The following is a 52,887-nucleotide window of genomic DNA, read 5'->3' on the forward strand; positions in this document are numbered from 1 at the left end:
GAATGCAGAGTTTCGAATCCAAGATATCTAAATTATGTGACTTTCACCAAGACCGCTACATTATCTCTCGGATATCTTATACATATAATACAAAACAGGAATTTTTCACGTGAGACCGATGTTTTTTTTTTTTTTTTTGTTTAAAAAAAAAAGATGCTTCTTCTATTAGTAGCTTCATCTTCCTCGTCAAAGGAAATTTTATTTCATTTTTTAAGAAAAATAAATTATATGATATGAGTAAATAATGTTAGAACTAAAATATTTTCATGGTGTAATAATAATAAAAAGCCCAAAATGGACGTCCAATTTCTTAAAGCCCTCTTCTTCTTCGTCGTCGTCTTCTTCCTCCTCTTCATGCCCAGCCCACTACTCGCAGAGGTCGCATAGTCCCCAAACCCCCACGAACACGAACACGACCTAACCAAACCGAAACCTATACACCATAGAGCGCGATTAAAACCAAACCCTAGAAATTAGAGGGACTGGTAGACTCTCAGAGACACTTTGATACGCTTTCATGGCTGGCATTTCCGGGGACGCGTTGCGTTCTAGGGCAAATTCGTGTTGATTCGTTTTGGAATAGGGCTCGTGGTTCGAAACCCTAGGAGAGAGAAAGTGTTTCCAATTTCGCGGCTCCCGTCCCAATTCAGGTACTTGTTGTTGCCCTTTTGGTGTTAGGTTTTGTTCCCCGTGGTTATGAAACCCTAGAATTCTGGAATTTGTGCATTTTTGCTGGGGGTCGAATGGCATTAAGGTCTTTAATTTTTATTTAGGAAATTCATGTGAATTTCGATGAATGCTTGAAGGTTTAAGCAGTAAGTCCTGTTGTTTCGAAGGTGTTGCATTAATATTATTAAAAGTCAGAAAATAGGTGTGCCCATTTGGGGAAACTTAGTATGGTGTCTGTATAAGTGGTAAACCAGTGATTCTGGTACTTTAGTGAATTGTTCCAAGGTGCCCATATGAGAATTTGAAGGAGAAACAATGGTGGCAAGGCTCTTACATGCAAATGTTTACGTGTGCATGTAGGTTTATATGACATAGAGTATTTATAAATGTTGTTAACTCTTATTTTCGGTTATTAAATACCATACGTTGTCATAGCCAGAATGCATTTGTTGCACCATTTTTTAACAGAATGCATTAATTTCCATCTTGTGATGATAATCTGTGGTTTAAGTAAGGAAAGTGATCCCAGTTGTTCAATCCTTTGATAACGAGAGTCATTCTTTTTTAGATGATCACTATGGGTCAATGAGTCAGATTCAATAGAATTCGACCAATTCTTTTTTCTGTCATAGTTATAAAAAAAAAAACAATTATTTTTTCTGTTGTTAAGGTGGAGATGCTTATTGCTATTGGAGGTTGGCAATGGATTATTAAGCCAGCCATATCTTTTCCTTTAAAATCATTTCTTTAATCTTGCTGATTTTCCACCTATTACTCAAATTTCTATGAATTGCAACTTTTTTTTCCAGTTTCTTTTAATTTACCTCTGGTTTTCTAAATGTTTGTCTTAATGTAAGTTCCATCAGTCTATATTATATTAATTGGATATAATTCATATACTGGTAGATTTATCATGGTAGTGCAACCTGTTTTTTATGAAGAATTTCATCTACACATGTTCACCATGGCTTTGTAAACATGTAAGCAGCCATTTCATGATTTTAGTGTTTCATAGGGCATATCGAGCAGACCTCCGCACAAACAATGCTCTTGCCCTCTTGTTTTGAGAAGCATGTTGAACAAATTCTTGAGCTTCGCTATTTAAATGGAATCCTTTTATAGGTTTACTTTTCTATTCTTAAAAGAAATTTGGAAACTTTTAGAAGCAACTGAGATTGCATTTGTGCAACTTTCCCCATGTCCGTTAATTGCTAGCAGGTTAAATATTCAATTTCAGGCATTTGAGCTTTAATGCATGTTTTCCTTCAGTTTTTTGCCAATATCTTTTAATCAGACCAATTAACACAGCTGATGTGAGAGGGTGCCAGGTGTTGGGATTGGATAATATCTTAACGTATTGTTTTATAATTTTACTTTTAAAAAATACTGTTTTAATTATAAGAAAATATAATTGTTAGTTAGGCATGAAACTTCTTACATTTTTGTGTTGACATTCAATTTGTATGATTTCTGTACTTTAAATCCTATATGTTGAGTGTATTTATCAAAAAAGAAAAAAAAAAAAATCCTATATGTTGAGTGGCAATGGTCTCTGGAAAAAATGGCATTTCTGCCCCCTAAAATAAGTGGCGGAGGATGATGATGGGTTTGTGAATTGTGTTTACCTTAAAAGAAAAAACTCTTTGTCGTGAGTGATCTCTATGGTGTGATATCGGTCAATTTTTTCTATGTACTGATCAAAATTTTATTCTACTTAGCCAAAAAAAATAGTCAGCTTTTTCCTTTTCCAATTATTTGAATTTATCTAAATTTGAGTCTTATCTCCTCTTGAATTAGGGGATTTAGGAGAAAGGATGTATTCACTGCTGATATATAAATTTTCTTTTGTTTATTTAGCCACTTCCTCATTCTCACGACTTTTTTTCTCTGTTGCTTTCTCAAGTTTGTAGAGTATTGAATAGATGGGAGGGGAAAGATTGTAGGTATTAAGGTAGGTATGCATGGATATACCTCAGAGTCTGGTCTCCTCGTAAATGCTGAGGTTGATTCCATGGGTGGAGTTGTTGACGGCGGGGTTGGTATTGGTTTGAAAACCTCTCCACGCCGAGCAGCTATTGAGAGGGCTCAAGCAGCACTTAGGTGATACTGGCGTGCTCCTTTGTGTTTAATCCCACCGCTTGTCTAATTTCTTTATTTGGATGTATTTTTTTAATGTCTAGTCTGTACATAAAAGGTATATTACTTGTTGATAACAGGCAAGAATACGATGTTCGTGAGGAAAGGAGAAGGGAGCTAGAATTTCTTGAGAAGGTATGGAATTTGATCTTTTCATTGCTTTTTATGCAACTTCTTTTCGTGAATGATAATAACCGTATGCCCCTCTTTTAGGGTGGCAATCCCTTGGACTTTAAGTTTGGGAATGGAGCTTCAGTTAGTGTCCAGTCTACTTCACTCACAGATCAGCATCCAGAACAAATTGTGACCAGGTAGATTCTTTTGCTGCTGCCATTACTGGGTATCAAAATGATAAGTTAATCACATTTATTTTTTTTCATTTTATTTGGTATTTCAGTGAAGCAAAAGGTAGTTTTGCATTGGCTACCTCACCTCATGGAGATTCTGTTGAGAGTAGTGGTAGACCAGGGGTTCCTGCAGTTTGTGAACCAAATAGCGCTGATAATCTGTTGCTTTTTGATGGTGACAATGAGTTACTTGAAGGTGAAAGAAGCTCTATACAACCTGGTAGAATGAATCGCATTCTTCCATCTGAGCAGTCTTTCCAGATGGATGGGAGTCAAAATGCCAAGGAATCTGAAGATTCAGCTTTTCTCCGCCCATATGCTCGAAGGTATAGGTCCAGACCGAGCCGTGATGGTGTTCGTGGTAGGGATGGAAAGGAGGTGATGTCTGAAATGAACAACACAAAAGACCAGAATATACCTTCTGTTTCTAATGCAAAGGCTGCTACTTCAAATGGTGACATCGCTTCAAAAAATGTATCTTCTGATAATCAGTTGGATACGGACAGGGATGGTGTGCAGGCTCTAGAGACTATTAGCAGTATCCTGCCAGAAGTTAAGTTGGATGTTAAGACTCCCAAGAGCTTGAGGGATAATCAACACGATCAATCTTGTCAAGTCAATCCACAGCAAACTGCTGTTGATATGGCTTCTGGGGTACCTGATCTTGTTGGAGAAAGGCATCAGGCAGTTTCAGCTGGTTTTGAATATCCACCTAGTGAAACTACAGGAAGAGTTGAGAATGACACTAGATCTGGTCAGTTGAATGAGTTTAGCAGCATCAAATTAGATAGAAAAAGCATACTGGATGAAGGTCAAAATAGCAATGCAGCATTAGGCACAGAGGGTTTAGATTCTGAGTGCTTTGGTACTCAAACTAGCCTAGGCGTAGATGTAAATAACGACAATAACTTGTGTACTACAAGGAATGCCACATCTAATGGGAATGCTATGGAGCAAACTTCAAATTTTGAAGAGACAATAAATTTAGCTGGTGGTGAAGTGGTAAAACAAATGAAAGAGCCCTATGGTGTTGATAAAAAGAATGACACTAAGGCTGTTGACAAAAGGAACGAAAGCAAGGCCTTTGATGGGGGTCTTATTATTAATGCCCATCATGATTCCGTTTATGAAAACCACCCTGGCAATGGTACTACAGTCAAAGTTGAGGAAGATATGCACACAGGTAGATGTGAATTGCAAAAAGAGGTGAAATGTACTTCTAACATTGAGGGAGTGCAACAAAATGAACATATCGAATCAGAGATTGAGGGAAAACTGGATGTCTTATTGGTTGATAATTCCAAACACGATAAGGAAAACATTAATGCTGGCAGACTTGGAGAACGTATGGATATCTTGAGCTGTGAGCATCCAGGGATGGACTCTTCTGCTGCCCATGAACTTCAAAATTGTTCTGGTAACCCTTCACAATTGTCAGATATGGCTCATGAAGATTCTATTCTGGAAGAGGCACGAATTATAGAGGTTCTTAGTTTACCTTCTGTTCTGGTTTTATTCTCAAACTTGGCTTGGAGTTTGTTTGTTGTTTTAAATTCTTCATGAAGCTACAAAGGACTGACATAATGTAGTTAACAGGCGAAGCACAAGAGAATAGCAGAATTATCTGTTCCTATTTTACATTCGGAGAATCAGAGAAAATGTCAATGGGATTTTGTTCTTGAGGAAATGGCATGGTTGGCAAATGATTTTGCGCAGGTATGATTTTCTGGAAATTCCATTTCATTTTTTTTGCTCATGCGTACCTTTGTCTGTCACTGGAAATTATCTTGTCTGGTGTGGCATCTAGCACGCATGGTTTGAAGTAGAGTTTCTGTCAACACTTTCTTTGAATATAACCAGCTATGTTTCTGTGGTAAACTTTCTGTTTCCCTTTATATTTCTTATAGGAGCGTCTTTGGAAGATAAGTGCTGCTGCTCAAATATGTCATCAGGTCACTTCTACTTCTCGGTCGAGATTGAAAAAGCAAAACCAATGTTGGGAGCTAAGAAGAGTAGCTCACACATTAGCGAAGGCTGTCATGCAGTTTTGGTGTTCAGCAGAGGTGGTTTCAAATAGTGATGATAGTGTTGGTCAAAACAACTTGAAGTGTAGTTTGGTTGGATCAAGGAGGGTGGATGGAAACGAAGTTTTTAAGGACAAGATTGAAGAATCCCATACGGTGCTGTTTATTTACTTCAGACCCTCTTTTCTGGTCACTAAGTTAGCCTATGTGATGAATGCAATTCTGTGATATATAAAATGGTTTTTTTGCCTTTTTTAATAATCAGTTGTTCTTCGTTGTCTCCTCCATTGCTGGTAACTTTTTCCATTCAAATGTTCCACGTATATTATCACATTTTATCGTTAATTGTGGTTTGTTTATGGTTCTAGTTTTTCAACTCTCACGAGCTTTTGAGTAAATACGGAGTTATGAATCACTAAGAACTCTAAAAAGAGGCAGTATGTGGATTGCTGTTAGCAGCAGAAAAACAGACGCAGATATATTAGCAGCAGTTCAGGTGGAGTATTAATTGTGTGGGAGACAAAGGGTTGGGGTAGTTACAGTGACTTGCTTTGTTTTGGGAAGGCGTGTTTTTTTCCAATAGGGCTTGGTGTATAGTGGATAGGTTTCTAATTTCTCCCTCTTTGGGCGATGTTCATTTAGGGGCTCTCTATTATGGGCTAGTTGTTCTCTCTTGTATACACTCAGTGTACTTGGTTACGCCTATTGATATTAATATATTTTACTTGTCAAAAAAAAAAAAAAATTAGCAGCAGTATTTGGATAGTCTTTGCCTTAATAAACATGGAGTCACAGTTTATTTTCATTGATATGCTCTTCTGGTTATTAGAAGTGTGGATTCTGTTGAGATGTGCTTTTATTTTTTAGACCTGCATGACAGAAAACATTCTTACAGTATCTTTTGTTGAATTTGTAATTGCATAAACTTGCAGAAGTGGATTACTTGTCAAAATAAACTTGCCGAAGTGGATTGGATATTCTGCAGCATATGTTTCAAGCTCTTATCCTTTAAATTACTTTTTTTTTTTAAAGGCATGTAAACCACTTAACTTGTAGATGTTTCATCCTTTAGTACTTGGGCAGGATGCTTGAGTTTGAATGATTTATCATAATAGCTTTAGATCTGTTTGTCAACCGTAGCAGTTGCCTTTTATTGTATGATGAGTGTGCTAGCATGTGTTGCCTATATGCGTTCTTTTGCTGAAAAATGCTTATTCTAATGTCCTGGTCATTTCTTTATTTAACTTTACAGCAGATATATTGCTGTCCCTATAATTAATGTCTCTTCTTTGCCATAACATATGTGATGCTGGGCAGGAAGCAAGTGAAGTAGTGTTTTAAGTATTAGAGCTTTTATCTTACCTTGGTGTACCCTACGGCACTGATATCTATTTTGGTTTTGGACAGGAGACAAGCAAAGAATTAGGGACACAGTATCCTGGACAAAATGCTACAACTGCCGTAGTGGAATATGCAATGAGATTTTTGAAATGTAACAACCCGCTTGGTGCTTTTCTTCAAGCGCAGGCACCAGCAACTCCTGACAGGACATCTGATTTAGGAATTGTGGAGTCATCGTGGGAGGAGCATCTTGCCGAAGTACAATCCTGGTTTCATTGTCCTCCTATCTATTAATTATAAAAAAAATGTACTTTGTTTACGTTCTGTGTACATGGGCTTCGCCTATTTCATTCGTATTAATAAAATTGTCTTCTTACTTATAAAAAAAATGTACTCTTATTTATCTAGTTAACTTATCAATGTTGATGTTTGCCAATTTGCTCCCTCTTTCCCTAGCTCGCTCACACACAGACATACATGCTGTTAGTCATGCACTAGGTTGGTTATATTGTCTTGAAAGCCTTACAGGCTTGCATGAGCTTTCCATATATTATACTACCATGTAGAGATGAGTCCCACGTGTTTGCTTATATCTTAATTGTTCTTTCACATATTTGATCAATGATGCCCATCACATTCTTACACTTTGAGTTTATACCTTGGCAGGAAAACCTTTCCTATTTGGTTCCATCTGGTGCAATGGAGACCTACAGAAAGTCTATTGTATCTCATCTGCTAGAGTTTGAGGTAAATAGATGTTTGTTAAGATATGTTTACATTGTGAATAGATTGCCTATAAACACTTTCAACTATTTCATTGTTGTTGGCTGAAAACATTTTTTTCATGGATGAAATACAGAATTATTCCAGTATATTTCACAAATCCTGATGTCTCTTTTGCAATATTTTTTCTTAACATGATTGAATTGAATTATCTCAGAAAACTGGGAGTGCCATGCAAGAAGAAGTTGAAACATCAGCTTATGGTGCTGTGGCAGGTATTACTTAGACTATTTCAATATATTAATCCTCATCAATCTGATGATCCTTACAAGTCTATTTTCAAATTCAGAGTATGGATATGAAGGGAATGCATATGATGAGTATGAAGGAGAAACAAGTCCGTTTTCTTTGCCCGGTAGCAAGTCATCAAAATTTTCCCAGAAGAAACGGAAAAAAGGGATGGAATCATACAATTCGAGATCATATGAAGTGGGAGCTGATTTGCCCTATGGACACTTCACAACTGGAACTCAGCAGTCAGTGTTGATTGGGACAAGGCCTGCTAGTCTTAATGTTGGTCCAATTCCTACCAAGCGCATGCGCACTGCTACTAGGCAAAGGGTTTTGAGTCCTTTCGGTGCTGGAGCAACTGGGACCATTCAGGCTCAACTTAAGACAGATGCTTCAAGTGGAGATACTAATTCCTGTCAGGATGATCAAAGCACTTTGCATGGGGGATCCCAGATACAGAAAAGTGCTGAGGTTGAGTCGGTTGGGGACTTCGAAAAGCAGTTGCCATATGACTCTGCAGAAACATCATCAATGAGGCCTAAAAAGAAGAAGAAGGCAAAGCATCTGGTACATAAGAATTCTTGCCATCAGACACCAGGAACATTCTTATCCCTGGAATATTATAGTTATTTACTTCGTATTTTTTTCCTTTCTTTCTGTTAAGTTGCTTAAATTCTATGTGGTGGCAGGCATCCACATATGACCCGGGATGGCAGCTGGATTCTGCCATTCTTAATGAACAGGTGATCTTTCTTCTGTTCATTGAAATAAATAGAACCTAAGCTGACATTCTGGTTTCAAATAATTTGGTAGAATTTGTGCCATAGGGAAGGGTTACATTATGATCTTGTGTATTTGACTCTGCCTGTGTCCTTGCATTCATAATTTTATTTGAAGTCTTCCTTGGGCCATGAGAAACTACTATAGAATAACATTTTCTTTTTATTGTACCTCTTCCAACTATTTAAGTCCATGTTATAACGCTTTTTTTAAAATAGATTATTGCTTTTGTTAAGGTCTTGAAGCTTTGGTGTTTCATTATCCTGCCATTAGGTTAAAGAGTATGATGGTATGTCGTAACAGAGAGATGCCTAAAAATTTTAGGAATTACTTCCTCATTGTTTCCGCTGACAGTTTTTAGCTGCATAAAGGTTGTCATTAGCTTTTTGAGGCATACATTTCTGGTGTAGACATAGAGATTGTATCAAATGTGCCTTGGTTTAACTTTAAGATAAATGTTTTGAGGGACAGTTTATTTAGCAAGATCTCTATCTATCAATGCACTAAAGCTCAAGGTGAAAACATAGGCAGGTCCTAAGAAGAGGAACATGGCTTGGAGAGTTTTTGGTGACACGGATGCTATGATTGTCTGTATAACAAATTTGGGCACTCTTATTATTAACAAAATTTATTTACTGATCAAAAAAATATTTGGGGACTCTGGAAATATAACATTTGGGACTATAAAGGTTCTATTTGTTTCCTTTTCTGATAGTGGCATGTTGATAGCTGAGTGAGTAGTTTTCCTGCTTGTTCAAATTTTCTTTGAGACAAATTGCATCTTATGAACCATTTCCATGGTAGTATTCATCTCCTTTGTATGACTTTTGTTTTTTAGAGGGATCATTCCAAGAAGAGATTGGACAATCACCACTTTGAATGTAATGGAACAAGTGGTAAGCCTCTTTTTCCTCTCATAAGCTTAAGTAATTTGCTTGGCAACATACCTAACATAATTCATATTCTTGATCCTTTACATTTCCAATTGTTTCTATGAAGGTTTGTATGGGCAGCCTAATGCCAAGAAACCAAAGATTGTGAAGCAATCACTAGATAATAATTTTGACAACATTACTCCTATGGGTGGGTCCATTACTTCCCCTGTGGCATCCCAGATGAGTAATATGTCCAACCCGAATAAATTCATTAAATTGATAGGTGGTCGGGATAGGGGCCGGAAAGTTAAAGCATTGAAGGTAATTTTTTATGCACTATTGGACTTTGTTCAAACAATTTGTTAACATTATTGCTATTTAGCTTTATTGTGTACTTTTTTCCCTCTGAACTTGAATAATTAACCTTCTTTGCAGATGTCTGCCGGGCAGTCTGGTTCTGGAAGTCCCTGGTCGCTATTTGAAGACCAGGTTATTATAATCATTTTGTCTTCTATGTTTGGTTATTTCCAAAGCTTTTACTACTAATAGTACCAGTTACCTGATTTGTTTTCATCTTTTGGGTTACATTAGGCGCTTGTTGTTCTTGTACATGATATGGGTCCTAACTGGGAGCTTGTAAGTGATGTTATCAACAGTACTCTGCAGTTTAAGGTATTTATATGCTTATTTTTCATTATCATGTTTTGGAGCTGTCCTATCATGCACCTGAGCTTATTGTAGGTGCATGCTTTATTTTTTTTTTAATGTAAATGGTGTTATTTTTCCTTTCAAATTGATAATGATTTTTTAAAATCTTGAGTAAAGCTTATTTTATTAGAACTCTTACATACTTGGGCCATTTATGTTTACTTCAATGGCCTGGATTTACATGATTTTCTTGTCTCTATTTCGCCTACATAGTTAGGGCATACCTTTGTAATGTAATTGGCTATGCCTATTCTTTGATTAATAAAATTGTTTACTTAATCAAAAAACAAAAAAACAATATCTTGAGTAATCTTGTTACTTTTTATTGCCATCTTTTGGGCTCTAATTTCATTGACTCTTCCAACATATGCAGTGTATCTTTCGGAAGCCTAAAGAGTGTAAGGAGCGGCACAAACTTTTAATGGACAGGAATGCTGGGGATGGAGCTGATAGTGCTGAAGATTCAGGGTCTTCTCAGTCTTATCCATCTACCTTACCAGGCATTCCAAAGGCAAGAATCTTTATAAACGTTCTGAAAATGATGTCAATTTTGTCTCTGCATACGTCCTTGTATCGAAACATTTGACCTGCTTACAAGTATTTAAATCGAAAAACAGAGAAAGCATTGTATTCTCTCTCCCCGTATATCCAAGAAAACCCTAAGGAGATCGCCGCCATCCACCATTGCCGGCGAGTGACCCCTCACTGTCGTCACAAACAAAGCTGATGGGCCCCGGCGACTTCGCTGAGGGCCGTCCAGCGTCGGTCCTGAGGAGAGAGAAATCCTTACGAAGTGAGAAAGCCCTAGATCTGCCACCACCCACCCTTGCCAGCGAGAGATACCGCACCATTTCGTCACAGATAAAGCCGACGGACCCCAGCGACTTCGTTGAGGGCCAGCCGGCGTCGGTCCACCCTCTGGCAATCTAGATTTCTTTGTGTCGTCTTTCAGAGTACTCCGGCGACCCCCATGATGGCTCCGTTGGTCTTACCGTCGACACAGAACGAGTTGACGCTTTCTAGCGAGTCTTCTGGGAGTACTCTGGCGTCAAGCAGTTTTCTTTAGCCTTGTCCCTGTGTCGCAGATTTAGGGCTCGTTTGTTTTCGTAGATGAGATAAGATGAGATGAGTTGAGATTAAAGTTAAAAAATTAAATAAAATATTGTTAGAATATATTTTTTAATATTATTTTTGTTTTAAAATTTAAAAAAGTTGAATTGTTTATTTTATTTTATATTGGAAGTTGGAAAAATTGTAATAATTAGATGAGATGAGATGAGATGTTTTCTGAAAACAAACGAGGCCTTAGATTCTCTGAGATGACAAATGGTTGTTGAAGGAGGGGAGTTGGTCAGCATGGGTTCTTCTATGGAGTTGGTCATAGAATCTAAATCCTTTACATTGATGGAGGAGGGGAGCATATTGGTCGTCACTGAAAGGAGTCGAAGGGTGATATCTAAGCTGGTTCTAGGTTTAACAACAGTACAGTGGCTGGCCAAGGCAATGGAAGAGTGCACAACAAATGAGAAACAAGATTTTTTCTCTACTGTCCTGGAAGGTAGACGTAGTTTCACGGCGCATCGTTGCTCGAATGCTCGAGGACATTATATGGCGGTGGAGTATGGAGGTGGAGGGAGGAGGAATTTTATTTTCATTCCTGAGGAGGGGAGCAGTGGTTGGAGAAGGATGGGGGAGGTGCTCCGTGATTTTTCCTTCGACAAGAGAGGGAGTGACGGATTGGAAGGACAAGGTGTTGTAGGACATGGCTCTATCAGGGAGCCACGTAGCAAACATGTGGCGAGGCGATCCTATGCAGTAGCTGACCCTCGAGGGTTTAGAGTGAGGAGGGTCTGCAAATTATGCCTTAAGACCAGCTTGTCGAGATGCACAATTCTTTAAAAGATATGGAAACCCAACTTAGTGAGTTGAAGGCAGCGATAACTATATTGTCTACGAAAATAAACTTGCTTTCAGTTGGAGGCAACATGGTTGTAAGTAACAAGATAGGCCCGAATCCTTTAAACTCAGAAAAAGGAAAACGGAAGATCAGATTCGGCCTTGTCCCTATTACCAGATCCAAGAAAGGATGGCGGGACAAAAGGAAATCTAGGTTATTTGAAGTGGGGTCTACATCGGGTATCGGCGTAGAGACATCAGTGGAATGTCATTCGCCTCATGTAACACAGGATAGACCGATAGTTGGTATTACACCCTTGGTCCCCGAAGAAACTATGGCTCCCTCGTCAGAGTTGAAGGAAAATTATGTATTGCCGAGGTCTGAAGGAGATGTAGGATCCGCTATCACCCCAGAGGTGAAGGGACTTGCTGTCACCCCAGAATCTCCAATGGAGAGAACCAATGGAGTTGCTGGATAACCTATGGGTTTGGCATTGGTGCCTTGTGTAGAGTCGGGAGTGCAGTTGGATACTGTGTCTGGGGATAACGCTGCTCCCCTGGTCTCTCTTCCTCCAATAGGATTCTGCCTAAAGTTAACGAGATTCAACAGTTTGTGAGAATCTCACATGTAGGATATGAAGATCAATTTAAAGAACTAATCACTGCGATTGAGGCAAGCCACGCGCTTGAAACCAAATCAAATTTCAAGAAAAGCAGGGAGTTACAGCGTTTTTCTTGGGCAATCAACTACGACGCTAAGAGTGGTAGTTCAACTAGAGGGAAGTCTAAAGGGAGGGCATTGTGAAGACTGGAATCAAGGGGTTGGGGTTGGGGTTGGGTGTTCAGGTAGAGTTTTAGTATTAGGGGAAACAAGGAGTTGGGGTCGGGTCTGGTGTATTTTTGGTTGTTTTTCCATAGGCTTTTTGGGTCATTAGGGGCTTTTTGGGTCATTTTGGACAAATTGTTTTCTTGTATACATTCAGTGTACTTGACTTCTCCTTTTGATATATATAATTTTTTACTTGTCAAAAAAAAAAAAAAGTATTATTGAGCTTGTGCTTATATTTTTTTGTGTATTATTGAGCTTGTGCTTATATTGTCTACTGTTGCCACATTCATGCAGGGTAGCGCCAGGCAATTGTTTCAACGCTTGCAGGGGCCAATGGAAGAGGATGCTATCAGGGCGCATTTTGAGAAAATCATTATGATTGGGCAGAAGCAGCACTATCGGAGGAGTCAGGTTTGTGATTTAAGCGGCATATTGGTGGAATCCCAAAGCAAATTACTAACTGTTTCCATAGCGTGCCTATTTTTATCAGTCATTGTTGACTTGTGTTTCATTTGAATGCAGAATAAATATATTTTTATTTCAGGGCCCTTTTATATCTGTCCCTTCCAGCTTCCTTCACCTGTTAGACCAGATAGCATTTGTTAGGAAGCCCATATGAGCTGTGGTTGATGTTCATGTCAAGTCATTTATTATGTTGTCTCCTACAACTGTTCCTGTTTCAGTTGTTACGTAGTACATCTGCTATTACCATTTTTCTTAGACCTCACATGGGGTATCCTAAAATGCTATCTGGTCTAACAGGTGTTGGAAGCCAGAAGACTCGTAAATATTTATATTTGTGTGTTCCTACACCTGTTTCCTGTTACTGGTGTTATGTACATTTGTTGTTACCTTCTTGCCATTGTTTGCATGCTTAGAAGTTGTTCATGATGGGACATCTATTTTGGTTGGACTTCTAAGAACAATGTTTTCATGCACATAAAAAATTGTTATTTTTTAAAGTCTCAATATTGGATTTGGTGGAGGTTGCATCTGTTCTCAAGGCTGAAATGAATTTCTTACAGAATATTTTGTTTTGAACTTATGGGAGGCCTTTTAGCCATGAAAACAAGATAGAATTTGTAAAATCTTGAAGAATTTGTTGCAAAGGATTATTCTATATATGCTCACAGATAAAACTTTAAGATTCTTATAATTCTTGTTGGCTTTTCTTTTGGTGCTTGCTTTTATACATAAAATCTGTATCTTTTGTTCAGAATCTTCCCACTCTTGCTTTTCAATTGAAAATTGATTCCCACCATATTTTTATTGTTGCAATCTTTCATTGCACTCCCCAATAACATGGTCAAACTAAATACTAACTTGTAATAAGATATGTTTGTTGTATACCCTGGTTTTGAGATGGCACTTATAAGTCTATAATTGTAATGTTTACTAGCTTTTACTTATAAAAAAAAAATGTTTACTAGCTTTTTAATGTGAAATGTATCACATTGTTGAAATTAGAGGGATATGACCCGATGGCAATATAAGTTGACGTTTCTTCATCTTTTGGTTAAACTGTTTCCTGACTATAAACCTGTTTTCTTGCATATTGTAAAGAGTGATAACCAAGGTCTGAAACAAATTGGACCTGTTCACAATTCCCATGCTGTGGCTGTTAACCAAGTTTGCCCAAATAACCTGAATGGAGGTGCTCTAACGTAAGTTTTGGTGCCTTTCTGCATATTTAGTATTGCCTGCTATTTATTTATGCTACTTACTGCTACTAAACTTTGTATTTTTATTCTATATTTTCTCATATTTCTGGCCAATGTTTTCCTTGTCATAAAATAAAAAGAAAAATTCTGGCCCATATTTTATTGTTATTGTCTTATGCAAAAAATAGTAGTGTTAGCTTTACTTTTGTTGATTGCTTGAAGGCCACTTGATCTCTGTGATGCAACCACATCAAGCCAAGATGTTCATCATCCACTTGGTTTTCAAGATTCTCATGCAAGTGGTTTAGGAATATCAAGTCAGGGTGCTGTTGCATCGATGCTTCCTACTTCTGGGGTGAATTCCACCCTACAAGGATCTTCTGGTGTGGTTCTTGGTAGTAACGTGCCATCACCATCTGGCCCATTGAATGCCTCTGTCAGGTAGTCTGCTGCTATAGTTTGTGCTTGTCAGCTTTTGTTTTTTAGCACTATATTTAAAAAAAAAAAAAAAAAAATCTGTTAAAACCAACTTGGTTCCTTATATGTCTCTTCTATTTCTAGTTAGGCATCCCTCTTGTATATGTCCTCGGGTTATGTCTTTTTAATAAAATCATCAATTACCTATAAAAAGAAAATGGGTCCACATGCCTTCTCAGGGATGGCAGATACAATGCTCCAAGAACATCATCTTTACTGGTTGATGAGCAGCAAAGAATGCAGCAATACAATCAAATGTTATCTGGTAGAAATATCCAGCAGTCTAGCATGTCAGTTTCAGGGCCAGGGGGTCTTTCAGGAACTGATCGTGGTGTGCGTATGCTACCTGGTGGAAATGCTGTGGGCATGGGGTGTGGAATGAATAGAAACGTGCCAATGTCAAGACCTGGGTTTCAGGGATTGCCCTCATCATCTATGTTGAATTCTGGGACAATGCTTTCTTCCAGTATGGTGGGGATGCCAAGCTCTGTAAGCATGCACTCTGGAGCTGGTTCTGGTCAAGTGAACTCTATGTTAAGGCCTCGTGAGGCTCTTCATATGATGCGGGTGAGTTTTAAATATTATTTTTCTAGTCTATTGTTGCTGCTTTTGATGTAGCCTTTAGTTTTGGTTTATGGATTTTGTTGGGTTGTGTGCATGCAAACGTGCAGAGAGATTTAGTTTGAACTGTAAGAAAAAAATTGAGGATTTTATAGCCTTACAATATACCAATCTCCTCTAGGATCAAATGGATGTGACTTTTTTTTGGATGGGGTGAAATAAATGAGACTACTTTAAGATAAATTTGCATCAAGATTGCTATCTATCTTACTCTTGTTTAGTCCTCATGGCTAAGGGTGTTGCGAGGGAGTGTTTGGAGCTTGTTTGAGATCTTTGTTGGCTGCACCTTGGGTATTTGTTGTTTGTGAGCAATTCAGCCCATGCGAAACCTTACTTGAACCCCTGGATGGTCGTATTTTTCTGTGATGAGGGTAGTAATGTGTTGAGTCTGGGTTTTAAATTAGAGAGGGCTATCTGCATCTTTGAACATGCCCCACTTGTTAGAACCAAATTCACCTCTCTCTCTCTCTCTATAACACTCCCTTCCCGTTAGGGGTGCAAACTCAAACCGGAAAACCGGACCGGACCGGACCGGACCGAACCGGACCGGTTTTACCGGTTTTGAACCGGTCCGGTCCGGAACCGGTTTTTAAAACGTAAAAACCGGCCGGTTCCGGAATTTTTTGGACCGGACCGAACCGGACCGGACCGGTTGATTAAAAAAAATAAAAAATAATATTTTTATATATAAGTTTTATACAAAATATTTTATATATATTAAATATTAATATATATAAGTTTTATATATAATGTATAATTATAAATTTTTATGTGAAATTTTATATATAACATATATATTCATATATGAAATAATTTCTTATTATAATTTATAAATTATTACATAAAATGTTAATACTAAATCACTAAAAGTTTATAACTAATACTAATATATAACTTATAACTATACCAATAGTCTAATATTAATACTATTATATAGTCTAATATATTAATAAAAGTATAAAACAGTTTTTTTTAAATCAATTTTTTTTTTTTATAAACAAATTTTTAATGACAAATTGTGAAATTTATATTTTTAAAAAACCGGAAAACCGGACCGGACCGGACCGGAAACCGGTAAAACCGGAAGTACCGGTTTAGGAGGGTAACCGGTGCGTAATCGGTTTTGAAAAATATAAAACCGGTACATACCGGTTCGGTCTTAGATTTTATCCAAAACCGGACCGGACCGGACCGGTTACACCCCTACTTCCCGTAGGTTATTTTGAGTTGATAAACAATGTTTTATTTAATTATGCAAGTCTCTTGCCTGGCTATATATATGGAAGTACGTGACATCCCTAACCTACGGGAAGGGTCTCTCTCTCTCTCTCTCACAGAGGAGAGCAAACCATACAAGTATTCTCACCTGCATTTAACAACTCATACATGTGCAGTGCTTTTTCATAAATTAGCTTTGGGGAAAAAAACATTATTGATTTTGATTATAATGAGACCTCATCCAAAAATAAATTTTGATCCTAGATCGAAAAAAGTGGTGGTTAGTTACAGGAAGAAAGGAATACAGTGAGTGTTATAAAAAACAGAATTTGAGTGCAGAAAGAAACTGCATGAGTTAGTCTCAAGATTATTTGTTAAATTGGCTACTTTTCTCTCCATACAAATTCTCTGTCCTCATGCGCGCACGTAATCCTTTCTCCGGCGCTTCTCGCCAGAGCTGACCTCTCTATCCTCATCAATTCTTGTTGGGATCTTTTCCCATCTCCTTTTGTTTCTTTTCTTCCTATTCCTGCTTCATTCTTCAGAGCTTCTCAGATGGAGGGAGATGGGCATTTTACGGTGTAATAAAAAACCTTCATTTTTTCGAAGGTGGGCGGGCAAAATAGCTTTTGTATCACTAAGAGTAATAGAAGAATAGTTATGTTTCTCTTCATAAACAGGACGTTAGCTTCATGGGTGGTAAAGATGGTAGAGGAAGCTCTTGACTCTCGCCGGCATGAAGGGTTCTTCAGAAAACTGAGGGCGGGTAACAGGGTCCTCACCATACAACTCCACATTAATTCCAGAGGATGCTTTTTGCACATGGCGGAGTTTGGGAATGGCAGGAGGAGGGGCTCTCTTATTGTCCCTAAAGGCACGAAGGGCAGTGGCTGGGAAGGGTTTGCATACCAACTCAAAAAGGTGGCTAGCTTCGAGGGGTGCAAACAGAGGGTGGCCTACGTTGGGGTGGGGTGTTTGGTAATGGGCTGGAAACAGAGAGGCTTTTCCCCTCCAATGGTGTCTTGTATGCCTCTGTTTTGAGGTTATCAGCAAGTTCTCTGGCAGGGTGCAGCTCTACCATGGCGTTGAAGGGCAAGGTGCCCAATGGTGAAGGTGATAACGGTCGTCATCTTGTGGGTAGTAAGGGGGTCCTCTGACAAATGCTCAAAGGTGGGGGAAGTGGAAGGTGTCCTGTGGGTTGTCAGAGCTCAATTGTCAGGGGTATTAGAGGAAGTTAATGTGTTAATGAAAAAAGTAGACTTAAGCTTGAGTATGGTTATGGGTTTGGGCAGTGAGCCAATTGAAAAGGTCGGATTCGGTCGGCGCATGGGAGGGCTCGTGAGGATGGATGCGTCTATAAGGGAGGCGTATGGGTTGGGCCAGAGCACGAGGGGGCACGTGAGCCCTCTGTCTCTTGAGCACTAGGGGCCCATGAGCCCTCTGTAAGGATGGAAAGGGTCGAGCGCCCATCCATTCTGAATGGCGGGCTAAGGAATTATCTCGGGCCCGTGAGCCCTCTATCACGGGCTTGATAGGTTCAATCCCTCCGGTGGTCGATTTGGCTGCCCCACTGATGACACAGAACAAACCGCCGGTCGCCGGCAACTCTACGACCACTAGTAGGGTGCGACCATAGGGCTCAACAGAGCAGCGCAGATGCATGAAGCCGACGGAGTTGGCTGGGTTGGTTGAGATGGAAGCCGTCATCTGTCCCTAGGCCTCTGGGAGCTCCATGGCGACACAAAAAGGGCCACCGACCACTGGCAACCCTATGGTCCGAAGCTTGAAGCAGTTCTCGGCCTCGGATGGGAGGAACAACCATGAAGAGGCATCGTCCTTAACTGATCTGCCTCGGTTTGAAGTTTCTGATGGCCCTCGGCACATAATTGGTCCCTCACAACCCTTAGAGGTTCCACTCAAGGCTTTCACCTAACGACATGTGAAGTAGCTAATGTCAGGGGAACACTTACTCTTGTAGATGTAGAGACTCTTTCCAGGGTTTTGTGCATAGTGGTAGAAGATGATGATGAGTCATCAAATGATGGGGTGCTCTCGGATGATGAGTAATCAATCGGATCCGAATTACAGCTAGTATGCAAGGAGTTTGGAGTTGATATTCCGTTAATGAATTGGGGGATTCCAGGGACGTGCCTAGTCCTATCTGTTCTTTGCCACCAGCGCCTTCATGGGCCGGCTTACAATCAGATTGGGTCCTACAAAAGGTAAACGAAATTCGTTATTGTCTAGCATGTGTTTAGCCATGGCTGACTTCTCAACTTTAATTTTCAAGCTGGACTTGGTTGATCTACCTTTAGCGGGGGGAGACTTCACTTGGTCTAAAGGGAGGGCCTGGTCTAGGTTGGACAGGTTCATTGTCTCTCATTCTTGGGAGGCCTGCTTTCCCAACCAATGCCAAAAACGGCTCCCTATGCTTTGCTCTAATCACTTTCCCCTCTTATTAGATTGTGGGGATCTTCATGAGGGACGGAGATACTTTAAATTTGAGAACATGTGGTTGAAGGTTGACGGGTTTACGCAGAAAGTTAGATCGTGGTGGGCCTCATATCAACTCACGGGCACTTCTAGCTTTGTTATAGCCGGGAAACTTAAAGCTTTGCAAAATGATCTAAGAAAATGGAATATGGAAGTCTTCGGGAACATTAATGACCAGCGGAACAATTTGATGAAAAAGAGGCGGATGGGGCTCTTTTGGTTGATGATAAGCAAGGAAAATGATTGTAGTAGTTGAGCTGGAAAAAATACTCTTATGGAGGAGATTTCTTGGAGACAAAAATCTTAGGCCCCTTGGTTGAAGGAAGGGGATAAGAGCACAAAGTTTTTCTACAAAGTAGCTAATTCCCTTCGAAGAAACAACACCATTGAGGTTCTTCATTTGGAAGGTCAGGTTTTTCCGACAGAGTCACTATTAAGGATCACATTGTCCACTTTTATGACAAGCTTTTGACGGAGCAATACCAATGGAGGCCCAAGGTAGATGGACTAGTTTTCGATTCGATTGACCAATCAAGTGCAGCTTGGTTGGAGACACTGTTTGAAGAGGATGAGGTGCTCAGCGTGCTAAAAGGACTGGACAAAGAAAAGCACCAGGTCTTGATGGCTTCACAATGGCTTTCTTTCAAGCTTGTTGGGACATTGTCAAGGAGGATCTCATGAAGGTTTTTCTTGAATTTCACTCATTAATGAAATTTGTGAAAAGCCTTAACACCTCTTTCATCGCCCTTATTTTAAAAAGGGTGAGGTCGGTGGAGGTGCAAGACTTCCGTCCCAAATGTTTGGTGAGTGGGGTTTACAAGATCATCTCAAAAGTTCTAGCTAAGCGGCTGAGCGAAGTTATGGGGAAGATCATCTTGAAGTCACAAAATGCCTTTGTTAAAGGAAGACAAATTCTAGACTAAGTCCTTATTGCTAATGAATGCTTGGAGAATAGAGTCAGAGATAGCACCCCAGGTATCTTATGTAAATTGAATATGGAGAAGGCTTTTGATTATGTGAACTGGGATTTCTTGTTGTATATACTTTGGTAGGTATGGCTTTGGGGAAAGATGGTGTCAGTGGGTAAAACATTGTATCACAACTGTCAGATTCTCAATTTTGGTCAATGGCACTCCCAAAGGCTTCTTCAACAGTTCTCGGGGCTTGAGACAAGGGGACCCTTTATCCCCACTTTTATTCATTTTAGTGATAGATGTGCTGAGTAGAATGTTGGAGGGGGTGGTGGACAGGGGTTTCATCTCTGGCTTCTCAGTGGGTAGTTCCTCGCATGGTAGCTTATCAATCTCTCATCTCCTTTTCACCGTGATAGGTTGATTTTTTGTGATCCAGATCCCGATCAAATTTGCTCCTTGAGAGCCCTCCTACTTTGCTTTGAAGCTATCTCTGGTCTTAAGGTGAATTTATGAAAATCTGAAAAATAGTTCCAATTGGCTTGGTTAATAATATAAGCGAAGTGGCTGCCATCTTGGGCTACAAGGTGTCATCCTTGCCTATGAAGTACCTTGGACTCCCTTTGGGGGCTCCTCAATGTCCTCATAAATCCAAGGCAATGTGGGATGGGATTGTTAAGAAAATCGAATGCAAATTGGCGGGTTGGAAGAGAATTTACTTGTCTAAAGGCAATAGAATCACACTAATCAAGAGTACGTTATCTAATCTCCCAACGTACTTTTTATCTTTATTTCCTTTGCTTGCTGGGTGACGAATAGAATGGAGAAGATCTTCCGTGACTTCTTGTGGGGAGGGTTAGAGGATGAGAAAAAAATCCATTTGATTAAATGGGATAAAGTCTGTGCCCCTTTGTCTCGTGGCGGGTTGGGGTTAAGAATTTTGAGAATCTTCAGCAAGGCCCTTCTTGGAAAATGGTTATGGCGATATCATTAGGAAGGGGATGCTTTTTGGAGGTACATCATCGATGTTAAATATGAGAGCATTTGGGGAGGTTGGTGCTCTAATGTAGTAAGAGGGGCTTACGGCGTGGGAGTTTGGAAATTTATTCGGAATGGATGGGAAGATTTACTCGGTAATTTCAGACTTGAGGTGGGAAGGGGCACGCGAATCAGGTTTTGGCACAATATTTGGTGTGGTGATGTTGCTTTGAAAAACGCTTTCCCCTCTCTTTATAGGATTGCTTCAGATAAGGGTGCCTTTGTCGCTGATAATATGAGCATCTCCATTGATTCCCTTCAATGGTCCATGAGATTTACTAGAGCTGTACATGATTGGGAGGTGGGAGACATTGCTGATTTTTACAGCGTGTTATATGCACTGAAACTACAGGCAGGAGGGGAGGACAAATTACTTTGGACACTGGAACAAGAAATTTTCAGTCCAATCATATTACAAGGCATTGACGACTCACTCCTACAATGCCTTCCCATGGAAGAGCATTTGGAGGAGCAATGCTCCCCTCAAGGTTGTCTTCTTCGGCTGGTTGGCATCCCATGGAAAAATATTGACTATCGACAAGCTAAAAAAGCATGGCTTCTACATAATAGATTGGTGCTTCATGTGCAAACACAATAGTGAATCAGCAGATCACCTACTTCTTCATTGTGAAGTAGTCAAGGCTTTATGGGATGAAATCTTCACGAGGCTCGGTATCGTATGGGTAATGTCTAGGAAGGTAATAGATTTAATGTCATGTTGGAGAGGGATTCAGGGCAATCGTCACATTGTAGCTGTTTGGAAGATGGTGCCTCTATGCTTAATGTGGTGCACATGGAATGAAAGAAATGGTTGTTGTTTTGACAATAGGGAACGCTCTCCGGATGGTTTTAGGGTCTTTTTTTTCATACATTGTTGCTTTGGGCTTGATCTATTGTATTGAATGGAATGAGTTTTAATGACTTTTATGCTACTTTCCGTAGCGCATAGTTTGTAATTACACTATTTCTTGTATACTTCCTATGTACTTGGGCATTGCCTAATTACGTGGATTAATAAAATCTCTTTTTACTTATAAAAGAAAAACTGCATGAGTTGGTTACAAGAAATTTGAACCTTTATTTGAATTATTAAATTTATATTAAGGTTAATCATTTTAAGAGGGTTTTTAAAGCAGAGGATTTAAGGAATTTAGAAGACAAATCTCGTTGGAAAACTACCTATGTTCTTAATGAGCAGTAGAGATATTTAACCGTAGTGATATTAGGTATTCTAGGCTTTTTTTCAAGTGTCTTTTGAGTGCTATTAAATCTGAAACAGGGATAATTATTCCAAATCCTACACTCCCGTCATAACTCTTGGTCTTAGTAATTTATCAGTTAGATACAGTTCTTTCATTCGGGTGCATGCCATACGTCATTGAATCTGACATTTTTTAAACTCAGGCCTTCAAGATAGGAGCCACAAAATTGAGTGCATTTAATGGGCTCTGTAACCATGTTTTGCCTTTGTAATTTCTGACTTTCAGAGATAAGAAGGCATATGTGTTATTTGTAAGGTGAATGGCCTGCTGAGCCTGCAGATTTTTCCCAAAATATCAATTATTAGCCTCCCTCTTCCTGCATGGCCTGTCCCATCCCAAAAGAAAAAGGATAAAAAAATCCTGATCCATGATAAGGTTGTTCACTTGGGTGGTATAGACTTTTCTCTTCTCTATAATCTTTGCTGAAATCTCTCTGGGTTTTAGAAGTGGTTGGCACTGGCATTTGATGGTCTTCTGTTTCAGCTCATTGATTACCAACTCGTGTACTATATATTCTGTACTCTCCACTTGTTTTGAATCTGTCATCATTGCCTTAGTAATACATCACTGGGTATAATTCATATGGGAAGAATATTACTTTTTTTTTTATAGCCTGGCCATAACCCGGAGCATCAAAGGCAAATGATTGTTCCTGAGCTTCAGATGCAGGCCACACAAGGGAACAGCCAAGTTATCCCCCATTTCAATGGGTTGACTTCTGCTTTCTCTAATCAGACTACTTCACCACCTGTTCAGCCATATGGAGGCCACTCTCAGCAGCATCATCAGATGTCTCCCCAGCAGTCTCATGCTCTCAGTGGCCCTCATCACCCTCATATTCAGGGCCCCAATCCTGCTACAGGTTCCCAGAATCAAGCTTATGCAATCCACCTTGCTAAAGACAGGCATCTACAGCAGCGGTATTTGCAGCAGCAGCAGCAACGGCAACAGTTAGCTGCATCCAACGCTTTAATGTCGCATGTCCAGCCACTGCCACAACCTCCCACATCATCTTCTATACAAAATAATTCCCAGATTCAGTCCCAAACTTCGTCTCAGCCAGTATCTATGTCACCAGTGACACCATCTTCCCCAATGGCTCCTTTATCATCTCAGCACCAACAGAAACATCACCTGCCACAACATGGGATCAGCCGGAATCCTGGTGTCAGTGGGTTGACTGGTCAGATGGGGAAGCAACGGCGACAGCCTCAACAGCAGCCATTTCAACAATCTGGCAGGCACCACCCTAATCAACGGCAACAAGCACAGTCTCAACAACAGGCTAAACTTTTAAAGGGAATAGGAAGAGGGAACATGTCGGTGCATCAGAACCTCCCCATTGATCATTGTCATATCAATGGCCTTTCTGTGCCTCCAGGAAGCCAAGCTCCTGAGAAAGGAGAGCAGATCATGCATGCAATGCAAGGCCAAGGCTTATATTCTGGCTCTGGTATAAACCCAGTCCAACAATCTAAACCAGTAGTTCCTTCTCAATCTTCAAACCACTCCCAGCTGCAGCAAAAGCTAATTGGCCCTGCACCCACTACGTCGAAGTCTCTGCAGCAGATACCTCCCAATGCTGATAGTAGCAGTCAAGGCCAGTCTCCACCAGTTCCTCCGGGTCATGCATTATCATCTTCTCATCAAACGGTTCCATCTTCGGTTGCTTCCAACCATCAGCAGCTACAGCCACAGCCACACATAAAGCAGTTTAATCAAACTCAATCAAGTGCTCAGAGATTGCTCCAACAGAATCGTCAAGTGAATTCTGAGTTAAAGAACAAGTCTCAGACTGATCTAGCTCAAGCTGACCAGCAGTCTGTGAAGAATGCTTCTCCAGTGATTTCTAGCACTGCAATGCCACAGGCCTGTAATGATTCAGCTGATGTGATACCTGTTGTTTCTTCTTCCGTTTCTCCTCAGTGGAAGGTGTCAGAATTAGTATATGATTCTAATATGCCTAATATGGGGAATACACCTATTTCAAATTCCTCTGGGAGTGAGCCATTACCACCCATCAGTCAGGGGTTGGGTCCAAGGCAGTTATCTGGTAGCTTTCCCTCGCATGGTAATAATGTTGGAGTACAGTGGCAGCCTCAGCTTCCACTGCAACAGTCTCTAACATCCCCACTCCCATCCCAACAACAGTATCAGCATCAAGAACGACAGCAGCAAGAACAGCAATCACCTCAGAATCTTCAGCCACAACAACAGTCTCAACCGCAAATACAGCTTCTGCAAGCAGGGCAAGGAAGTTTGTACGTGAGGCCCACAAGTTCTACTCTGGAATGAAGCAATCTAATTGATTGAGCATTTCAAGACTGGTCGGCTTGTCAGGATTGGGTCTGCATGCCCATGTAACAGCAGTGTACAGGTATTACGTTTTTCAGTATCTTTGGCAATTATAGCCTGATATATGCAGAGATGATTTAGGGTTAATTGATTGTTAAGATGGGACCTGCTATGTCATTTGCATACATATTGAAAAGGTGGGCTGCCATCGACCGGATATCTTAGGGGAGGTTTGGATAGTGAGTTGAGATGAAAGTTGAATAAAATATTTTTAGAATATTATTATTGTTTTGGGATTTGAAAAAGTTGAATTGTTTATTATATTTTGTGTGGGAATTTGAAAAAGTTGTAATAATAAGATGAGATAAGTTGGGGAGACTTTTGTATCCAAACCGGGCCTTAGTCTTCAGTTATTCAAATCCTTTCTTTAAGATTTTAGTTAAATTGAATATTTTATTCCAATTTTATTGCTTTTAGTTAAGTTTCATGATATATTTTTCCTTGCTTGAACAAAGATTGTTAGAGTTTGAAATTATTTTACACTTTTATCTTCAACTCACCAAATTATCCATATAATTTACCATGACAATGCTTCTTTACTTTTATTGTTGTGTATGCATAAATAATGTAACTAATGTTTATACTCACATAGGTTCTATATTGATTACTTGCTTTGTTTTCCCCGAGCCCAAATTTATTTTTAGATTTTTTTGATTATCTTGATCCCAGTAAGATCCACGGTTGCAATTATTCACGGTTGGTTGCTCTCTTGTTACTTGGGTGCTTGATTATATTGCAATTATATGACCCATTCATCTCTCTCTCTCTCTCTCTCTAGGCTTCTAATTGTTTATTTAGTGGGAGACACATTCTAACTTAGTTCACTGAAGAAAGCTGACTTGAGGTATTGGGTTTTGATGCAGATGAAGCTGGTTGTTCCATATTTGCATTGTAGGACAGAAGGAGATGCCGATCATTATTCGCTTGTACTGTCTGAAGTTAATTGAAGCAAAATTTGGGCATGGCACTATCATCGTGTATTTTTTGGCAGATCTTGTATATTACCACTTGTTTAGAGTTTTAGGAAGATAAAGATGGAAATAGAGGTATGTGTACAGGTTCTCATCTCTTTTTTTTCTTGTACTTCTTTTCTTCTTTTATCTCCTTGGTTCCCTGCACATGTGGAGGGCTCGAATTCCTTTTTTTACCCCACTAGATTAGCGCATGTATTATTATCCTTTCATATTAATGGGGTAGCAATTATTTTTATGGCCCAAAGCCTCTTGGAATTTTTGTGCATATATTGATTATGGAGTATGCGCTAGGTGAGCCTATGGAATTATTGTAATTTATAACCATTTTCCGTTTAATGCAACAAACCTTCCTCGCCTGTTTCCTGCTGTGCATATTGAGCAACAAGCCCTTCAAGCGTCAATATCGGTATGTTTTGCAGAGGTTATTTTGTTCTAGGGGGTGGTTACACTTACTAGCTATTGATTGACACCTTTACATTGCTGGGGAATTTTGGTATATTCCTGTTGATAATGATGAGAGCCTGTATGTGCCTTTGTAAGAATTATTGCCTGTTGACGTACATGTTACCTTAATTTGTAAGAATTATTGCCTGTTGACAATACTAAAGTCGATTGCTGAGCGAAGGAAGCCACAGATGTTTGACTCCAAGGTGTCAATTGTTGAGTTGTGTAGCCAATGTATTCATTCAAGCAGTGATTGTTAAAATCTTCATTTATTTATTATTATTATTTTGCATTTGTACTCGATTATTATATGCTGTTGAGAATCAATGGAGGCAATTTTCTATAATTTCGAAGTATTACTGTGGTTGGGATAAGTTGTTTATATGCCAAATTCAGATGAAAGTTATTTGGTCCTGATTTAAGCTTGGAACTAGATTGAACTGATTTTGTGGGTTGCAATCTACTACAATACATCTCGGAAGCATTGGCATATGGGGAGATTTGCTCGTTTATTAAAGTCATTTTCTCTTCATGATGTTGGATAATCACATGCATTAGAGAATGTTTATAGTCTTTTATATTTTTTTTTAAAGCATGTCTTTTAATTTGCATCTCTCGATCGGCTGAGTTTTGTTGGCATACTATATAAAGGCACTTGTGGTCTCTCTTGAGTAAATTTGTGAGGTTTCCTATCATTATATGCAAACACAAGAAGAGTATAGAGAGAAAAGACCAAGGTACTCAACCAAATTGTAGGAATGAATGTGCTAAAATTGACTCTCGTAATGTTCCCATGTATTGCATAATGGTTTATGATATGTTAATTAGCTATATGAGAGTTGCCAAGCTCACAAAGACGTCTTACAAAAGTAATGCTTACAAACTGATGTGGCTTGTGATATAGCTCTTTTTACTTTGAAGTATATCTAATATGTCACAAGAAGTTGTGAACTTTACTTTTTGTCACAAAATCTCTTTGAAGTTAAAAGGTCTGTCTATCTATATATATATATATATATATATATATATATTATTTTTCATTCAAGATTGGGTTGTTTGCCCTATGCATTTTATGTAATTATTTATATTAATTATTTTTCATTTAAGATTAGATTAGATTAGTTGCCCAATGCCCAACAGTTTTACGGCTTGTGATGTGTAGGAAAAGCTTACAACAAATCCTGAATACACAAACCTGCTCATGTGTAAAGATTTGTTTAGAAATTGGCTGGTAAATCTACACTAATAGAAAGGAATCATTAATGTGGCTTGCTCTATACGACAACCGCCATCAGATTCAGAGCACTCGCATGACGTGTACGATGGCTATTTGCTAAGGAAAATGGCCCCCTAGCTTTGCTCTTCATTTGGACGTATTTTATTTTTTTTTAATGGTTAAGGAAATGAGTAGTAGTGAATTTGTATTTTTTTAGAATCTGTAAATATATTTAAAAAATATTTCAAAGAACAAGTCAAAGAAAAGTGCAATTGACTAGTAGTAACTTTGAAGGGGGCAAAATGATGTGGCTTAGTAGCACTGTAGAAGCACCCATTTGTTAAAGAAAAATCTTATTTAACAGTCTTATATCACATATTTTTTTTTATTTTTTTATTTTTTTTCTTCAACAAATGTGTGATGTAAGGCTATTGAGTATAATAACTATTTGCTAAAAGCAGATATTGTAATACAAGAAGAGTGGTATGGAATATTAGTAAGTTCGCTGCACGATTTCTTGGAAAGCCATGAGATTTGAAACTAGGTCGTTAGGTTCAGTCCTTGTAATTTTGTTGAGGATTCTCGGTTTTATCAGGAATAAAAAATTATTCTCATCAGTCGTTATTTACTACTCCGCAGTCCACACCCAACATCTTATGAAAAAAAAAATTATAAGTGTAAAGTATAAAAATAAATAGCGAATGCATAGGATTCTATCTTCAAAGAACAATAAACCAATTATCGAGTTGTGGAATCTAAGATTTGGTACATCAAGACAAGGTTGCAATTATTACAACAGATCTCAGAGATTTGAGGTTACCTACAGACCTCATTCTCCTTTTTAAAAATAAAAAGCGTTATGGAGAATCCCATCATTATTTCTGAATCTGTTGCAACAAAAGATGGAGTTGGCTACAAGCCACTAAAGTTAAAAGACACTTTCTTTCATTGAATTTATGCTCTTCTTTATATTGTAAAACCTATATTTTCATTGCCTTTGCAATTCATTTTCATTGCTTGGCTTTGCTTTGTGTTTACTTTACTAGCTATACTCAAGTCTCTCCTAAATGATTTCCAAGGGAAGGTCGGCCATTTGAAACAAAAAGATACATGAAAATAAGTAAAAAGAGAAAACGCTGAGTGGGTCTGGAGGTAGAAAACTGAGAACTGGGTTGTGAGTCTGACAATTATAATTTCCATTAAGAGAAAATGTAAAAGAAATAGGAAAATTCTATACACTATACTACCATCCTATTTTTATCTTACTAAATATGATGTGGCACATTTATCACCATTAAATAATCATTTATTGAATGTTTCTTTATCATCTAATGATATGAATGTGACACATACAACTTAGTATGATCAAAAAATAAGATAAAAGTGTAGACTATAGGATTACTCAAAGAAATATTTGTTTACATCTATAAGACTAGCGTTTTCTCTTTAATATATATTAACATCATTATCTTAGTCAAGTGCAAGCTCTAAACTCTGTTCTCGTTCGTTTTCAAAACTCATCTCAATTCATCTCATCTAATCATTACAACTTTTTCAAATTTCCACACAAAACAAAATAAATAATTCAACTTTTTTCAATTCCAAAATAAAAATAATATTAAAAAATATATATTCTAATAATATTTTATTCAATTTTTAACTTTAATCTCAACTTATCTCATCTCATTTGTAAAAACAAACGTTTTTTGCAGCATCAGGTGTGTGTGTGTGAGAGAGAGAGAGAGATCAGTACTGCATTAATGCAAGGAACATCTACAAATGAAACAGTTTTTCTTTAGTGTTGAAGTGCACACATTCTTTACTGGATCGAGTCAGTGTTCACCTGACTGTGCAAATGCATATTTCAGATAATAATAAGAATGCCAAGAGATCACAAAATAATAGATTTATTGAGGTCAAATGACAAAAGGGCTTAAGGGAAAAATATTGGAGAACACGGGCTCTGCTTTTGTAAACTTGCATTTCGGTGGTATTGGATACAAGTGAGTCAAAGTATATGAGTGTAGCAGTCCAAAAGCAGAGTAAATTGAATTTGTATGAAGTATTATGTACATGCCTATCTATCTAAGAGAACTCAATTTTATTTCCCTGTGGCTTTCTCTGCCTCGTACATAACCACTTTCAACTCAAACAACCTGAGAAAAGTTAAAAATGAGAAACAGAATGACTCGCATTAAAAAATGTAATAGAGATAGTCACCTAAAATGACAACCCTCCGAGTCTGCTGATTGAACTCCAGACCAAATTATTGCAATCTTGAGAGTCAAGACAGGCACTGTGGACTAGCAACTTCGGCAAAGCTGTGTCTCAAAATAACTTATTCATCTTCCTGCGGTGTAAGATTTACAATTTCTCGGCCAACAAGACCTTTTCCCCTGCCATATTTGTAATTTGAACAAGTGTAATCAACCATCTAATCAATCACATCTAGTATTGCAAGAAGAAAACTATATCATTTAGTAGAAACTTACGCAGATCATTGAAAATTATAAAACTTTAATTAACGAATGAAAATTAGGCCTAAATATTAATTAAATTGGTCCCTATGGTTGTGTATATGTCAAATTACTCCATGTATTTTTTAAATCAACTTGTTACTCTATGGTTTTATAATCGATCAAAATAATCATTCCATCAGAATTTCATCATTACAATCGATCAAAAGATACTGAAGTGGAGGCCACCACTTGTATAGGGGTGGATCTCCCTTCCCTCCGTCTGGTCATTCCTTGGTGATTCAGATCTAGGCCGCCATGGCTCAGCCCTACAAGGGTCATTGTGTGGTGGTCCTTGTAGAGCAGCTAGAGCCACCCCGACATGCTCTTCAGGGCCTCTGTGGGGGTGGCTCTGCTTTGTGGTAGCTAGGCAAGTACCACCCCGCAGAGCCACATCGTGCACAGCCTAGATCTGGTCACCTAGGCTTGGCTAGGTGAGCGAGAGGGGAGACCGCTCACTACCAAGGGGTGGGCGTGTGGCCACCCCCTCCTCGTTTTTTCTTCAATTATTATTTTGAGTTTTTTTAATTAATTTTTTTTGTTTTTGTTTTTTAAATTTTAAGATAATTTGATATTTTGCAAACCACAGGGAGTAAAAAGTTAAAAAAACTACAGAAATTTGGCTTTTAAGGCAGACTGCAAAGATTAATTTTGTATTTAACCCAAAAAATTAATCTAAAACCCAGTGTAAAAGTCAGCTCAGGTCATTAAAATTGGGTCCTTCGATGAAAGAAAGAAACACAAGGTATGCACCCATTGATGTACCCAACTTCCCAAAACTTATCAATGATTAAAGTTTCTACAACTAAGTAATGATGGACAAAGTACTTATTTTCTGTTTGAGAGCAAATCCTTTCAGTTTTCTTTTACTTTTTTAATGGCCAAATGGAACATACAGTTAAGCTGTCGTCCTTTAAACTTTCCAATGAGTCGGCAAGCTCCACTTGCTTTGATGCAGTTGCAAGCAGTGCCTACAAACAAGGGTGAAAAATACAATTAATACAAGAAAAGTTTTTTGAACAGTATCTATATTTTTCAAAATTATGTGAGAGAAGGTATTTACTTTCTTTGTCTTCTGTAAATCATATTCAATGGATTTAATTCGACTTAGAGATTCCTGAAGCATATCCTCCTTCTCCGGAGGAATTTTTGTAGGTTTGTCAACAAGCTCATTTACCAATGTTTCTAGATGCTGCAGCCTTTTCCAGAGTGGGTCCTCTTTGATTGACTGTGAAACGAGCTGCTCCGGAGGTCTTGAATCAGCAAGCTTGGGTTTTTTATGTTTTTCTAACTGTTTTTCTTCATGCTGAACTGCAAAAAATCTCCACAACCCAGGTAGTAGTAGATATACACATGCTAATATTTTGAGTATGATGTGGAGCAAATTTGTTAAATAGGAAATGGACTTCTTTAACAGTCTTCTTTGGGTACTGCTGTTGGTTGCATCACCTGTCACAAGCACCAAGTTAGGAGCATGTAAAAGCTTGTCCAATAGCAAGTGTTCTAAGTTCACAAGATCATATAGAAGCATTTTCACTGAGAAAAAGAGAGACAAGATGACAAGTATCACCTTCATACTAAATAAACCAACTTCTGTAACAAAGAGAACCTAACTCACAAGCAATTTGTTGCAGCCATGTATTTCGAGCCTTTGATAAAACTAAACATTTTTTGCATTATTACTGGATAATAGTTTTCATTACTGTGAAAATGTGCTAGAAGAAGTACAAAATAGAACATTAAAATTGAAAGCTCCTATGTTAGGTTGCAAAAAGTGCAATAGGAAACCTACATTCTCAGTCTGGCTCATTTATTACAGTACATTCTTCCTTATCCTAATTAAAGAGTAACTTCAGTTGACAGCCTGGCCAAAAATGTGGATGCACTGAAGAAAAAATCCAGCCTGACCAAGACTGACCAAAACCAACAGCTTAACTGAGCCTAGACAATGGGGCATAGATTACCTGACACATTGCCACTGCTAGTTTTGCTTTAATACGAAATTTACAGCCGAATGCAGAAAATGAAAACAGCTCAATCACTATGTTACTGGTAAATTTAATGGATGTGAAAAACCACTCCCATAGAAGTCCATGGTGAATATCATTTATTGTACACCAATACTATCAAAGCTAAGGCAAGTCTTAACTAGCAGAAGACATGCTGAATGATAACTTACTTGTTGAACTAGTATTTTTTAGCCTTATCGTACTACCAACTGGTTCAACCAGGCTGTTGCTAGATGCAGGGTCACTCATATTTTCCTGAGACAAAAAAGAAACACAAGGCAAGAGTTACTAGAAATGATGATGTCTTTCCATAGGTAGAACTGTACACAAAAAGCTCAATATCCACATTAAAAGATGATGATCAAATGGGCACACATAAGAACTGATTCCTCATGGAACTCATACAAATCAATAGCATGGACTACTTCATCCCAAACAGCAACGGAGAAAAGATATTCGGGTAAGATATAAATGATCAAATGGATGATATGCCTTCAATGAATGTGTGCTAGTTTTTTTCTTATGTATCTACATTCCACAAAAAACAATTGACATTCCATTTTTGGCTCGCCTGTTATTTTTGTCCAGCCTCAAATATCAGAGATACTAACTCATTTTACTTTCCCACCATAATATGTTATCACATCAATTAAAAAAACAAGTTAAGAAACATGTTTCAATTTGAAGGGTATAATGAAATGAAACATGTGACAGATGGGTGGGAGAGCAATTAAATGCCACTCCCTAAAAATGTGTGCTTTGCTGACAAAATGTGAGGATCAAGGAACATCTTTTGCAATAAATTACTTTTAACAACCAGCATTGATTGCAGCTGCCCATCAAGTTGAATACAATAGAAAAGCTGTCGGTGAACCAAAGAAACTGAGTTCTTTGTTTCAAGAAAATTAGCTTCAAGTAATAAACTCTTGTTCAGAAGATAATATATAGATTAAGGATGCCTCTGTGGCTGATTACATGGACATTTCTACCGGTTTTTGTCAGTGGTCCATGAGGTTTATTAGAGCTGTTCAGGATTGGGAGGTGAGGGACATCACTGAGTTTTACAGCGTGTTATATGCACTGAATTTAAAGGCTGGAGGGGGAGGATAGGTTGATTTGGATTCATTCGGGGAATAAGAATTTTTCAATCAGATCTTTCTACAAGGTTATGTCGACTCATACTTCTATTGATTTCCCTTGGAAGAGGATTTGGAGAAGCGAAGTACCTCTCAAGGTTGCTTTCTTTGGTTGGCTGGCTTCCCATGGGAAATTCTGACTACTGACAATTTGACAAGCTGAAAGCGTGGGATTATTATAATGGATTGGTGTTGGAGGGTGGCATATTTACTGTCATGTTGGAAAGGAATTCGGGGCCACCGGCAAATCGCGACTGTTTGGAAGATGGTGCCTTTATGTCTAATGTGGTGTACTTGGAATGAGAGGAATGGTCGATGTTTTGATAATAGGGAACGTTCGATGGGAGGATTTAGAGACTTTTTCTTTCATACGTTGTTACTTTGGGCTTCGGCTATTGTATTGAATGGGACTAGCCTTAATGACTTTTACACTGTTTTTCACAGCACTTAGCTTGTAATTAGGTTTTTTCTCTTGTATACTTAATGTGTACTTGGGCTTTGCCTAATTATGTGGATTAATAAATTCTTCTTACTTGTAAAAAAAAAGATAAGTTCAGAATAATGTGTTAATAAAGAAATAGGTAAGGACAAAGAAAACTGACTCCCAGTACATTCATTTTGTGGCAAAGTGGCATGGATTGCCTGAAGCCAGAAGCACTTGAAGGCACATCAGATTCTGACCCAGCAAAAGATATTTCACTACAGGCAACCTGCAAAAAGAATAAACATAATGTAACAATATGACATAAGACTAGAAGACGATAGAAGACAACATGAATTGTTAAAATATCTACAAGTTACCTTAGAGGCTGATAACTTGACTTCTGAATCATCAAAGTCAGAGAAACTCTTAGTCCTTGTCAGAAACATTGCTTCTCCAGCTTGAACCAGCTGGAAATAAAGTAGATTAAATGTCAAGGCATTAGTTTAAAATTCAGGTTTCCTGAAACATCGATGATTATGAATGAACCGTTCTGTCAGCTGACTAGGAACATACTTTCATTATTTTTGGATCATTCCAAGGCCCCTTGTCTGATCTAAGACACCCGCCTTCGTTCGGACACGAGCAACTTCCACCCAAAAAATCTGGTAGTTGGCTGTTTTAGCAGACAAATGTTCAAAATGATTGTTGCAATGAGTCAAAAACACCATATTCACAATTAAACGGCAAAAGTTTTTATGGTAAGTGGTAAATGTCAAGAAAGAATCCCAACCTTGAGTCTATTACCTCCAACAACTTATTTTGGAATTTGTTGCCTAAAACCTGTGGAATCAGTGAACCACCCCTGATTAGTTTGTACGGCCTCTAAAAGTTGAAAAACATTTTAAAAAAAATCTCATACATGTATCTTTGAGGTAGTCCTTGGGTCTAGAAAACCTTTTGCTGTATTCCATAGTAATTTGAACCCACTACCAGCGTTAACAATGAACATCTGATGTAATGTCTGTAAAAAATGAGATAATATCAGAAATGATTGATGGATGCTGGCTTCAAGAACTCAGGTACCATAATTGTTTTAATTCCATATGCTATTAAACCACCTCAGGATAGTTATCTCCATCAATTTTCTGCATGCGCATAACAAGATCGTGGGCAACTTTGCCGAAGTTTACCCAGTTCTGCAAAAGAAATAGAGCAATGAGAAGCAATGACAATGTTCAAACACACAAAAAATGCAGAAGTGAGATAAATATTATGATAAGCTAGGAAGTTACCAGCCCATGCACATCCAGTATTGTTGTTGTGGAATCTATGTGTCTCTTGGCAGCAATGGAACATGCCGGGAACTTCTGACTGAAGACCTTCTCGAACCCCTGAATATGATATTTTAAAAACCGGTCCACCGTGGTGACATTCATCAGCTTGCTAGGTTCAAGTTTGCCAAGTCTTTCAATATAAACAGGCCGTCCCCCTCTGTCCACCCCATGGTAACCATGTGGATACCAACGTTGAACTTCTTCATACTCATGATATACAAAATCCTATACATAAATCATTGCAATTCAGAATCTGTTAGGACTTAAGACATTAAAAATAAACAACTAATAACAACTGGTAGTCCAGGTAAAACTTTTAACTATAATTAGAAAAAACAAGATAACCAAAATTACAAGCCTCAACTGCCCATTTGAGAACCTGAAATTTTTTTTGATAGAGAACCTGACATTGGTGAAGACATTTTGATTTCTATGAATTAGACATTCATCGTATCAAATTAATAAAAATTTTGGTTTCTCTTTTACATCTTACCAGTAACAAAGAATCTACTTTATTATCTTTCCTCCAGTTAAGCATTTCGGCCCACATGTGGAAAGTTTTATCCATGTCGAATTTCCTTGCCTTTAGAAACCTGTAGCAAGGAAATGCCAGTTTTCTATAACTGAGCAGAATAAATAGGAAGATGGAACATAACATTCCAAAAGAAATAATTACATCTAGAACTGAATGTAAAAAAACACAAATAATACAAGTGAACACACACACACCCACACTAATATACAGGCCCTCGCACACAAATTGGAGCATATGCGGTCCCTCAGTCGCCGTGTTGGGTAATTCTTTGCTTCTGATAGCAGAGTTATAACAACATTACAATGCAGGATGTTTAACAAAGCTAAAATACTTTTTTCCAATATTCAGGCTCAATATTCTCGTTTTCTCTGGTTTCTTCACTTCAGCATCTGTATAATCCATTAAATGAAAGAATTCTCGACTTTCTGATGCCACACGGTTCTCGAATTCCAAGTTTCTCACAACATCAAACGGTCCAAGTTTTTCTTGTGTATAACACTACTGCTTCATAGTATGCATTCACAACCGCGTCTAAAATTCAAGTCAACTCAAGATATAAAAATTGAGCTCGCAATTGTATAAGACAATAATATCATAATAAAATTATTCGAAATCAGATTTCTGAACTAACATATGGAAAATTTAGTGTACGTTACGCGATGGTTCGGTTACCTTAGCAAAGTATGGTAATCATCGTGGCGAGGCGGGAGCAGATCTTTCGCAAGCAATGCATCGCGGAACGTGTTGACAGCTGCTTCTTCCCTGGCGTCCCGGACATCGTAGATCGAGATCGATGCGTATCGGCAATCGGCGACCCGGTTGCCGCGCTTCCTGAGAGTGTGCGAGAGCCTCGTGGAAGCACTCATTGCCCTTTTCTTCAGAGATCTGCCCCGAACCCTTCGCCTCTCATCCTCAGACGCCGTCTCGGCCTCACAACCACTCCTGTCCATCCAGTCTTCTCGAATTGAAGCGAGTTCTTCTTAAGGCCAAACAAACAGTAATCCAATTAAAAATTTAATATTTCGAGCTCATTTCGATCAAAACACGATTTGTATGCGAAAATATACCTGGCATTGTATCTATGATACGCTCAGTATCCAGTTTTCAGATCAATATATGCACCAAACACAAAAATGGATAAGAGTTATAATAAGATCTGCGTGCTTAGCTCTAGATCTCGAAAATCCTCAAGATTCTCAAGAGGAATGAATAAACCCAAACAAGGATCGCAGAATTACAGAAAATAAGTTTTGAAGAACGGAAACAAGCACGATATCAAAACCACCAGAGTAGCCGAAAATTCTCCTCCTCTCGCTCCGTAAAGGAATTAATACAAGCTGAGAGAGAGAGAGAGAGTTGCTTTCAGATTACGAAGGAATTTTCTCTTTATCTGTGTTTAGGAACTCTTCAGGTGAGAGAGAGAGAGAGAGCAGAGGAAGCGTAGGCACAAGTCGTTGTAGCGTGCAACGGCCGCTTCAGCCTTTGGCTCTCTACTATGGCTCCTGCAAATTTTCGTTCGTTCCTGTGTTTTGTTTACTTTTCAGTCATTCTCTCCCTTTTGTTCCCTTTTTTGTGCAAATTAATTGTTTTTTTGGGGTTCGATTTGTAAATAGAAAATTAAAGAAGGGGGGGCGTTTAGGTTAAGACAGGTGTCGGCTCTTGTCGATGTATTTGGTGTTCACGCTTAGGGAAGGAGGAATAGAACGGAGTTCGGTGCGTCTACGTCACGGCCCACTTGCTGTTTGCCAAGTGGAGGTAGTGATACCGTGACGTGCCTATGCGATTGAACAGCTCCCACTTTCGCTAATGATATTATGACACGTGGCTCCCGCGTATAAACCGCATTGTTCTCGTCGCACCTTGTGGTGTCCGAATCTGTCCCCCCACTTCTGTATGTTTTTGGTTTTTTTAAAAAAGTAAAGCCACTGAAAGTCCACGTGTGCATTTTTTTGGTACGATGTTTCTCATGACTTCGTGAGCTAATTTCTAGCCTTTGTTATTGATTTTACGTGTTTGTAATCTGTATTTCGCTCGATGTGGAGCGTGGAGTTGTGGACACATTATTATAAGAATAACTATTTGAGAAGCGTACATATTTTATAAAAATTAATAAAAAAATATATTCATCATTTATTTTTTTATCATCTTCTTATCCATGTTGTATAAAATAAATTTATATTATATATTATATTTATTTGATAATAAAAATAATTTTATAATATAACTTATCAAATCAAATTATATTTATTTTTATAAATTTTTTTATAGTTAAAATATTTATTTTTATATTTTTAAATCGATATATAAAAGACACTTAATAAAATAATTATTTGACATAACTTATTTAAAAGACATTGTGAGATACATTTGAGAAGAATGACCGCCTTTGGATATGATGGGACGTTAGAGCTGGATTTGGCTATAGAATTTTCATCTTTTTTTATTTATTTTGTGAAAAAAATTATAGGATGGACAAGGTGTACTTGTTGGGAACGCACGTTAAATTCTATACAAAAATGTTACTGTCTCACCGACAGTTGGCCCGACAATTTTTTTTTTATTATTTAATGCTTAAATAAGTATCTTTTAATGAATTTTTTTTAATGTTTAAAAGTACAAAAAAATAAATAAAAAAAAACAAAAAAAGAATTCAAAATTATTTTGCTCTTATCGGGACCCATCTCGTGCTAAATTCTGTAACATTGTGTTTTCGATTCAGCTAGGGAAAAAAAAAGGGAAGAAAAATTTGGCTTGACATCTTATTTAATAATCTAGCTTTACTAAAATAAATATTTTTTTTTCCAATTGCTTGGTTTTCTTAAATGAAAATGATTTTTCAACTGACTTTTATTTTAGAAATTTTCTAAATTTTGAAAGAGATTTTTTTAAAAAGATAATTTTTATTAATTTGGTCGAATTGAATTATTTATTTGTTACTTGTACCTAACATTATTCTTTTTTCACATCCCAATTCAATAGAATTTAATTATACAAAACAGAGAATTTGTAAAGAGTAATATTTATTTTAATTGTAATTTATCGTATTAATCACTCATACTTAGGTAACACATTTTTAAAATTTATTGTATAAAATTATTTAAGGTGAAATTTAAATAGTAAGATGAAATGATATAGTTTTAAATAAAAATTAAAAATTAAATAAAAGATTATTAAAAATTATTTTGTAATATTATTATTATTTTGTAATTTGAAATTTTAAATTATTTATTATATTTTATATAAAAATTTTAAAAATTTATAATAATAAAATAAGATAAAATCAAACATTTTCGCTGTGAAGACGGGGCTAAATAAAAATAAAAAAGAAGAGTTGAAAAGATTTGAGCGGAGGATAGTGGGGAGAGAGGGTGATGACGTCAGCAGATCTAGAAGCCGTTGACGTCTTATCGGAAAGATACTTGAGCACCAATTGATGTGGTCGGGACTCGGGAGTGGCATAGAGAAGAGGAGGAGGACAGACACGATGGGCCACAGAGACAGGGACCGCCGGGAGGTGTTATGTCATGCACGTGACAAATGCTGACAGATACCACTTGTCTCGGTCCTTGGTTGGCTGAAAAGGCTTTTATACCCTGATCACCACGTGACCATGCCCCCGACTATTTACCTTGCCTTTTCTTTGGTTTTTGTGCATTATTCCCACCGACACAAAGACAACGTTGCTTACAAAAACATTTATGCGAGGAAATAATTCTCCATTTTCCCCACTACATATTTTTTTCCATTATAAATATATGATATATAAATATAAATAATAATAAGTTAGGATAGAGTGAGTTGTGTAATATCTATTTAAGATAAGTTTAAATATATTTAAATATTAAGATAAATTTAAATATACTTATAAAAAATTTAAAAAAAGTATAAATCTCATATATAAATAAATATTGAGTTAAAAAAAATTATAAATCTTACATATAAAAAGATATTAAATTAAATAATATTTAAGAACTTATAAATTGTATGTCTAGAACTTAAATTTAAACTCAACTCATATGAGTTGAGTTGAATCAATGTTCATCTTTTATCCATTCATTCAAAAAAAAAAAAAATCATCTGAAAACACCTATTTGACTTTGATGGTTCTCTACTTCGCTCCTTCCAATATTGAAGGGAAGATTGTATATCTACATTAAAAATAATAATATTAAATACAGTAATATATAATTCTTGCATACTCATTTAAAAAATAAATAAAATTTATTATTAAAAAATTAACTTTTTTCAAATATGTCTCGGATTTATTTATTTTGTTAAAGAGGTTGTGTTGGTGGAATCAACAATTCTTTTTAAGGAGCCAACTTTTTTACTGTGTAACGCATTTATGTAAGATTAAAAAGACATTAAAAAAAATAACTATATATAAAATTAGATCATGATAATTTGCTATATGCACGTAAAAATAAAATTCTAAATCATAACTTAATATATGTTTCAGATTTATGATGATAATGTTTCATGAAATAATATTCATCGATTATTATTTCTGTAATGAAATATTTATAATTTTGTTTTTATACAAATTATCAAGTGATCTTTTAGAAGATCATCTTTCATTCTAGTATGTAATTTAGTTTATTAAGTTTCATGTAAAATATATATTTTTTCATGTCACGTTAAACATGTAATAATATAATTGAGACCTTAAATAATTTGTTTCTTGCTCAATGAAGTCCAGAGAATAAAACCTCTAAACTACTTTCATATAGATCATCAATCTTAAATAATGTTTCTTGTATTTTCACTCTAAATTCTATATTAAGAAGACTAATATTGTATAATAAAAAATTTTGACGTTCATATTAATAAATTTATTATTTATTCTAAACTTAGTTTAAATTAATCTTAGTGAGGCCACATCCTTGAAAATAGATAATATCTATATATTATACAAATTTTAGGACTATAGGAAAAAAATTAGAAAAATATTTATAAGTATATTAAAATTTTAGAGAGCATGTAGGGATTATATATGTTTTGGGAGCATTCTCTATATTTATAGAATTATATATAAAATTTAGGGAGATTTGGAGCAAAAAACAAAATATAAAATTCTCATCTCATCTCATCTCATTATTACACCTTTTTCAAATCTTCATACAAAATATAATAAACAATTCAACTTTTTCAAATCCCAATACACATTTTTCAAATCCCAAAATAATAATAATATTAAAACTTAATATTTTAAACTTCGAAACAAAACACAAAATTCTCATCTCACCCCCTAAACCTACCCTAAAAACTTTAAAAAAATTTGGAGAGGCCATAGCCCCCAGTCCAACGTGGGTTTCACTACTGTGCACACCCTAAAACTAAAAAAAAATAAAAAAGCAAAACACATTGCAACGGTTAGGCTAATAAACGTCCAAGAGCAGCCATTCATTCAGTGGTTACCACGCAAGGAAAAACACAATAAGAAAAATAGGCATCACCACACAGAAACGATTCTAAGCACCCACATAGAAATTGGCTTTCAGCTCTCTACCCCTCTCTTCCGTCTCTTTGCACCGTTGCCCAAGACCAAACTTAGTTCCACTGCCACCATCTTAGTCTGACGCTACCATCCGTTGCCTAATTTGGTTTTTCAGATTACCTGACTCTCACGGATTTCGCACCATCTCACCCACACGGATTTCGCACCACGCCAATTGGCAACTAACGATTTTTCATAGCTGACATTGGTGACCTTGGTGTTGCTCATATAATTTTTACCATTCCAGTACTCAATCGGCATTCTAATGGGTTGAAAAATATGTGTTTGATTAAACGTTAACGATAAGATGAAACTCGAAAATAGAAGATGAAATTCGATATAAAATGTGATTAAAAGGGAAGAGAATTTGTAACTCAAAATATATAATAGATTTTTGTGTTCTGGAACTAAGCATGATTCTACGGAAGCTATCTAGACAGAGGAATCCGAGTCCAATTTCACCAATTTGATTTGTGGAGTACTGATTTGTCTAGCTATGGACATAATGATGTATGCGTTGTTATGAACTGTTGCTTTAACTTTTGAGAATTTCGTGATGCAGTGTCTGACCACACATTTCAATGACTTTCAACTGGCATGTCTGCAATTGAAAATTTGTTCATTGAATATGATTTTCTGGACCAAGTTTGGAGCAAGTTCCTTCAAGCTTCAAGCTCCAGCCGTGCAAAGGGGCAGAGAGGGGGTGCGAAGGGTGCGAGAGCCTCTGTGTTAAAGGGCTTCCATGTTTATGAAATACACACTAATTAGATATAGTGCAACACCGCAACCACAGGATATAGGTGTCAATTATTTAGTGGTGGGCTGCTCTTTTGGACTATTAGAAGTCCGACCATTTTCTCAAAAGAAAAAAAAAATGGTGACGATGTAATGTAATTATAATAAAGAATGAACGGTTGGTTGGTGCAAAAGAAATAGTTGTTTTTTTCCCCAACGTTGCTTAGCGTATAATTCTAAAATCACAAGTTGAGAATGCTTAATAAACCGAAACTAAAAAATTATAGGACTTTTGGCAGTTACTCATGATTTCAAACCATACATTTTATATATTTCAACTCAACTCAACTCAACTCAACGTCAGAACGTAATAGTATTCAATTCGGAAACGAAGAGGAAGTAACCAGAACACCCAGAGTCGAAACGTGGATACAATTCAAGGACTTTTCCATTAAATTGACATTTTTCGGATTGAAATTTCCAACAAGTCTTTTTTTGCAAATAGTCAAGCGGCGAAAACAGTGCGTATTTAACGGCGGAGATGAAACTTATCTTAGAGGATTCATTTTGTTTTGTTGGATTGGTCGGCTCGTATTTCATTTGCTTTTTTCTTCCACCGAAATCGTTGGCAAATAGGAACCTTATTGCGGAGTCAAAAAGGCAACATTAATAATTAATTAATGGCCACAAACATCATTATCCAGCTTTTTATATTAGTAAAAAATATCCATTATTTTGTTATTATTATTCTGTTTGAAGAAATACACATATAGGATATAATTTTTAATTTAAATCATGAAAGTAACTGAAGAGCCTCAAAAAAAAAAAAAAATCCCCCAGTCTTTAAAAAAAAAAAAATCCTAAAATCTTAAATTATTTGATCATTATTATAAAAATTTTGCTACATACAGTTATTTTTCATACTCTATGCATATTTTATTGATATGATTAATTAAAATAATTATTTTATATTTAAAAAAATAACGCAGTCAATCAAGTGAACAAAAAATACACAAGTGATTTCAAATAAAATTTTTTTGCTATAAGAAAGCTTTTCCTTTTGTCGTCCCTCCAATCAAAATAAAGTCACCCTTTTATTCCCCTTTTTTGCAAGTAAAATGCTCAACATAATGATTACAACCAGTTGCTCCCAGAGCACAAATGATGGCTATAATTAAAAGGGCCTTGTTAATCTTTTCATCCCCTTATCTGCCAAGGCAAGAATGGTGAGATGGATCGCTTAAAAATTACAGCTTTACATCAATTTTCATTGTATTATAGACTCTACTTACATGGTTTTATACACACAACAGATAATTGAATATTATAGACTACTTACATAGTTTTATACACATCAGATAATTGAATAGGAATTCTATGAATCAATCACTATTCACTTTCACACCCCACATCTATAACTTTTTTTTTTATAGGGTGTGGGGTAGTGAATAGAGGCTAATGCATAGAATTTTTCTAATTGAATTCATAACTCTTTCCAGCAGACTCTACAAACTTCTCAGGATAAAAGTGACCTAAATTACAGGCCAGGTTTCATTAAACAACTGGTAGTTGTTGTACACGATTTATGCATTTTCATACGTTTCACAGGACACGGTCTGGGAGCATCTTTTCTTCAAAATCACCTGAAAATGAAGGATCCTGTAATCAGAAATGCTTGACATAGTAACATAAGAATGGCCAACAAATTGAAAGTATAATGTGAACAAAAACCATTATTAATGAACGGCTGCATATTGCTTTAACATAAGAATGGACAACAAATAGAAAGTATATGTAATGTGAAGCAAGCCACTGTTAATGAGACGCTGCACATTGCTTTATATAACACCAACTCGGCTTCGTTCCACAATTCTTGCGTTCTTCAGGCTTCCCTGATTTCCCTTCAGCTAAACTTCAATTTCCCTTCAATATCGGGCCTTAGCGATGAATTGTTCTTCCTATTTTCTGTCCCCGCTCTCTTCTCTCCTTATTTTTTTTTAATTTTTCAATGAACATGTCAAAGGAATTATCCCAATGTATAGTCCTAATTGCCATCTTTCATGGGTGCATTCTGCAAGGTGTTTGCTACAATACCCTTCATATTTCAATAGCATGATTCAAAGGGAAAAAAAGGGTGTCATTTACCAAGTATTTTTTATGAAAATAATTCAAGGAGCAAGAAAAGGGGGGCGGGGGGTTGTGCCATGTATATGTATATGTTATAAAAAAGAATATTAGTATAATAAATATTAGAAAAATGCTTTAAAATATTATTGTGGTACATAAGTTTATCTAGGTATTACAAAAAAGATCACTGTGAAGTTTTAAAAACCTGATCACGTGAAGCTAATCTTATTATTTTTAGGGTAAATTACATTTTGCACCCCCAAAGTATTGCTCCATTTTTCAATATTCACATAAAAGATCAAAAGTTTAAATTGCACACTAAAGTACCGACTGGTTTCAATTTACACCCTAAACTCCAAAAAGTTGAAATATGAATCCTAAGCTATCGATAGGTTTCAATGTGCACTCTGTCTATCCAAGGGGTTAATTCAGTGCTTAGTGGGTTCATTAAAACCTATAGGTAGTTTTAGGGTTCACATTGCAATGTAATGGCTATCTTACAAACCATCATCATGGCCTTTATAACATCTACATGTCCATTTCGCCTTTTTGGCTGTTGGAAACTTTCTGAGTCTATTGGGAACCTAATCCCATGATTTTGTCCACACTGCATTGTTCAATGCATTCTAGAATTTATAGATGCTGTACCAAACACCAATATTCATGTCTGCATTATTTCTATGCAGGATAACACCCGAACCAATCATTTTCGATATTGAAAACAGGCAAAATCAGAGCACAATAACTAGTAAGAGTGGATGGCCAGGGCCAGAGAAATGTAAAAGGCAAGTGTATATACACTTAAATCTACGTCTCATAAGATGGAATTGATGGTAAGCAAAGTGCCCTAGAAATAACCTTAGAAGATGAAGGGGGCAAGAATGCCTGCTGCGTGGGATCTCTTAATTGCTGAATCTCTCGAAGCTGCTTTGATATCTCCTGCAGAAGTCTCAATGGATCCTTTTCCCTGTCCACATTCTCCGTATATAAAGTCAAGTTTTCCTTTTCCCCTTGGACTATTTGTAGCCTTTCTCTGAGCCTTTCAATCTCAATGTCAATTTTCGACTTTTCACTATCGAATGCAGATAGAGACTCTCTCCCCAAGTCAGAAAGCAAGCTTTTGCATCGTGAAAGACTCAACACTGGCAACTCACTACCAATATCCAATCTACCTTTATCAATGTTAGGCTCAGTTCCAGCCCTGCTTATGGTTGGATGATCACTTGGTGCCTCTCTGCTCCCCACTCCAGATGCTCCCATTGTGACAACAGAATCTCTGGATTCATTAACAGCATTACTAAATAATCTACTTTCTTTTCCACTTTGTTCATTACAGTTTTTATTTCTATCATCAACAACATAGACATCATAAACAGCTGGTTCTGTTTCAAGCATGGAACCATGGGGATTGCCACCTGATTTATCTTTATATTTCCCATCTTTCTCTAGCTCTTCACCATCACATGGAACCATGGCGATCGCTGCCTCACCTGTCACCTGTTGGCATACTATGCCATTATCCTCTTTTCCCTTCTCTTTACCAGCTAAAAGAACATTTTTCTCAAGACAGCCATATCCATAAATTTGCCTTTGTTTTTCAACTAAAGGATCCTTACAATTTGAAGAGCAATTTGCACAACTTCCCACTTCCTCACCAATCGGCATGTTATTCTCACTCTGCAACATCAACTGTTCATTATCATTCCTTTCAAGGGAAGACAAAGGCATTTGTCCCCATTTATCCATCTTATCATGTAAATCATCTTTTGGCGGCTCATTTTCTCGAAAACTCATCTGCCTGTATTCTTCAATTTCCTTCTCCAAAAAATGATTCTCCCTCTCCCTCCTAACAAGTATCTCTTTCAAAATATCCATTTCTTCTTCATCATAAGCAGACTTTTCTTCTATCATTCTTTGATACTGCCTCGCTTCCAATTCTACTAATGCTTTATCCTGTTGCAGCCGTGATATCATGGCTATCGCCTCTTCAGCAGCACTTGCCGCAGCAGCTCTCTCTTTTTCCAGTTCTAGGTAAAGAGCAGAGCGAGCGGCTTTCTCTTCTTCAAGAGCTAGTTCCAACATTTGGATAGCATCAACTTCATTTTCAAAAAATTCAGTCGGAGATTTAATTATGTTTGTTTCAACTGAAGAAGATATGCCATTACCCTCACCCAATGATTCACTCAGATCAAAACTATGCTGGCTTCTTTCTCCCACATCAATGCCCATTGGTCCATTTGTTTCACCTAAATGGCATGACCACGAAATCAGTAAGCATGGTAATACAATGTTTAATATGTATTGCCTAATCAAATGTAGTGTGCCCAATTCATACAAAATTCAATTTCAGATTTTCAACATTTGGAAATTCTGACCTTTCTATACAACAGATAAATATATTGGCAAAACTTTAAATACTGTTTCCCTTCCAACCGGGTATAAATTGATTTCAAACCTATTATCAAAAGTCAAATGAACTTAATGAATGTTGCATTTAAATAGCTGATGAGAAATCCACAAGTTTAAATAATTTCACTCACCCATGAAAGAAATTTCTCTCCCATTTACAGGACCTAAGCTTTCACTGGTTTTGCCTCTCATTCCAGCACCATCATAAGGAGTGTTACCAGCAACAACTGAATGTGAATAATCATTTGGAAAAACAGAATAGAATTGTCTGTTTTCAAGAACAGCTCTCCTTCTGCGCCGAATTCCAGACCCTTGCTTCAGGTTCATAATCCTCTTCGGGGCATCATACCCTCTTTTCCGAGCAACCATGTTTTGCAATCTTGGACTGGCAAATGAGCTGCAAGATGCTTCTTTCTCCAGTCCAACGACCCCACTTTCACAGTTTACATCTCCAACTGGCTGGTTACTTGAATTACATGCTTGATCCTCGAACCAAACCAAATTAAAAGGGAACTTACTCATCGCCGACTTATGAACATAATAGATAATTTCTTTTGGCCAATTAACGAGCAAATCATGCACGCACAAATTGCTATTTTTATAGCCAAAAACCCCATTACAAGGACACGGCAGATGCAGCCCAAAAACGCTCAACAATTTCGAGGGTAAAAATGCAAAAGCCGATACACACAGCAAGATATAAGCCAGAAAAAGCTCGAGAAATGCTTCTATAAGACATCCCAAAGTCCACGGACGAACTGCTTGTAAAACCATCCTTCTTCGAGGATCTCAACACCCCAGATTTGTCCAAAGAAACTTAAGTAGTAATTGACCATTACAAGCACTTGAGAACTGAAACCCCAATTCCTACGGAAAAAATGCAAGCTTATACAGATCAGGGTACCAAAAATTAACCGAAAAGAAACAGCCCGCTAAGTAAAATGCAATAGTCACCCCCAATAAAGACTTGAGCAGCGCAAAGAAGAACCTGGGAATCAAAGATTCTTTACAAAAGTGTGAACTGAAAATTATAGCACACGCTTCTCCATTAATATATTGAAGAGCATGTGGAGTAAATAATTAAGGACAGCGAGTTCTTAGTTCAAAAGGAAGCCGAAAAATAAAATAAAACGCATTAACCCGGAGTACAGTTCGACACAACTACAAGCAAGCTGAATTTGAAAACCCACCAAGGATTCAACGATATTGGCAATGATTTCCGTAAGGACTTCGTTGGCTTCGCACACGAGCCAGATCTCCGCAGCTTCCTGCGTGCTGGCACAGACGGGTAGTTCACGGCTTTGAAGTGGGAAAGCAGGACAAGGCGATAAGCCAGTTCACCACGACGTCGTTTTAGAGCCAAAAATGGAACCATTTTGTCTTGGCGTCAAGAACGTGTCGTCTCGTGGATTTCGGGTTTGGTTTCAAGTTTCAATTGTACAATTTCGTGGAAGCCTTAACGAAGCGCCGCCAAAAGCCGTCATTGCATCAATTTGCATGCGGTCATGGATGTTTAGGTTGAGTTTAGATGTTGAAGTGAATTGAGTTGAGTTGAGTTAAGTTAAGGTGATAAAATATTGTTAAAATATTATTATTATTTTAGAATTTAAAAAAATTAAATTTTTTATTATATTTTGTGTTAAAATTTAAAAAAATTGTAATGATGAGTTGAGATGAGTGTAAACTTTATCTCATTTCGTATTTTGTAATAAATTTTTTCAAGCTCTTATATATATATATATATATATATATATCCTTATATATTTAAAAGTGTATATCGTTAGATAAATAATAAAATAAAAAATAAGATAAATAATAATGAACAGTGATAAATAATATTTTTATTTTACGTTTTTCTTCTTCGTCTATTTCTACATCCTCACAACAATCCTCTTCACAAAATCACCACAAAAATATCACAAAATACCACAACAGATCACAAAATTATCGCATACAATATCTTAATTGAATTATATGTAATGATCAATAAACGGAGAGACCCATTTTGGGAGAGGGAGTTGCGGGGAAATGAAGGCTACCATGGAGGTTTCGACGGTGGCTTGGGTCCATGGGATTGGTCGTCGGAAGAAGAGGAATTCAATGGAAGTGGTGCGGTGGCGTGGGGATAATGTATAGCTGTGGTATGGTGGATAAACTGTGTGAGACTCATGCGGGAGAGGGAGTTGCGAGGAGACGAGGGCTGTCATAAGGGTTTCGGCGGTAGCTTGGGTCCATGAGGGTGGTCGCCGGAGGAAGATGAGCTCGATGGTGGTGGTGTGGTGGCACAGGGGCAAAGTCGCGGTGGCGCAAGCATTGAGACTCATTTTAGGTTGCTCGTGTGCGGCAAATGGAAGAGCTGCCAAAGGGTTTCGACGGTGGGGTTTGCTCGCCGGCGTGAGGGGAAGCCTGTGACGTGGTCGGTGACGAGGTCGGTGACACCCATGGTGGCGCACAGCTCCTTGAGGGAGGAGATTGGGTGAGAGTGAGAAGACATGGTTGAGCGGAAGGAGAGAGAGGGAGAAAGAGAGAGTGAGAGAAAAAGAAAGTTTTTGGGATTTAAATCTAACCCTTCATCATAACTCTCCAAATTTGATCAATGATGAAAATTTAAATACTGATTTAAATTAATTTAAAATAGATAATTAACATATAAATATCATATCAAAAATAAATTATCAAATTTAATTTATAAAATACTAATATTTCATCATTAAATAAATAATGAAATTTTGTTAAATATTTTAAAAAAAGTAAAACTATATAAATAATTAGAGTTTTAACATAATTTAAATATGATAATATTTTTAATTAACTGAAGAGAACTGCTACAGCTAACGAAAAAATAATCCGAAAATGTGTCCTGAATGTGTATTTCACTTTTTATTTTTTATGTATTTTTTTAATTATCATAAACATTTTTAAAAAAAATAAAAAATTTTCAACATCATTAAAAAAACAATTCCTTAATCACTAGGTTAAAAAAAAAAAAGGATGAGAGAGGGGGAAGACGTGGCTTAGCGGAAGGAGAGAGAGGGAGAAAGTGAAAGTGAGAGACCAAAAGTAAACTTTTTAAGATTTAAATCTAACCCTTCATCATAACTCTCCAAATTTGATCAAATGGTAAAAATTTAAATACTGATTTAAATTAATTTAAAATAGATAATTAACATATAAATATCATATCATAAATAAATTATCAAATTTAATTTATAAAATACTAATCTTTCATCATTAAATAAATGATAAAATTTTGTTAAATATTTTTTAAAAAGTATAAATATATAAATAATTAGAGTTTTAACATAATTTAAATATGATAATATTCTTAATTAACTAAAGAAAACTGCTATAACTAACGAAAAAGTAACCCGAAAATATGTCCTGAATGTGTATTTCATTTTTTTATTTTTATTTTCTTTATTTTCACGTATTTTTTTAATCATCACAAATATTTAAAAAAAAAATTCACAATATTATTAAAAAACACTTCCTTAATCACTAGGTAAAAAAAAAAAAAAATTTAGACAAACTTCCCTTACATAGTGCTACTTTATATATATGTATACACACACAAAGAATCGGATTTGAGTAATGTAATATAATGATTTAATGATTTAAATAAAAATGATTTAAAAGTTGATCTGGATGTAATTAATATAATGATTTAAATAAAAAAAATAGTAATTTATTTATTTGAAAAAAGAAAATAAAGATTAAATAAAAACAAAAAAAAAAGATTAAAAAAAAAAATCTACTTCAGTAATGTATCTAGCCGCTGGACTATTAAGGATCCTTTGATAAAACATGATTATTCATTAAGTTTTATAAAGGAGCTATACGTCAAGGTTAAGAGTTTTAAGGACCTTTTGGTAAAACAAGATTTTTCATTAAATTCTATACAAAAGTTACAAGCTAAATGATCAAAAATTTTAAGAATTTTTTGATCAAATAGGACTTAACAGAAAAATAGCTACAGGCTGTTGGCAAGCTTCAATATTCATCCCAGATTTCTAAACCAACAAATACAACACAAACATATTATAGAATGCGCACATCTTGAAATTATTACGAATACAAACGACGCCTAAATCTCGTACAGTTATTTATTTATTTAAATAGCGCCCAATTCTTTAATCTTTAGAAATCAATAATTCTCAATTTCTCCTTAGAATTAATTTATTAAACAATTGACAAAATATCCGGCTCTTTAAATTAGAGCAAAGAGTTAATAAATTTCCACTACGTCATTCACGAAATTACAAGACCCGTTGGTTCTGCTATTGAATTTGACTGCTAATTTATTTTATTTTTTAATAATTTTTAAATATTAAAAAATATGCAAATTTATTAATATTAAAATTTTAAAATATTTAAAAAATAAAAATAAAATAGACCGAGAGTCAGGAGGATACTAACTAGTAGCTTGTAGCATTTTCCTTAAATTTGACAATTATCCATATAAAATTATTATTATTTTTCTAATTTTCTGAAATTTCTAATCCCATTATCCCACACACCTTTAGAATGGCACGTCCTTCTTTCAAATAAGAAAAATTCTAGGCATAAACTTCACTCTATACATCACTTAAAAATATATGATTTTATTTTCTTGCCCTCATATTTCATATTGAATTCCTCATATTTCATATTGAATTCAATATAAAATATGAGGGCAAAAAAATAAAATCATATATTTTTAAGTCAATATAAAATATAAGGGTAAAAAAATAAAATCATATATTTTTAAGTAGTGTGTAGGGTGTGGAGTTTCTGCGTAGCACAACTCATCAAATAAAACCACATAAAACCGAGACTTTCCAATGTTGTACATATAGACATACATCTGAACTTACTTTAAGAGAATAGACATGTGATACCCCATATGATATGTATAATGATAGATGGTGTATGAAATCTCATATTACTTGGGAAGAAGAAGTTCTTGCTCTTTATAAGATTCCAATAGAGTTCTAATTATACCATTGACTAGTCCTTTTGGAGTATATGCCATGTGATTTGAGCCTTCTATTGGGACGTTACAAATAGTATTATAGCCTATTCCAATCAGAAATGTGGGACTTGAGCCGTGCCACCTACAATGGACAGGCCTGACGAAGACGTCAGAAATTTAAGGAGGATAGATTGTGATATCCTATATGATATAGATAATGGTAGGTAGTGTATGAGATCTCACATTACTTGAGATGAATAAGTTCTTACTTTTTATAAGATTCTAATAGGACTCTAATTATACTATTGACTCATCTTTTTAGAGTATAGGCTATGTGATTTGAGTCTTCTAACGAGGCGTTACAAGACATTTTCTGGTTTTCCACTTCTTCAGACGTTCAACTTTCAGGTAAGAAACTTCATCCGCTTAAGGATTCTCAATCATTTTAATATTTGGTTTCTAGGAAAACAGAGAGAGAAAAGGATACGGAGAAAAATGGTTTATCTTTGATGATTGGGTATCTCTGCAGGATTTGAAAGTTGTATTTTTTGTTTTTTTATGCTCACTTAATTGTTTTAAATTCAGTCAAAAGCCAAATAATCCTTTCAAAAAAAAAAAAAAAATCAAATGGAGATTTGCTACACAATTTTCATCACATTCTACATTTCACACTTTTCTAAAATTTTAATATTTTTTTTAAATATTTTTTGAGTTTATCCTTTTTAAATTATTTCAAATTTTTTATTCATTATTTACATAATAAATATTTAATAAAATAATAAAAATTAAAAATAATGTGAAATGTAGAGTGTTAAGAGATTGTATTTGATGCTGGAGTAACGTTAAATGGACTTTTTTGGGTTATCTATAAATTAGCAATACATGATCTCTTGCATTCAGAACTGCTTTCTCATTTATTATCATCAGGAATTTCTTTTTCTCCGAAAAAGGAGGAAAAGAAAAAACCATGTTTTTCTTGTGCAATTTGGACGAGTAAAAGTTCTTTAGATAAAATTCTCTGTAAAAAACGTTGTCCGCTGTCATTCACCAGTATAGATCTTCCCTTGAAAGCAGCATTTTCTCCACAATCCGATAGCCTGCTTGAGTGTTTCGAAATTCGGTCGTATTCATGCAAGCTAGTTGTTGATTTTTTTTTTTTTTTTTTTCAGTCTGTCAGCTGCCTTTCTTTTATGCTCGATTTCTTTATTTTCAGCAAGTGTTAATATCTCTTCAATCTTACAAATAGGATTAGAACCTTTCGACGGGATAGTGCAAAGAACCATGTTGACGCTAGATCTAAAGATATTCTGGATGAACAAGACGAATCAAGTGATGAGGTGCTTGGAAATGGGAATGATAGACATACTGATTCAGGGAGTTCATTCCTAGCTAAAATAGCAATTGCACTAGGGGTAGCTGCAACAGCCACGGTAATATCTATCAGCCTCAACCGGCCTGTTCTTGGATCTTCGGATGGAATTCAGTTTCTGGCTGAAGGTTAGGCCTCTTCAGGAATGGCTGCACCTCCTGTTGGCTTTACTTTCAAAGCTTTTGGATACAGGGTTGTACTTCCGGAATATGCACCTGGGTAATGCACATATTCTGGCTCCCTATTCAATGAAAAGCTCTAGTTTTCTTTTGGCTTGCCTGCTAGAACTGTCTAATTTTTTTGACATTCAGTGAAATGAATTGCTGCTTTATGTCTACACTGTTCAAGCTTGTCGATATAAATAGTTAAATCTACCTCTTCCTATTAGCTTAAACTTTTGAAACAAATGGTGACCTCACATGGTATTAGAGCAGAGGTCCTGAGTTTAAACCATGGCTCTACAATTCACCAAATTAATTAATGGTCCACACGTTGGGCCTATTTATTGAGGGCGAGTGTTAAGGATATAAATAATTAAATCGACTTCTTCTCATTA

General features: G+C 36.7%; 3 protein-coding genes across 8 annotated transcripts; 1 reads left to right on the top strand and 2 right to left on the bottom strand.

Annotated features, from left to right (window-relative positions):
• Nucleotides 1–333: 333 nt before the first annotated feature.
• LOC109006021 (chromatin modification-related protein EAF1 B-like) lies at nucleotides 334–26,378 on the top strand. The gene is made up of 23 exons (XM_018985159.2): nucleotides 334–650; nucleotides 2,573–2,769; nucleotides 2,886–2,940; nucleotides 3,019–3,116; nucleotides 3,203–4,637; nucleotides 4,749–4,868; nucleotides 5,060–5,332; nucleotides 6,584–6,775; nucleotides 7,184–7,264; nucleotides 7,458–7,515; nucleotides 7,590–8,098; nucleotides 8,221–8,274; nucleotides 9,150–9,207; nucleotides 9,311–9,507; nucleotides 9,622–9,675; nucleotides 9,778–9,858; nucleotides 10,268–10,405; nucleotides 12,914–13,030; nucleotides 14,183–14,283; nucleotides 14,503–14,721; nucleotides 14,937–15,324; nucleotides 22,913–24,677; nucleotides 25,519–26,378. The coding sequence occupies exons 2-22, from the start codon at nucleotides 2,627–2,629 to the stop codon at nucleotides 24,593–24,595; spliced, it is 6,054 nt and encodes a 2,017-aa protein (XP_018840704.2). The 5' UTR covers nucleotides 334–650; nucleotides 2,573–2,626; the 3' UTR covers nucleotides 24,596–24,677; nucleotides 25,519–26,378.
• A 2,799-nt stretch (nucleotides 26,379–29,177) lies between these two features.
• On the bottom strand, nucleotides 29,178–36,791 carry LOC109006024 (phosphatidylinositol/phosphatidylcholine transfer protein SFH9-like). Of its 5 annotated transcripts, none has more exons than XR_001998564.2 (15): nucleotides 36,311–36,791; nucleotides 35,916–36,219; nucleotides 35,202–35,301; nucleotides 34,667–34,933; nucleotides 34,493–34,570; nucleotides 34,294–34,395; nucleotides 34,165–34,214; nucleotides 33,948–34,047; nucleotides 33,752–33,841; nucleotides 33,553–33,660; nucleotides 31,985–32,069; nucleotides 30,869–31,254; nucleotides 30,702–30,776; nucleotides 29,510–29,685; nucleotides 29,178–29,445 (listed from the first exon to the last, which is right to left on the bottom strand). XR_001998564.2 is itself a non-coding variant. In XM_035684841.1 (14 exons), the coding sequence occupies exons 1-14, from the start codon at nucleotides 36,315–36,317 to the stop codon at nucleotides 29,632–29,634; spliced, it is 1,806 nt and encodes a 601-aa protein (XP_035540734.1). In that variant the 5' UTR covers nucleotides 36,318–36,791; the 3' UTR covers nucleotides 29,178–29,631. The 5 variants fall into 5 exon arrangements, 2 of the variants coding, with proteins under 2 accessions (XP_035540734.1, XP_018840710.1); XR_001998565.2 differs by having other exon boundaries at nucleotides 33,562–33,660; nucleotides 35,916–36,222; XR_001998563.2 differs by having other exon boundaries at nucleotides 35,916–36,222.
• Nucleotides 36,792–42,709: 5,918 nt separating this feature from the next.
• Nucleotides 42,710–47,344, bottom strand: LOC109006022 (myosin-binding protein 7-like). 2 transcript variants are annotated; one of them, XM_018985164.2, is made up of 4 exons: nucleotides 47,202–47,344; nucleotides 46,143–46,878; nucleotides 44,461–45,848; nucleotides 42,710–43,134 (listed from the first exon to the last, which is right to left on the bottom strand). In XM_018985164.2, the coding sequence occupies exons 2-4, from the start codon at nucleotides 46,783–46,785 to the stop codon at nucleotides 43,078–43,080; spliced, it is 2,088 nt and encodes a 695-aa protein (XP_018840709.1). In that variant the 5' UTR covers nucleotides 46,786–46,878; nucleotides 47,202–47,344; the 3' UTR covers nucleotides 42,710–43,077. The 2 variants fall into 2 exon arrangements, with proteins under 2 accessions (XP_018840709.1, XP_018840706.1); XM_018985161.2 differs by having other exon boundaries at nucleotides 42,710–43,118; nucleotides 47,202–47,342.
• Nucleotides 47,345–52,887: the final 5,543 nt, after the last annotated feature.

The sequence above is a fragment of the Juglans regia genome, chromosome 1 (assembly GCF_001411555.2).
Source record: "Juglans regia cultivar Chandler chromosome 1, Walnut 2.0, whole genome shotgun sequence".
NCBI lineage: Eukaryota > Viridiplantae > Streptophyta > Magnoliopsida > Fagales > Juglandaceae > Juglans > Juglans regia.

Excerpts from the sequence above, each read along its gene's own strand:
- LOC109006021 (XM_018985159.2), top strand. The coding sequence starts at position 2,627 with ATGCATGGATATACCTCAGAGTCTGGTCTCCTCGTAAATGCTGAGGTT. Across the intron at positions 2,941-3,018 it reads AGCTAGAATTTCTTGAGAAG|GGTGGCAATCCCTTGGACTT; the intron begins GTATGGAATTTG and ends CCCCTCTTTTAG. Across the intron at positions 7,516-7,589 it reads AGCTTATGGTGCTGTGGCAG|AGTATGGATATGAAGGGAAT; the intron begins GTATTACTTAGA and ends TTTCAAATTCAG.
- LOC109006024 (XM_018985165.2), bottom strand. Across the intron at positions 35,302-35,915 it reads GATTACCATACTTTGCTAAG|GTTTCTAAAGGCAAGGAAAT; the intron begins GTAACCGAACCA and ends TCCTTGCTACAG. Across the intron at positions 31,255-31,984 it reads AAAAAATACTAGTTCAACAA|GTGATGCAACCAACAGCAGT; the intron begins GTAAGTTATCAT and ends TGCTTGTGACAG.
- LOC109006022 (XM_018985161.2), bottom strand. The coding sequence starts at position 46,785 with ATGGTTTTACAAGCAGTTCGTCCGTGGACTTTGGGATGTCTTATAGAA. Across the intron at positions 45,849-46,142 it reads GAGAGAAATTTCTTTCATGG|GTGAAACAAATGGACCAATG; the intron begins GTGAGTGAAATT and ends CATGCCATTTAG. Across the intron at positions 43,119-44,460 it reads TGCCCCCTTCATCTTCTAAG|GTGATTTTGAAGAAAAGATG; the intron begins GTTATTTCTAGG and ends CTTCATTTTCAG.